At 33.9% G+C, this 60948-nt stretch overlaps 3 protein-coding genes across 3 annotated transcripts; all 3 read left to right on the top strand.

Moving 5' to 3' along the window:
• Positions 1–3534: 3534 nt before the first annotated feature.
• On the top strand, positions 3535–4615 carry LOC100810164 (heavy metal-associated isoprenylated plant protein 39). Its single transcript, XM_003533928.4, has 3 exons — positions 3535–3675; positions 3907–3982; positions 4106–4615. The coding sequence occupies exons 1-3, from the start codon at positions 3670–3672 to the stop codon at positions 4390–4392; spliced, it is 369 nt and encodes a 122-aa protein (XP_003533976.1). The 5' UTR covers positions 3535–3669; the 3' UTR covers positions 4393–4615.
• Positions 4616–6642: 2027 nt separating this feature from the next.
• LOC102669165 (uncharacterized) lies at positions 6643–8661 on the top strand. The gene is made up of 2 exons (XM_006588139.2): positions 6643–8139; positions 8344–8661. The coding sequence occupies exons 1-2, from the start codon at positions 6643–6645 to the stop codon at positions 8659–8661; spliced, it is 1815 nt and encodes a 604-aa protein (XP_006588202.2).
• Positions 8662–22089: 13428 nt separating this feature from the next.
• LOC100306444 (heavy-metal-associated domain-containing protein) lies at positions 22090–23284 on the top strand. Its single transcript, NM_001248211.2, has 3 exons — positions 22090–22197; positions 22492–22567; positions 22707–23284. Exons 1-3 carry the CDS (start codon positions 22192–22194, stop codon positions 23033–23035), a joined length of 411 nt encoding a protein of 136 aa, NP_001235140.2. The 5' UTR covers positions 22090–22191; the 3' UTR covers positions 23036–23284.
• The last annotated feature ends 37664 nt before the right edge of the window (positions 23285–60948 follow it).

The following is a 60948-nucleotide window of genomic DNA, read 5'->3' as shown; positions in this document are numbered from 1 at the left end:
GTCAATTAAATTTATTTTGCTACTGTTATTTGGTTATTTAATATTTGTAGCTGCCTCTGAGGTGGTGACTAGCGATGCCTCTGCTGTTGTGGTGGCTACTGTCCTAGTAGTGATGGAAGAGGTTGGGTCAAAGTGTACACGTTGACCCTCTTCTCGATAAACTTCATTTGAAGCAGAGTGTAGCAGTCGATGGCCGTCGAGGGCACATCACCAGTAGTTATGATGGGATCAAAGTCATAATGAGTGGCGATCCTCGTGACAAGGGCATCCACAGATAGATACCCATCATGGTGGGGTGAAATGTGCACTTCGATGATGCTCTATGTGATAATGTCTATGAACTGATCCTGCGTTGCACCCCAGCCCATGAAACATGCAACATATGATAAGTAATTGCTCCGTTGGACAGGAATTGTCTCCCACAAAGTATATTTTTTTAGTTAATATGGCAAGTAATTATCTTTTTTTGCCCCAAAAATATATTAATGTTTCCCTCATAAGATTATTATTTTTAGGTTTAATTACTTATTTGATTCCTATAGTTTCATCATTTGTACCTTTTAGTTATTATAGTTTTAAAGTGACTTTTTTAGTCCCTATAGTTTATATTTTAATTCTCTTTTAGTTCCTGTAGGTTGAAAGTGATTTTTTTAATCATTTGCATTTTAATTCCCTTTTAGTCCCTATAGTTTGAAAGTAATCTTTTTAGTCCTTATACTTTATATTTTAATTCTCTTTTAATCCTTACCATCAAAATATGAGTAATATTATCAATTACAATTACCCACAAGAGGTAATTCGTAATTAATTTATCACAAGATAATTTGTAATAAAAATAAGTTGATACTTTATAACTAATTTGTAGCTAATTATTTTTATATATTTTTTGTAATAAGGACTAAAAGATAATTAAAATACAAATTATAGAGACTAAAAAGATCATTTTCAAACTATAGGGACTAAAAGATAATTAAAATACAGACTATAAGGACTAAATAGATCACTTTTAAGCTATAGGGATTAAAAGAGAATTAAAATGTAAACTATAGGGACTAAAAAAACCACTTTCAAACTATAGGGACTAAAAGGTACGAATCGTAAAATTATAGGAACTAAATGAATAATTTAACCTTATTTTTAAAACAAATATTGTCTAAAATTATAAAAAATAAAAGAGAAAATAAATTAGTATTACTAATTTAACCCACAAAAAATAAATTGATGTTAATTTTACTCACATAAAAATAAAAACTTAATTATACAATTGATCCCTTAATTATATTTTAAAGTTCAATTTGATCACTAGATTATTAAAAGATTCAATTTGGTCTCTCAATTGTTAAAAAATATAACAATCATGCCCTTTTCGTTATTTTCATGACGTTGATCCATCTCCCTCTTCCTTTCATTTCATTGACCCAACCTCCATGAACTCCGCCCAAACAAGCATCGCCACCACATGCTACTGCACACAACCACCATTGCACAGCACGCATTGTCATGCCACCAACCTCAACCATTGCACACCGCCCATCGTCGTACCATCAACCTCCACCATCATGCATCGTCGCACTACCATTGTGTATCGTCATGCCACCAACAACCGATGCCACCCAGATATAATCGCGCAACCAAACTCCACTAAGAACCCAAACACTATCGCACCACTAACCTCCACCACAAACTCAACTCTCGATTTTGCTCTATTGAGATTGTCTTTCACCACATTAGTTGAGTTTTTGTAGATTATTTAATCGGTAAATAATCATTTTTGTCTTTTAATGTGTAATTTGCTGATAAATGCGTCCTTGAAAGATAAAAATACAAAATTTAGTACCCAAAAGTGTAAAAAATACAACAAATATATTCGTCTGTTAACTTGTGTCCGTCACCACTAATAAAATAGTCAAGATTCAAAGAAGTGAAATATGAGATATATTTATCTTTTGGGATAATTTGGAAAAATTTGTAATGATTGGTACGCTGTTGCAATGTTTTATCTTGGTGAACCGGTACAATATATGTTTTGGATAATTTCTATTGTGACAGACAAATTATGATTGATAATCAATATTATAGTTATTATTATGTTTGTTTTAAATTATGTTTGGCAATATATTTTTTTAAGTGATTATTGTAATGTTATTCTTGTAACAATTAAAAATGGTAAAAATTTATCCTAAAATTATATTTTACCATTAAATGAAATGAAATTTCAAATCTAACAAATTAGTCCAATAGAAACATACTAATATTTAAGCCCAATATAAAAATTACTCACATTTTTGTTCAATAACGGTAACTTATTAACATTTTGTGTCCAATGGAACGTACTGATATATAAGTAAAAAACAATTATTAACATTTTCCTCCAATAAAAAAATATTGGTATTTTCGTCTAACAAAAAATGACTGACATTTACGTCTAAAAATGGTATCTTAGTGACATTTTTGTTCAATCTAGTTAGCATGGTGTTGGCAATCATTTCAATGACAAATTCGTCATTTTGTGTCACATAGGCTATTTTATTAATGGCGACGGACGAAAATTAACACTTGAATATACTTGTTACACTTTTTACTTTTTCCGATACTAAATTTTATATTTTCATCTTTCAAGGACGCATGCGAATTACACATTTAAGAACAAAAGTGACTATTTACCCTTATTTAATTTCGAACAAAACCCATCCAAAAACATCGTTGTTATGTTTACAAATTTGAAAGAATTTGAAAAAAATATTGATTCTTGTGATCTTCAAAACTATTAGCTAATGCGAACAAAGAAGTTTTTTACATCAATATTTATAGTAACCAATTTAAAAATAAAACATTTTTTACATTGGTTAAGCAAGCAATTTAAAATTAAATATTTAGTGATTCAAATTAAGGGATTTAGCGGAGAAGGTATAATTATTTCATTTTAAATAATTTTGGAAATAAATTAAACTTTTTAATAATTGAATTGTCAAATTCAACCTTAAAATATAATTAAGAGATTAAATGTATAATTAAACCAAAAATAAACTATTACTAATTTTATCTTCTTTAAATTCTTACTCTTAACCGTTACTAATTTCTTTAGAAGTTTATAATATTTTTTTCTTCAAAAATATTATAGGTTGTTTTTTTTTTCGCTAAAAAATTGAATCTGTCATTGGTGGTAAGCCATGTTGACGTCATTGTCACAGTAAAACAATGACCAAAATTTTCCAACTTGATCGCTATTTACTTTTTTTATTTATATTTCCGGGATGTAACCGGGAAGCAAGATGTAAGGCTGTACTATCATTTTCCCTACAGCCTTCAATGATTGCACTTTTTTATAAAATTGCGTCGATTCACTTTCTGTGGAGGATGCAAAGTTTAATGATGACACGGTTTCCAAATTCTACCGCGTAAATTGTGTAAACAAACAAATTGTACTATCAAAGTTTTGAAGACCATATAGTACTTTATGCATAGGTGGACTTGGGTTGACTTGACTTGACTGGACTGCACTTTGTCTCACGCCACATGCTACTATAAATGTTGCTCAATCTCAGATATACTCTCATCACAATTTCATTTCCAAAATAAAAGTCATAGTTACCTCTTCGCCTTCCTTTGCAATTGTCATTTGTCGCCAAACAATTATTGCTTAGCTCTCACAAGCAAGCTTTAACAACAATGAAGGTCAGAACTAGATGCAACCTATTAATTTCTTTATAATTTCCTCACCTTCATCGATATCCTCTAATTAATCAATGTTTCTAATTGATAGTTTAATTTCCTCAGAGCTTTACACTATTTTGATTCCACTAGAAGTAATTAATTGTGGGGGTCTTAACTTAATTACCTCATGTTTTAGATGTAGAAGTAATTAACTGTGGGGTCTTAACAGCTCTTTCATTTGTTGTGTAACAGAAAGTAGTGTTAAAGTTGGACTTACATGGTGATAGAATCAAGCAAAAAGCTATGAAGACAGCATCTGGCCTTTCAGGTGAACCAAAATTTTCACCCTATTACATCTTTGTTTTTGTTTCAAGAAGTAAAATATATATCATGCAGCATCAAGGAATCAATGGTTTTTATTAACAAAATTGTGTATGTAATTATGTTGCAGGGGTTGAATCAGTTTCTGTTGACATGAAAGACATGAAAATGATCGTGTTGGGGGATATTGATCCAGTGAGTGCAGTGTCCAAACTACGAAAGTGTTGTCACACTGAACTAGTTTCAGTTGGACAAGCAGAAGAGAATAAGAAGGAGAATGTGGAGCCAGCAAAAGTACCTGTTCCTCTAAAGCTCCATGAACCTTATCCCCTTTATTATCATATGACATCACAGTATACTCAAAGTTACTATGTCTCAAGTTACGAAGAGAATCCCAGAGGCTGTGTCATCTGCTAAATTTCATAATATTAGAAAGTTTGATTTTATGACAAAGTAGTCATTTTTTGTTACTTTTATTTGTATTATGCATGATCTAGTAGATTGAAGATTATGGTGTGTCCAAGAGACTAAATATGCTGTACATAGTGGGTGTATGACACGACTTTGTCATTCTGTACAATGTAGACAAAAATTTGATCCGTTAGTCATAAGCATTACTACCAAGATTTTGAGTGGAAAATGTTTTCTTCTTAACACACTTCTTTCTATCATAGTGGGTTTTTAAAATCATTTATATTTTTTTGTTTTTTAAAAGCCAGAAAATTTGTTTTTAAAAGAAACAGAATTGGTTACACCACAAGCTTGTGGTGATCCAAACCTGAAAGCCACGGTACAAAAAGTGACAAAAACCAAAACTTAAGCATTACAAAGCAATTACTATCCCATCCCCCAAAAGAACATTTTGTTTCCTAGCCACCCACAACATGCCAAAGACCTCCAATATAATAATCAATCCTCCCAATATACTGATAATAAACCTCATTGCACATGTAATATGCCCATAGGCCACCTGCATCAATGTATAATTTTCAGCTCCAACCAAAACAATTTGTAGCATCAAAGCACTTCCAACATCAAATCTTATTCCTCTTCAATAACTTGCCTAGAAACAATGCGACATGTTTCTGTCTCCTCAATGCTATCAGATTGCACCAAATCTGCATAATTCCATTTCACCCATTCTTTTTATCATCTCACAACAATATAACCAAAGAAGTACTAATAACACACTTTTTAACACACTCCCTCATACATATTTTCTGAGTCTCTCATTGATTAAAATATATTAAAAATCATAAAATTAAGAAAGATAACAATTAAATAAAATGTGAGACTCAATAAATTTTATTATTTTTAATAAATTTTAATCAATAAAAAAAATGTGTTCAAAAGTATGTGTTGGCAAATATTAACCTACCATTTTTCATATACCATTTTTCATATAATGATCTGTTATCATCATCACTCTGGGCTAGTACACTCCAAATCAGAAATCTCAAAATAAATCTCCCCCACAGCACAACACAAAACAATGAACACATGTACCCTCCAAAAATAATTCTCCATGCATATAAGCCGCTTCTCCATCCCCAATTCCATGACCATTCCTTAACCTCCCAACACCCAAGATCACCAATATAAGCCTCCTTATTTTCAGCTATACTATACATTCACCTTGCGGAACCAATTCAACCTCCCCCCCTCCTTCTGATTATCCTCCACGTACACTCCAAATAATTTGCCATCAAATTAAACCTTCACCTTTTTTTTCCTGAAGTCACCATTTTTTATACATATATCCCTCCAACATTCGTCATCGACCTCCATTTCCCCAATATTCGCCAAACATACCTTATATTATAATTTAAAATTCATAACACCTATACCTCCTTTATCTTCTTCCAGACATACCTTATATTATAATTTGAAATTTCTTCCACTTTAATAATAATATTATTAGAAGAAATTGTTTTTCTTACCTCATATTTTGTTGTTCCCACTTGGGCTTTTACCTCTTAACAAAAATCGACGACATGTTTCCATTGATCAAAATACATAATAAAATTATGTTTTCATTATTTATTTTATTCATTATAAACATGTTTTCATTAAGTATAAATATACAACAAAATCACATTTTTGTTAAATATAAAAGTAAGAAGAAAAAGTATTTTTGAGAGGTGTGGCCAAATAAAAGGAGAGCAAGAGAGTCTTTTAACTTTTTCTTTTAGTAATAGGTGCAAAGAGCAAAAATTTATGTGAGAATAACAATCGTCTATCTTAAGTATAGTACTCTGTTACGAATGTTGAAGATGGGGTGCAAGTAGCAAGTGGGGTGGTAAATGAGGAACAGGGACTGCGAGTAGTAAAAGAGCAGCAGCATGGGGGAAGGCCCAAGAGGAAGACGAAGACCCCAGTGCACATGGAAGACTACGTGCAATAGGGGATAAGCATCATGCATGGGAGCTGGTAGCATCTAATTGCTTCTGTTAGGAGGTGCAGAAGATTCGAGAAGTAGTTAGGCATGTGTCGTAACTGATTCTGTTAGGTTTTAGAATTTCCTTTGAGAACATATAAAAGTTGGTGTAAAATGAATGGAGAATAACAAGAAAATAACATTTTCTCTCATCTTCTCTCTCTCGTTCTCTTGGAGGCTCTGGGTCCTCGAATTCCCAGTCAGAACATTGGTGCTTTCATTGAGCATCAATGGCGGAGGCTACGCGTTCTAGGGTTTCAGCAGATCGTTTAGAAGATGCAATTGCTAAACTCTCGGCGCCGCAATTGGCAATGAACACAAAGATAGATGATCTTCTCCAGAGGATGTCCCAGCTCGAGGCAAATCAGCAACCACCGCGAACGCCACTGTCCTCTTCAGCAGGACAAACACCGACGATGACGGCCTCAGCTTCGTCACACCGGTTAAAGCTCGAAGTTCCAAGGTTCGATGGCTCAGATCCGACGGGCTGGACCTTCAAAATAACTCAGTTTTTTGAGTATCATGCTACACCTGATCATGAGAGGTTGACGATATCATCGTTTTACATGGAAGAGCTTGCGTTGGCGTGGTTCCAATGGATGCATCGTAATGCTCAGTTATCATCATGGCCAGCTTTCTTGCACTCGTTGCATACACGTTTTGCTTCATCCACTTACGAGGATCCTACAGGGTTATTATGCAAGTTGCAGCAACGAACGTCGGTGAACGCTTATCTGACAGAGTTTGAGTCATTAGCAAATAGGATAATTGGAATACCGGCACAATTTGTGTTAAGCTGCTTTATTTCCGGGTTAACGCCGGCAATACGGAGAGAGGTGCAGGTCTTGCAACCAATCTTATTGAATCAAGCAGTTGCGTATGCGAGGTTACAAGAAGAAAAGCTATTAGATGCTAGTAGATCATCAACACAACGATTTCAAACAGCCACGATACCAACACGATCGCCATCAACAAACCCTACTCCACCATTACTACCTGCACAACAGAGAACACCAAATTCGTCAATTCCGTTCAAGCGTCTATCTCCAGAAGAACTAGCTCGCCGTCGAGAGAAGGGACTATGTTTCCATTGTGATGAGAAGTTCTCATGTGGTCACATATGTTCTCCATCTCTATTCTTATTGATAGCAGGTGATGATGAGTTCGTGCCAGATGAAGATGTGGTACCGGAATTGCCTCTGGAACCACCAGTAGTCTTAATAGAAGCTCCGCCGGCGCAACAAAGCTTGCACGCACTTTCAGGACATTCAGCTCCTGAAACACTACGCATGACGGGAACCATCCAAGATTTACAAGTTAGCATTCTAATTGATAGAGGAAGTACACACAACTTCCTCCACCATAAGGTCGTAACAGCCCTAAAGCTAGACACGCAAGACATAGCACCTCTAAGAGTTATGGTGAGCAATGGTGAAGAGATCCGATGCCAACAACAGTGCAGCAATGTTACGGTGTTAATTCAAAAACACTTGTTCACGATTGACTTTCATATCTTACCGTTATGTGGCGCAGATGTGGTATTAGGAGTACAATGGCTGAAAACTCTAGGTCCAGTACTCACTGATTATACTTCATTAAATATGAAGTTCATCACTGGAGGCAAGTTAATTGAGCTGAGAGGAGATTGCGAGACAAACCTGCAACATGTAACACCCTCACAGCTTCGTCGCCTACTTTACACAAACCCTGCAAGTACATTCTATCATGTTTGTATAAATGACCAAACCACGATCCAACCTGCAAGTCATTCAGTACCGGAAGCAACATCGTTAATCACTCGTTACTCTTCCTTGTTTCAACCTCCATCATCCCTACCACCCTCGAGACTCACAGACCACTCAATAAACCTATTACCAAACACAGCTCCTGTGAATGTAAAACCCTATTGATACCCGTATTATCAATAGCAGGAGATAGAGGACCAAGTGAATACCATGCTTGATAAGGGATTCATTCGACCCAACTCAAGTCCATTTTCATCACCCGTTCTACTAGTCAAGAAGAAGGATGGAGGGTGGAGATTCTGTGTAGATTATAGAGCTTTAAACGCAGTGACCATTAGAGATCGATTCCCAATACCAACTGTGGATGAACTCTTAGACAAACTTGGAGGGGCTAGGTGGTTCTCGAAGCTTGATTTGATGCAAGGGTATCATCAAATCCTCATGAAGGAGGAAGATATCAACAAAACAGCGTTTAGGACACACCAAGGGCATTACGAGTTTTGAGTAATTCCCTTTGGCATTTGTAATGCACCCTCTTCTTTCCAATCCACGATGAACCAGTTGTTCCAGCCATATCTGCGAAAATACATCATCGTTTTCTTTGATGATATATTAATATACAGCAGACCATAGCAGATCACATCTCTCACTTGGAAAATGCTTTCCAGATTCTGGTAACAGGGAAATTTTCATTGAAGCTCTCCAAGTGCACGTTTGCTTAGGAGCAAGTAGAATACCTGGGTCACGTAGTGCCCGGAGATGGTGTTCGCCCAGTGCCGGAAAAGGTTCAAGCCATTCAGGAATGGCCAACACCACGATCACCATGAGCACTGCGAGGATTCTTAGGCCTCGCCGGATTCTATAGAAGATTTATACAGGGGTACGCAACAATTGTTGCACCACTCACAAGGCTGCTATGTCACGCACAGTTCCAATGGTCCCTGGTAGCCAGTGAAGCCTTTCAGAAGCTTAAAGAAGCAATCATGGCTGCTCCGGTTTTGGCCCTACCCAACTTCAAGATTCCATTCATTGTAGAAACGAATGCATCAGGAACGGGTATGGGAGCAGTTCTTACACAGGAAAACCATCCCATTTCCTTTTTCAGTAAACAATTTTGCCCGAGGTTGAGGAACGCTTCAACGTACGTCAGAGAGCTCGCGGCCATAACCTCCACCATCAAGAAATGGAGGCAGTACCTGTTAGGTCATAAGTTCATTATAGTGACTGACCATCGCAGCCTGAGAGAGCTTATGAGTCAGACGGTTCAGACGTCGGAGCAACACCGTTACTTGGCACGTTTGCTGGGTTACGATTTCACGATTCAATATCGCGCAGGTCGAGCCAATGTAGTGGCAGATGCGTTATCAAGGATTGAAGAGGAAGCACCTGCATCATTTTCATTATTATCTATGCCTCAATTTGATTTCCTCGAAGACTTCCGCAAGGAAATAGAGTCTCACCCAGCCTTTATGGAGCTTTATCACAAGGTTCAACAAGAACCTGAGGTACACCCAGAATACACAATAGCTTCAGGATTAATTCTACACAAGGGTCGCATATGGATTCCATCAAACTCATCTTTCATTAAACTACTTCTTGAGGAATTCCATCAATCACCCATGGGGGGCCATATGGGTATTTAGAAGATGTTACATCGTCTACAAGAGAGCTTCATCTGGGACTCCATTAGAGCATATACGTGTGCTTTCATCGCCAGTTGCTTGACATGCCAATACACCAAATATGACAACAAGAAACCCGTCGGACTGTTGTGTCCTCTCCCAATACCGGTGCAACCATGGGAAGATTTATCCATGGATTTTATTGTCGGGTTACCTGCGTACAAGGGAAATACTTGCATTCTGGTGATTGTAGACAGGTTTTTGAAGGGACTGCGCCTCGGTATGTTACCCACACATCATAATGCACGTACGGTGGCTGGGTTATTCATGGAGATAGTAGGAAGATTACACGGAATGTCGAGAAGCATCATCTCAGATTGTGATCCATTGTTTGTGAGCAGATTCTGGAAAGAACTCTTCTCTCTCAGTGGAACGAAGCTTCGCCTTAGTTCAGCTTACCACCCGCAATCAGACGGGCAAACAGAGGTGGCCAATCGTATTGTAGAACAGTATCTGGGAGCATTCGTTCATCGGAAACCTTCGCTGTGGGGTCGTTTTTTGTTATGGGCCGAATGGTCCTATAACACTTCATGCCACTCAGCCACCGGAGTCACTCCGTTTGAGGTTACCTTTGGTAGGAAACCTCCAAGCTTTCCTCACTACATATCTGGGACATCAAAGGTAGATGCAGTGGATGATATGCTTAGTCAGAGGGAAGCAGTATTCGAATTACTACGCCAAAAGTTGAGCAAGGCCCAAGCCCGAATGGAAGTAATGGCGGATAAGCATTGATGTGAGGAGGAGCTGAAGGTGGGGGACTGGGTCTTAGTTAAGCTCAGACCACGACGACAAACTTCAGTCGCAGACACTGCTTATTCTAAGTTGAACAAGAGGTATTATGGGCCTTTTCGAATCACAACACGAATGGGGAAGGTGGCGTACCAGTTACAGTTGTCGGAGCAATCACGTATCCACAATGTGTTCCATATTTTGCTCCTTAAGCCCTTTGTGACTACTGATCCACCACAGGATTCAGTTGATCTTCCCCCCAAGGCTATGGATAATGACCCAATCATCGTGCCCTTAGCCATCATCGCAGCAAAAACAATCCCTTCAGAAGAAGGCCCAAAACGCATGGTGCTAGTTTAGTGGAGGGATCTTCCACTCGAAAAAGCTTCCTGGGAGGAGTGGAAAACCTTTAAAAAGCTTCATCACCTTGAGGACAAGGTGTTCTTTGAAGGGCAAGGGAGTGTTACGAATGTTGAAGATGGGGTGCAAGTAGCAAGTGGGGTGGTAAATGAGGAACAGGGACTGCGAGTAGTAAAAGAGCAGCAGCATGGGGGAAGGCCCAAGAGGAAGACGAAGACCCCAGTGCACATGGAAGACTACGTGCAATAGGGGATAAGCATCGTGCATGGGAGCTAGTAGCATCTAACTACTTCTGTTAGGAGGTGCAGAAGATTCGAGAAGTAGTTAGACATGTGTCGTAATTGATTCTGTTAGGTTTTAGAATTTCCTTTGAGAACATATAAAAGCTGGTGTAAAATGAATGGAGAATAATAAGAAAATAACATTTTCTCTCATCTTCTCTCTCTCGTTCTCTTGGAGGCTCTGGGTCTTCGAATTCCCAATCAAAACATACTCCAATAGTGCGTATGTGATGATGTCATGATAATACCTGGTTCCCAAAAACGTCGAGTCCTAAAATAAATATTAAAAATTAGGAGAAAATATATTTTTGATGATTTGTATGTTCGATCAAATTTGATTTTTGTAATTTCAAATCAATTATTTTATTTCTTATATTATAAAAAAATAGGTGAATTTAGTTCTTATATATTTTCTTAAGTATAAAGACTAATAAATTGATCGATATGAAACTATTAAAACCAAGTTTGATTGAAGGTATAAAGGTCAAAAATAAAAACTAAATACTGCAAGTGTGTCGTGTGTCGTGTGTTCATGAGGAATGTATTTTGAATGGGCTGGTATATATGTGTATAACTGCATGAACGTTGTGCTATGTGGTACCTCTTGAGGTTTCTTTGTAATCTTCCAGCAACACACATGTGTTGCTATCTATCTATATCTATATTCTATCTGATAAAAGAGAAATACTTGAAAAAATTTAAAATGTCCCTATCTAAGGTTACGACACGTGACACTTTTGTTGGGTTTTTTGTCATTTTACCCTTCATTTTTTGCACCTTTTTTTCCCTTGCTGCCCCAGCCACATGTGACTTCCTGATTGATGGATTTCTAACTTTTCATTTAATTTCACTTAATTCTCCTATTGCCTCTCCTACATGTCTCGCTGTCCAGGCTTCTCCGATCATGTCGATGTCCTCCCATGTTTGAAAACCCCTTTTTTTGTATTATCATTTACCTATTCCTTCTTCAGAAGCGTGTTCTTCCTTTTCCAAAACCAAAATGAAACTTCTCTCTCTAAAAAGCACAGTTTCAACTTTCTCTCATCGCTTCGCCGGAATCTCGTCACCTCCGTCGTCGGAAAGGTGAGGCTCGGAGCTCGCGAGTCGTGACGCTGACTCGAGGTTACTACTCTGTTCCTTCTTCACTTTCCCTTTGGTCATCATTTTTCTTTCCCTTTGTTGTTATGCATGTTTGCTTCCTTACTTAAAGCAAGGTTTTAATTTTGTTTGCTATTATGCATGTTTTCTTTGTAACGGATAGTTCTTTGTTTTGTGGTTTTGCAATGTCACTTGGGAGGAAGTACCCACCATGGAATGGTTTTTTTCCTTTGCTGTTATGCATGTTTGCTTCCTTACTAATTCTTTTCCATTTGCAAGGTCATCCAGGAAGAAGCATCCAACAGGCAAGGTTTTTATTTTGTTTGTTGTTATGCATGTTTCCTTCTTAACTGAGTGTCCACTTTGTTTGCTTTCTGTAACACTTATCTATTGACATTAACTCATATTTATTCATGTTTGCTTCCTTACTGATCAAGGTTTTTATTTTGTTTGCTATCACAAAAAATTATTTAACTCCCATTTAGAGTTCGCAAAAAGGGTCTCGGGAGATTAAAAATGTACTTCCTTGACTTGGTTCCATTGTCTATTGCTTAAAAAAGCAGTCCAATATTTTACTTTCCTTTTTGACTTTGTAACTTTCAATCTTCATGGGTACTTGAGATTCAACATTTTTACCCCAAAAAGTTTCAATTTTTTAGAACAAGCGCATAAAATAGACTAAAATAGATTCAAGGGTACTTGAGATTCAACATTTTTACCCCTTAAAGTTTTTTTATTTGTTTACATTAAACCGAATGATATGTTGTACCAAAATCAATATGAATCGTTATATATTTTTTTTTATAAGATATTGTCTCTATTTAGTTTTATGGTGAATACTAATTTTGCTGATGTAGAATAATTTTAATTTTACATGCAATGAAAAAAAAATTCATCACTTCATTCAAATTTGTTTAATGAATAAAGTTTTGTGATTTTAATTTTGCAAGTTAATTTAGAATACCTTGTTAGAGTTGTGTTCAACACAAATGGTGGGAACTGATTCACACACAACTATGATTGATGGCCTGGGTGTTGTTGGATGGGGAGTTGATGGAATAGAAGCAGAAGCTGCAATGCTTAGCCAGGTAAAACTAACATGCTAATTTGTTATAGAACCCTCTAAGTTACTTTTAAAATTAGAGAATGAAATTAATTTATTCTCTGAGTATCTCTGAATTTCTTTTAATAGTATGCATGTTGTTTATAACAATGTACAGACCTGTGTGGTTTTGGCCATTGGAGGAGTTATTGTAAGAAATATTTATTTATCTCATATTTTTGCAGCCCATGAGCATGGTCCTACCAGGTGTTGTTGGGTTCAAATTATTAGGCAAACTACGAGATGGTGTCACAGCTACTGACTTAGTGTTGATTGTTACACAAATGCTAAGAAAGCATGGGATTGTTGGCAAGTTTGTACACTTTTATGGTAAATATATTGCAGAAAATAAATTATTGCTTTATTTTTTTTCCTACTCTCTCTTAGTTTATGTTGTTTATTTGTTTTCTTTAACTATTATTACTGTTATTGTTGTTGTTGTTGTTGTTGTTGTTGTTGTTGTTGTTGTTATGTATTCTGGATGTCGGGAGTGAACATTGAGATTTTTGTTTGAGGTTCCTGGTGTGTGTAGGTGGTGATAACAAAGAAAACCATTTTCCTTTTAGGAAGTATTAACGGTCATGCGGTTACACTGTTGGTGAAATGGGTTGCAAGTTATGTGTTTGGTGAGATGCCTAAATGAAGTTTTGGTTTTTAATCTTGAAAGTCCATGTGTGTCTTGATTTTGGGATACCTCCTTATTTATGATTTCTGAATTATCTATTGCAATGCAAGAACGAGTTTATTTGATTTTAGAGTATGCACCCAAAGGTGATGTTTACAAGGAATTGCAAAAATGCAAATATTTCATCTAAAAGGCATGTAAGTGTGTAACTATTATAAGTATATATCATACAACAACATTCCTTCTTTTCCTCTACCCATATGTTGTTGTTTGTGGCTTACAAAATTCCATAATGACTGACAAATTAATATTTCTTTTGTGATTGAGGCAGTATGTTGCATCATTGACCCGACCCCTTATATATTGCCATGGAAAGCATGTAATCCATAGGGATTTCTTATTAACAAAAAAAGTTTATACTGAGATCTACTTATTACCAAAAAAAAAATAGTTTATGATTTCTTATTTTTGAATTACTTTCTTCATGAAAGGTCCCAATGTGCAGTGAAGCTAAGTTGGCATTTTTCATATTTTTGTGGTACCCTAAAACTAAGGTATAAAATGACTTGCTATGTTAGAAAATCTGATATCATTTTCTTATTTGCTTCTCTTCAATATGACAGTGAACTCTAAAATTTGTGTTAGGGAACAACATATGTGTGTGACTCCTTCAGACCAGGCGATTTTGATGCAAATTCAAATAGAGATATTATTATTGAAACTCAGCATGGACAATTACAAAGGATCCATGAATTACATCCTAGCTATCTAGCTCTACAATACCCTCTCCTGTTTCCTTACGGGGAAGATGGCAAGATAATCAATTTTGGTTCGGGTGCATGAAAAATGTTTGGGAGTTGGGACACAGCAGGACAAGAGAGGTACCATAGCAGATTTGGGACACAAATGTGACTAACATATATTTTTTGCCTCAATTGAAAGTAGCAGATTTCTCATTTAGTTTTTAAGCTAGTATACCCAAATACTTCAGGTATATTCCAAGGTACTTCTAATATCCTTGGATACATTGATATTCTACTCCTACACTATATTTAGTGAACATATACTATGTCTTCTATAAAATGTGGTATCTATTGGCCTTACTATGTCTTCTATAATAAATCTTTGCTTCTCTTCATTTTTAGGTCTTACCTTTCAAATAGGTTTTTTTTATATACAAACTTTCTATGTTAATTCCTATAATAGCAATTACTAGATTTGGATATAATTATCGTTGCCCTTCTATTTGACCAGCTAATTCCAATCTGTGTGAACTCATATATAGATTGTATTAATCGATTTGAATCTGAATTACCCTACGACTAAGGTTGTTTTGGAAATGTTGGCTTAGGAGAAAAATATGATGACATGCAAGTGTTTTACTACTTTGTTAAGTCAGAAAACAATCCTATATTAGTTAGCAATTCTTTCAAGTCAATTATTGTCAAATGATTTATTTCTTTCAAGAGCTGAGTCCAAGACCATTTCTGAGATTAACTACATTTCTGAGCCAAACCTATTATTTATGTTTCCTCTTTGATTTGTGCAATAGAAAGTCCAATCCAAAGTAGTGGCAACCAAACTCTATTAACTCTAATCAATCTTTGCCGCTGGGACTGTGAATCTACTGAGTACATTGGACAATCAGCTGATGGAGTCAATAGGTTGGGAATAGCAATTCCTAACTGAATTATCATGCAATGTTTTTTAATCTTTTAATAATATTTATTAGTTTGCTATCCAATCTAACTACATATATTAATTATTAAATCTTTTTCCTTTGTGCAGGGATGGTGATGTTGATTTAAATGTTTATCCTCTATTCTGCATTTTTTCTGAAAAAATACTCAATATAAGACCAGCTTTTTAAAAGCATTCATGATATAATAATTCACTATATTTTATTATTACTTTGATATTTCGCAGTGCAACTTATAAAAAGAGTTAAAACATTCCACATGCAAAAAAAAAAAAACCCTTAAGCTGCTTGCACAGCCATGTGCCTTGGCAATCATTCAAATGTCCCTACAAGATTAACTTTTCAGAAACAACAATTAAGATTGCACAATTGCCAAGCAACTCAATCTACAGTTAGTTACAACTTCGGGAAGATGCAACAATTTAATGCCTACAATCTTCTGCTTCAACTTCCTTCAACACACCAAAGGAGAGCATATCTTGCAAATTTCATTTTAGTTCTTTTGCAGAGAAACCATCAGCTTTGGCCATCCCGAAAATGAGCATAACATCGTCAACAACGACACGTAGGGTAAGCCACCTAAATAGCTTTCATTTACTTAGCTTTTGTTTTCAATTAACTACATCTCTTCATACCAAATCTTATTTTCATTCAAACACTTGTACGCCTTCCTGCATTATTGCAAATAAGTAATCCAATTATCAGGCGACCCTTCATCCTACAATTTAGCGTCGCCTTCCACAACGATAGAGTAATATTAAACTGCTCTTTTACTCACATTGTATCTTTGGCTCATTCTTCTCATATAATATATAACACCTAACTTTAACACATTTTTCAAGTAGGATTATATACAAATATTGGTCTTCTACCATGAACAGTGGGCACCACACTACCCAGACTTTGCCCACTTTAGCTATGACAGAGCCATCTACGAAGTACGAATAAGACATGACTGAGGGAAATTTTCCTTTGCTGATGGCCTCAAAACCTTCAGAAAATACTTAGGGATCTACGAGTCCACCACCATCAATTTTTTGGCCTGTGAACAAAAATGGATATTCGACCTCCACTTCACTCCTCCACTAGATCAACAATCATGCGGCAGACCCCTACTAACATCTAGAATGCATGTCGGGACTCTTGAACTCACCCAAGGCCTGCTTGGTACCCCTGATCCATTGGTAACTGACATTAGCTACATTTAGGTTATTATCCAAAAAATTTCCAGACATTAATTTCAGTTCAATTTTATGTGCAGAGACTTCCACATATTGCAGCAATACATCTTCCTTCATGTGGTTTCCATATGACGGTTTTAAGAAGGCTCGACCCTCCATTGCAATGGACTGTCGTCACACTTGACGTTGGCGTTGGTGACAAGTACGTTGTCCAACCATGGTACCAATTTCTTGCAAACGGTGATTTCAATCATGGAGACGAGCTCTCATTCTACTATAGGCCTCACAACAAAATTTGGGAAATTGTTATTAGAAGAAAAAGAAATTGGGGCGACAACAATAGTGACTGAATTTTAATTTGTATTTTCTGGGTTTTAAAACAATGTTTTGTTAATTTAGATATTGAAAAATTATTTTAGTTTAAATATTCAGCCTTTTAGTTTTGCTAATTTTGTTCTTTTCACCATTATTTAGTTATTAATATTCAATTTTTTTATGCTTCAACACTGAATTGCATTTTGGAACACCAATTCACGAGCTACCCGAGATGATACTCTGCATAGTACACATAATAATAATAATAATAACAACAACAACAACAACAAAAATAAAATTAAATAGAATTCTAATCCAATTTCCTGCAACAAACTATCTAACAAAAGAGATGTACCTGTTGTGCCCATACCTGAAATGCTTTATTATTATTATTGGAGCCTCCAAAAATATGTTGTTATTTATACTATTTATATCATACTGCAATTATACATTTTAAATCATAAAATTTATTGTTGTTGCAGGAAGTTGGATTAGGATTTTATTTAATTTTGTTGTTGTTGTTGTTCTTGTTGTTCTTGTTGTTATTATTATTATTATTATTATTATTATTATTATTATTATTATTATTATTATTATTATTATGTATACTCTAGCTGAAGACCCTTTTTTTTGTTGCAATGCCGGGAGTGAACATTGAGATTTTTCTTTGAGGTTCCTGGTGTGTCATTCTCCAATTGGCGGATTTTAATTCCCCATTTAATTTCACTAAATAATCTGGCTCAAATCCTGAATCTTCTCTTCCTCATTTTATCTCTTTTTCTTCCTTATTATTCTCTCTCTCTCTTCGTCAATCTTTTCTTTCTCCAGTTTTCATCCATCTTCTATTTTCGTTATTTTGATATTGTAATTGTGTTTTCGTTATTTTGATATTGTAATTCTGTTTTCGTAAATAAATAGGCACGATTGTTGTTCCCGACAAGTGTGTTGCATCTTCGGCTGGCACAATGGAGCAAGAGAATCACAATATCAAAGGAGTGAGTTTGCTTTGAAAATCGGAATGTGCTATGCGTATTGGATTTTCTGTTTTTGTTAGAGTTCTCTTCTCATCTTCATTCTATTTTTTGCGATTTTGATTACGATTCTTTTTCTTTTTTTGGTGTGCTTTTTTGTGGTTTGATTTTTGGGATAGGTTGTAGTAACAACAATGGTGTTGAAGGTGACGACACTTTGCCTATGCAAGGGTTGCAACAGTAGGACTCACAGGGCGGTGTTGAAGAATAAAGTTCCAAAGTGCATCCTTTTTTAAGGAACCCAAAGCCTACATGATAATAATAATAATAATAATAATAATAATAATAATAATAATAATAATAATCCCATGACCCTACCATTTTTCCAAATAATGAAAAGAATTAGGACTGGTGATCGACAAGTGAGATTTTCTATGGTAAAATACCTCGTCACTTTAGTTGGAGAAGGCACCTCAGCCTCAACTCATCACCTTCCCTTTGTGTTCTTTAGTATTTTACATTAAACATCGGATTTGTGTCATAAGAGAATAATTGGATAAGTAATTATAAATACACGTGTGATATTAATATGGAAATACATTTAAGAAAAAAAAAATTAACCTTTCTTTAAGGAAGATACTATATGAAAAAATGACATAATATAGGATCTCATATATACTTTTTTTAGGCAATGTAACGACCCGTCCATACACACAAGCTCCTCGAACCCTCTAATTGGCGGGTTTCAACTCCCCATTTAATTCCACTTAATACTCAGAACTGTCTTCTATTTCCTGTGTTTTCTTTGTTACTCTCTCTCCCTTAATCTTCTCTTTCTCCATCTTTCTCTTCTTGAATCTTCTCCTCTTTTCCTTTTATTCTTTCTGTTTCGTCCTTCATGCAGGCGATTACTAGCGATTCCGACTTCATGCAGGCAAGTTGCAGCCTACAATTCAAACTGACTGAGTAGAGTTTACCGCAACAAGTCACTTCAGGTATTTCCTTCTTTCTTTTTCTTTTTCTTTTTCTTTCATTGCAGCTTACGCAGGGTTTTGAAACCCTCAACATGAAGAGAGAGGAAAATCTAAGGCTGCGACACGTGGGACTTTTTTTTGGTTTTTTGGTCATTTTATCCCTCCCTTTTTTTGCACTGTTTTGTTTTGTTGTCACCGCCAAGTGTCGCATTGCATATCAAGTTTCAAACATATGTCACTCCCTGATTGGCGGATTTCAACTCCCCATTTAATTTCACTTAATAATCGGAAGTGTCCTCTCTCTCCCTGTTTCTTCGCTACGTTTATTATTGTTGTTGTTGTTGTTGTTATTGTTGTTGTTGTTGTTGTTATGTATGCTCTAGCTGAAAGTCCTTTTTTATGTTGTAATGCCAAGAATGAACATTGAGATTTTTCTTTGGGATTCCTTGTGTGTGTAGGTGGTAATAACAAATAAAACCATTTTCCTTTTAGGAAGCATTAACTTTCATGCGATTACATTGGTGAAATTCATGCAAGTACCAGTTTTCCTATACAGTAATCCCTTTGTTTACCAGTTTACCTATGCAGTAATGCTCTATATTACATAAATTTTTTACCATCTTTATTTTTCTTTTCATTTAAACTGTAAATCCAGTTTGACACGTGGCACATTTGTTGGTTTTTTTGTCATTTTGGCCTTTGCTTAATTTGCTAACGCGTGGTAGAGTTGTTGACATGTGGCAGCGACAAAGTGAGATCTTTCCTCTCTCTTCATCTCTATAGGAGGGTTCTAGAAATGTTGTTGCATTTTCTGTTCTCGATATGACTCTCTTCTCATGTTCATTCTATTTTTTACAATTTTGGTTAGGGTTTGACGATGGGTTAGGTAGCCATGGTTTATCTTGCCGTCGTTCCGGTAGGATATAGCTCTGCCTCCACCACCACATTTACCTCTTCTCCTCTCGGATTCGAATTTCTCTTTCTCCATCGCAACATACTCACCTTCTGGTATTTCCTTCTTCCTTTTTGCATTTCTCTTTCTTCACTGCAACACACTCACCTTCAGGTATTTCCTTCTACCTTTTTCTTTTTCTTTCACTGCTCTGTTTCTGGGTAAGTTTCCTTTGTTTACCAGTTTACCTATACAGTAATCCTTTATATTACTCTATTTTTTTACTATACCTTTCTTTTCATTCATTCATCGAAAATCAATTGGGGAACGACCCATGCGTATACACGGGTTACCGACTAGTTATCAATAAAGCTTTATTTTCCTATAATAATAAGAAAAAGAGAAATAAAAAACATAAATGAAGATTATAAAGATCAAAACCAAAATTAATTTTATTTTGTAGGAATAAAAGATAACGATTTTGAATTTTACAAAAATTAAAATCCATACGTGTTACAAATACTAAAAATAGTAGCATTTAATCCTTTATTATCTCAAAGTTATCTTACTATTCGTAGTCGCAAAGTTAGAGGCACTTCAACGTTCTCCGGACTACATTAATCGGGTCAAGGGTCTGAAAATACAACCAGAGTAGCCAATAACGCGGTTTTGGAGCGTGGACTTGAGAAAGAATAAAGAAGCTATAATGAAGCGACAAAGAAACATCGGAAAAAAGAATCTAGAGGTTAGTTGGTTTTAGTTATGTTTAAGAATTGAATTCTAGAATATTTATAATAAATATTTCTTAATTTGATAAATTTTTTTAAAAAAATTAATTTATATAAATTTAAGGCAAATCTTAATTACTATCGTCAAGATATTGGTTAAAAAACTATTAAAAAAAGAAAAAAATATATTAAAATATATAAAATTATATTATTTGTGATTTTTTTACATTTTTCAATGATTTGAATAATAATTTTTTAATTTCTTAATCATTGTCTTGAATACACTAGTTACTTAGATCCTAAATTTAATACCATATTAATAACTTAATATATTCTTTATTGTTAAATTTCTTCATTTACAAATAAAGAAATTGTCGCTCTTTTCGTTTTTTCCTTCTTTGAATTCTATTTTCAAACATACTTTTGAGTCTCAATCCCTCTCACGGGAAGAAAAAGTCCTTTTAATTACAAATTAGTGGTCATGGGCTGAATTGAACTATTAATCTAGAAACTCCAAACAAAACAAATCGTTTGGTGTAGAAGAGGCGTGAAGTGTCAAAATGCTCTTACTAAGGCTTCATTTGTCAACTAGTTGGTGTTTTACATGTATTTTTTTAAAAATTTAGTTAATTTTTTTTAAAATAAAAATATTGAAAACGCGTCAATCAATTAACACTAAGTTTTTTCAGCTTAATTAATGGGTCAATTTTGAACCTAAAATATGTTACTGAATTAAATACACTGAAAGGTAAAATTTTATTGCTGATAATAATTTTATTTAATTCAAATAGAATTGGCTCTTTTAAATTATAGTATATGTGGTCTTTCCCTTGTCTTTATATTTATCTATATAATTTAGTTACAATTTAAAAGGTATAAATAATAATTATATATCTAAAAATTTAAAAGAAAAGTAAATAAGAATCAAAATAGAAATGATGCACATCATTTAAAAAAATAACAAAAATAAAAAATAAATTATTCTTAAAAGAATATATTTCAGTTTAATATAGAGATAATTTACAAAAGATGTGACCCATAAAATTGATACTATGGATTTGGCATATAGAGAGCTTCAAAGAAATTCAGGAGTCGTGATTTGCTAGGATACATCATTCTCAAAGCTATCCCTGATATAATGGCATTTGGGGTCTAACATGGCTGTACAATGCTGACTAAGTGACCCAAGCAAAGACTTAATATTGGCATTGACTTCAGTTGACTTCAGTTGACTTCGTCTTTATTGTAGCATCTATTGTGTTAGTATATAAGTACCGTGTGCTTCAAGTTCTACTAACAGTTCAATTAGAACAATCTCTTAACCCTATCTCAAATTCATTCAGATTCTCCCTTCCCCTTTTTGATTTTTCTTAGAAAACTCCCAACTTCGAATCAATATGAAGGTAAGACTTTGTACCCTCTTTCAAGTTTTGTCTCCTTAAGAACCATATAAATCTATTTATAAATTTTTTTGAGATTTGCTCTGCTTCCAAGCTTGAATTATACTCCTTTTTCTAGTTAAGTACAATTTGATGAAATTTGAGATCAAGTTTTAGTGTTCAAATTACAACCTTGCTTGCTTTCAACCTTTTTATTCTTTTTCCTTTTACCGTTCAAGGAATCAAGTTTTGGAACGTTCATGCTTAGAAATGATTATTACTATAGATCCTAAAAGTTCAATAATATTTGTCCGACAGAAAGTGGTGCTAAAGGTGGAACTCCATGATGACAAAATCAAGAAAAAGGCCATGAAGGCAGTATCTGGTATTTCAGGTATGGAATCTCAGCATCCAATAATCTTTGTCAATTGTCATGTTAATTATATACATCTTTTTTTATGCTTAGCTAATTATTCAAGGTTAAAAAACCAAATGGTACACAAAATTGAATGTTTTTGGGGTGATTTTTTCAGGGGTAGAGTCAGTCTCAGTGGACATGAAGGACCAGAAAATGACTATAATTGGGGATGTTGATCCTGTAACAGTAGTTGGAAAGTTTACAAAATTCAGTCTTGGCAAGCTTAGAAAATTCTGTCATGTTGAGATACTTTCAGTTGGACCAGCCAAAGAGGAACCAAAGAAAGAGGAGAAGAAGCCAGAAGCCAAGAAAGATCCAAAGGAGGAATATGCTGAACTTCTGAAGGTAGTTGAAGCCAATTATTATCAGACTAGACATCTGCAATACCCTTATTACTATAGCAGAACTGTGGAAGAGAATCCAACTGGCTGTGTTATTTGCTAAGTATTGGAGTTTGATGGATAATAAATGAGATCAAGGAAAGAAGATGGTGGCTGGAGTTGAGAAAGATTTGTTTCTGTTTTTGAAATTTCCTTTTTTCCTTTTCTTTGTTAAGTTTTGGCCTTTCTTCTTGTTTTAGTACACAAAAGAAAAAAAAAAAAAGAGCAGTCTAAAGCAGAGAAATATAATGTGTACATTATTTTGTGGTGTAATACAATCAATTTATTCAAATTTCTGGCAGTGTTACTTTAGAATCGAGAACTGAGAAATGGGTTGTATTAAATTCAGGTGTTCAATTCTTAGTCTGTGGTTGGTATTGTTCCATTTAAGAATTAGACATGGCAAGGAGGCACCAGGGGCCAAAAAAGTTCATAAGACAAAATAAAGATTTTTGAAGAAAGGGCAAAAGAAATAAAATTAAAAATTACTAAAGGGAGGGTGGCATAATTGCATAAGCATTGCTGAGAATGGAATATGCTAATAGATAGACTGACTGTATTCTTTGTTGTTTGGTTCATTAATCTGAATATAATAAAACATTTTTAATCTGAAAAACCGGCGCAGATGACCAACAAAGAGAATTCACAATTTCACAGTTTAATACAATCCAATAACAAAAACAGTGTACATGGTTCCTCAGAAAAAAAAAATGAAAACCAAGATACAATACAACCTGTCACAATAGTTCTTGACAATGGCAACTTAATTCCTCATTTAACACCGCTTAAGGTTCAATTCTAAGCTGATTAGGATGACAATAAATCTTGACTAAGATGATTATGATAACACAGATTTTAGTGGTGGGAAAAATTTGGGACCTTAACGTACGTTTTAGTGATATATTTGTTGGTTAAAAGCGACATATATATATAACTGCTGCGGGGCCTTCAAGCTACGAGACAACGTCATTGATGCTGTTAATTAATGCACTTTTCTTATTTCTATTTAATGATGTATGTATACGCCTAGGAAAAACTGACTATAATTAATTAGTGTAGTAGACTGGTAGGTTAGAACAGCATATATCTTTCCTTTACACAAGAATTTAGACCTTAGTGGAGTACTTTAGAAGCCGGATAATATGTCTAGACAAGTAATAACAGTATATTTTTAGATACATTTTTTTATAGCTTTAACATATTTTTCCTAACATTTATTATTATATATTAGTTAAAATTTGTTAAAAGTATATATAATTAGCTAGGAGGGGAGAGACTCATTAAACTAAAAGAACATTTTGATATTTTCATTGAAAGTTGTGCTACAAAAAGAACTGCTTATTAATTAGATTAAGGTGCAAACCAAATAGATAAGTGAGTGAAGCCGCTAAAGAAGCTCTCGATGACTCATAGCAAAAATAACTTTGATGTGGTACTTAGCCAATCCTCTCACTTATAGATTAATCTTTTGGGTTGAACTTTTCTGATCTGCTTAAGTCCTAACAATAATGAAAATAATAATGTTATCGAGCTACAACTAGTTAGACTACTCTAAAATTAGAGAAAACTACCATTAAAAGAGTTATTGAGAATATAAAAGATAAATATTGATATTTTTATTGATGTCTTACACACTGCAGAACCCTAAATAAAATAACCTAACTAAATGGAGGACAAGCCTACAATTATTATCATTTAATGTTTAGGAAATTAAAAATAAAAACTAAAAAAATTAATGAAATAATATCTTAATTAAGTTCATTAATTCGATATAATCTTTTAACCGCTTAAGTTTAACACATGTTTCAGCCTCCTTAGACGACCCATCCTAATCAACATCTTGGCAGTATAAAATATCTCGTTTGTTTCTCTTTATTTATCTCACCAATACACCGTTGAAAATTGGTTCACGGGGCATAAGACGAATTCGTTAGAAAGTTAGATTCCATAACATCAAGAAAAGGAGGTGCCATTTTTTCATATACGTAACAAAAGGAAGGACCTTTCTTCTATCTGATAATAAAACATGCTGAATATCCCACCATGGGTTTTTCTGATCATGCCATCCTTTATCGATGATGAAACAGCTGGAAAGGACGAAAGCCTTGTTGAAAGTTTAATATAAATCAATCTATATCGGGATATTAATTCTGAATGGATGTAAGTATAAAGGTAGTTGTGTTCGTCTAAAACTCTTGAATATATAAGTGATGGATGGTGGGGTAAATAGGTGACGAGATGAGAATCGTTGAAAATTTTCCCCCTTTTTTGGGTAGAATTGAAAAGAAGTTTAAAGGTCCAAATTAAGTGGTGACAAATTATTATAACAAAAAAAAAAAGTGGTGACAAGTAACTAATAAATAAGAAAAAAAGATAGCAAAGTGAGTTCACACGTGTAAACTTTTTTTTAAGACGATTACATTTGTAATTGATAGAAGGATGAATTTGTTGTAGGACATGACAGAAATTTATCAAATTAAAAACCATAATACAAATAAATAAAATTTAAAGTAGATGCTAGAAAATATCAGCGAAAAAGAAGAATAGTGTGCCATTGTAGAGCCTCAATCTTGTGATGACTCGTGTCTAATATTCTAATGACCAATTTATTTTTCAATTTGTAATGTTTTTACTTACTGGTTATTAGGATGCTAATTTCATCTTCTCTTAGTTCAATATTTCGTCCAAATACAAAAAGAGCTATATGCTCTTTTCAGTAATTAAAGTGTCTCGCACCTTTAATTTGTTTTATGAATGAGCTAGATGCAGTAATATCGAAGAAATTCTCTCGGCCTTAGTAAAGTAAATTCAGTATATTTATGATTTTTTTCTTATATATATATATATATATATATATATATATATATATATATATATGATTTTAGTATATATATTGTTAGACTAAAATCTCTAATATGAGATGTTACAAAATACAAAATGAAACATAGGTCATTAACAAATCTAGAAAAATAAGAATTAAAATATACCTTCAACTATTGCCATGAAAGAGTTGTCTTGTTTTATATTTTTCAAGTTCTTAATCTCTTTGTAGATGGATATGAGACAAAAATTAGAAGAGGTGAGCTCAGGGACCAAATACATGTGCTATATAGTTATTCTACTATCGAGAATATATTTAGTAGTCATTATCACCCATAAATAGTCATTTAATATTTTTCTTTTCAATTACAAAACAGATGGAGCATTTTATTTTTCAAAACCTACAAACCAAATTATTGCATTCTCCTACTGGGTCCAAACATTTTGACTCATTGATTAAAATAAATCAATGCTCAATTTTCTTAAGAAATGAATATACAAATCATAGTGATAGTTTCTCGTATAACGAGTACTATCATCCATGTATTATAATATGCTCAATTTCCCAAGTAGTATACTCAAGGTGGTAATAATAAAACTTAATAAATAAACGCAATGTTTATTCTTGATCCAAAACATAATTTTTCTCAAATAAATCAATGTGCACCTAAATATGAGAAAATATCACAATATAAAAGTTTCAACTTTAACCTGTATGTATACAATCATAAAGTGAAACCAAGTCCCATTTTTTCTATATGATCCTTGAATTTAAACGGTGGCATGCCCTTAGTCAAAGGATTAGCGATCATCAACTCAGTGCGTATATGCTCAATGACCACTTTCTTGTCTTTTACCCTTTCTCTAATGGCTAAGTATTTAATGTCAATGTGCTTACTTCGACTCTCACTTTTGTTATTCTTAGCCATAAAGACAACAATTAAAGTTAGCACAGAACATTCTCAAATGCCTTGAAATAGTATCAACTATCTTTAGCCCAGAAATGAAACTCTTAAGCCATACACCATGCGATGTAGCCTCAAAACAAAAGACAAACTCAGCTTCCATGGTAGAAGTAATAGTCAAAGTCTGTTTAACACTTCTCCACGAAATAACTCCACTAGCCATCATGAAAATATACCCAGATGTTGATTTGTGAGAATCAACATAGCCAACAAAGTCTGAGTCTGAATAATCAATCACGTCTAGATTGTCTGTCTATTTATACATAAGCATGTAACCTTTGATACCCTGCAGGTACCTCATCACTTTCTTTGCAACTCTCCAATGGTCAATACCTAGATTACTTTCATATCTTCTTAACATTCCAACTGCAAATGCAATGTTAAGCCTTATGCACACTTGAGCATACATGAGGCTTCCAACAAGTGAAGCATAAGGAATGTTTTTCGTCTGTTCCCTCTCAAAGTCATTCTTTGGGCATTGGTTCAAATTAAACCTATCACCTTTCACAATAGGATCAACAACTGGTGAACAATCTTTCATACGAAATGTATCTAAAATTTTGTTAATATAGGTTTCCTGTGATAGACCTAAAATATCTTGAGGTCTATCTCTATGAATCTTAATGCCAATGACATAAGATGCATCACCCATATCCTTTATGTCAAAATTCTTAGAGAGAAATTGTTTTACCTCATGTAGCAAACCCCGATCATTGGGTGCAAGTAAAATATCATCTACATATAAAGCAAGAAAACATATTTTACTCCCACTAACCTTGTGGTATATGCATTGATCCATGGGGTTTTCATCAAAACCAAATGAAGAAATAATCCCATGAAACTTAAGGTACCACTTATGGGAGGCTTATTTTAAACCATATATAGATTTATTAAGCTTGCAAACCAAATGCTCACCATTGCTAGAGGAGAAACCTTCATGTTGTTTCATATAAACCTCCTCCTCTAAATAACCATTAAGAAAGGTTGTTTTCACATCCATTTGTTTCAACTCAAGGTCAAAATGAGCAACTAATGCCAAGATAATGCAAAAAGAATCTTTCTTAGATACAAGAGAAAAAGTCTATGTGTAGTCGATTCCTTCTTTTTTAGTAAATTCCTTAGCAACGAGTCTTGCCTTGTATCTCTCAATGTTGCCTAATGAATCCCTTTTGGTCTTAAAGACCCATTTACAGCTAATGACTTTTTCCCATTAGGCAACTCTACAAGGTTCCAAACTTCATTACTTTGCATGGAATTCATTTCATCCTTCATGGCATCATATCATAAATTTGACTCTTTGCAACTCATGGTTTGATCAAAAGTTTCAGGATCATTTTCAACTCCAATATTATAGTTAAATTCTTGCAAATATACAATATAATAACTAGGAATAACTTATTTTCTTACTCTAGTAGACCTCCTTAACGTTGCATCAACATTTTCTTGGGGATCATGTTGTTCAGCTGGTTGTTCATCATTTTCAGGAATTTAATGATCAACTTGATCTATTGGATTATCAGCAATAGGTTGGGGAATGTCAATCATGTATTGTTTATCATCCCTTTGAACTTGACGGGTATGAATTACAACCAATATTTTACTTAATGTGGAAGCTTGAGACTTTATATGATCAATTTCAGAACCTAAGTCCCTTAATTGATCACTCTCATTAATCAAGTGATTTTCAAGAAACTTGGCATTTCTTGATTCCACAATCCTAATAATATGATATGGACAGTAAAACTTATAACCTTTAGACCTTTCAACATATCCAATGAAATACCCACTAATAGTCCTCGGGTCAAGTTTGTTCTCTTGTGGGTTATATATTCTCACCTCAGACGAACAATCCCAAACGTGCATATGTTTCAAACTCAGTTTCCAACCTTTAAACAACTCAAAAGGTGTATTTGGGACAACCTTGGTTAGAACATGGTTTAATATATACACTATCGTCTTTAGTGCTTTAGCCTACAAGGATTTAGGAAGATTAGAGTTGCTAAGCATACTCTACACCATGTCCAATAATGTTCAGTTCCTTCTTTCTACCACACCATTCTAATTTGGAGAACCAGGAATAGTGTGTTGGGCAACAATCCCATGTTCTTGAAGAAACTTTGCAAAAGGAATAGGTGCTTGTCCATTCTTAGTATATATGCCATAATATTCTCCACCTATATCTGATGTCACTATTTTTATTTGCTTGTCACATTGGTTCTCAACTTCAGCCTTAAAGACTTTAAAGGCATCCAATGCTTCCTTTTGTTATGAAGCAAATAAATATTCATATATCGTGAATAATTGTTAGTTGCTATTCATGAGTTAGTTTGGTATTGAGTATTTGCAAGGAAATAACACTATGCCTTCAATTTATGGTTCTTTTTGTAGGAATTGTACATAATTTCTTTATTGTGTGATTTTATAGAGTAGAAAATCCATTTTTTTGACTTAATGTTGAATCCAACTCAGTTTCAGGCCAAAGAAGAGAAGGTTTGAGCAGCTAATGACTCGCTTAGCGAGGTAGATATGCTCAGCGAGATGCATCCACTTAGCGAGGCATCCAGCTCGCTTAGCGGATGGGAAACCCTAGAAGAGGATAAGTTTGAGATCTACGCGCCCAGCGCATAGCCAGCCCACCCAGCGAGGACGTTGTCTCTTCTTGTGCTCAGCGCGCCCACTCTTGTTAAGCGAAAATTCACTAACTCTCGCTTAGCGAACCATGCTCGCTAAGCGAGCCTTCGAAAGCTGAAGAGTCCAAGAGCCTTTAAAACACTGAGGTGGGCAGAGTTTCAAAAGAGAGACGAGTTTTGAGCAACAAAGAGAGCTTAGTTCAGGAAAACAGAGAGAGTTAAGGTTTAGAGGTTAGAGGAGACATTCTCCATCATCTTCTTCCAATTTCTTTCACCAAAAATAGTTTCTTTCTTGCAGTTTTGAAGCTTTGCTTGTAATGGAAGGCTAAGCCTCTTTGTTGGGGAGTACTATGAACAATCTTAATGTAATATTCTCATTATCTATTTAATGTTATTTCTTTGTGTTCATTGCTTCTATCTATGCTTATTTTACATGCTTGTGGCTTGATCACTCATTTGTATGTGCAGTTAGGCTTTTTAGTATTGGAAAATGCTTTAAAACCTTAGAACTTGATAGAGCAAGCTAGAAATTTGTATGTCTAGGAATGGAGTGTAGTGATCTAGTCCATTTTATACTGTAGGCTTAGTGCAACTCTTTTAGAACAAGTTTGTTGAAGGATCAAGGACAAAGTCTAAAGAGAGTTAGGCTCATTCATGTGAGGAATCATGGTCTGAGTAGTTTCTTAGTATAAGAACACGAGGATAACGTTAAATAGAGAAAAACACATTTTATACATCAAGAGAAATTCAGTAGAACGCTCCCCAACGCTCTTAACTTGATAGTTTTCACTTTTTATAGCTTTAGATATTTTGTTTATGTTTAAATAGATTTTATAGTACAGAACTCAACATTTACTCTATTTTAATCCTTATAAATGTTTACATACTGCATGTACATGCTCTAGGTGAAACAAATTCCCTGAGGATATGATACTCGGTCTTACCGTTTTATTCTACTTGTGCGAATCGATACACTTTCTGTTCCCAACAATAATCATCTATAAAGGTGATAAAATATTTATGACCATGTGTATCCATATCTGGACAACAAATATCAATATGAATTATTTACAATATGCTTGAACTCCTATTAGCACCTTTCTTAGACATGTTGGTCTGCTTACCCTTAATCCAGTCCACACAAGTCTTAAAGTCAAAAAAATCTAGAGTATTCAGTACCTCACTAACCTTTTAATCCTCTCAATGGAGATATGTCCTAATATGTGCCATAACATAGAGGAATTCTAATTAATATTACACCTTTTAATACCAGTTGGAGCATGCATTGAACTATAAGTGGCATAATTTTGTAAACTAAAAAGATAAAGACCATTAGATAAGATACCATTCCCAACACATTCAGAATTATAAAATAACTTAAACGACGTGTCTTTAAAATTAAAGGAATATCCAAAAGGTACGAGTCTTAAACAGAAATCAAGTTTCGAGAAAAACTTGGCACATAAAATGTTCTTTCTAATTTCAAAATAAAGCCACTACTTAAACTTAAAATGCAAGTTCCAATAGCCTCCACAGGTGAGTCTAGCTTATTGCCTGATAAAATGCTTTGCTCACTTCCTACTGATTTCCTTAGGTTTTGCATACCTGTAAAGAATTTGCAATATGGATAGTAGATCCAAAATCAATCCACCAGGTGTTAATATTAACACTAGCCATATTAGATTCATAACATACTAATGAGATTGATTTACCTTTCTTCTCAAGCCATTTTTGGAGTACGAGGCAATTCTTCTTACAAAAGAAACATTTTGTCACCATCTTAATATCAACTTGAGGTGGTATTTTATCATTCCCCTTCTAATTAGCTTGAGACTTAGTTGCTTTGTTCTTCCCACAAGCAGTTGTCAGCAATGTACTCTCACCCATCTCCATTACAAGTCTTTCTTCTTCCTGAAAACACATGGCTATTAATTCATTGATAGACCATTTGTCTTTATAGGAAATCTTAAACGGTCCATATTCCGTCGGAAGAGTGTTCAAAATGAAGTGCACCAAGAAGGACTCAAACATAACAACCTTTAGTTTCTTAAGTTGAGCTTGTAACACCCTGATATACATATCTATATATTATTAGTAATTATGTTTGATGTTTGATTATTGTTGCGTTATTTTCATCCGTAATTATTTTTAAGGAAGTTAATTTAGTTAATAGAGGGGTGGATAGATAAGGATCTAGATTCTCAAAGAAGCCTCTTGAGAAAGCTTCTCAAAGAAGCCACGAGGAAGCTTCTGGAGGAAGCCTCTTAATGAAGCTTCTAGAGAAAGCTACATGAAGCTACCTCAGTAAAAGCACTTCCCAGCCTTCATTAACCGCTGGATCTTCTCGAAATTTGGTCTGAAACTGTAAACACCACTTGTCCATGATCTGACCGTTGGGATCTTTGAGAAGATGTCTGGAGTGTGCTAGAAGCCTCTTAATGAAGCTTCTGGAGGAAGTCTCTTAATGAAGCTTCTAGAGAAAACTACATGAAGCTGCCTCGGTAGAAACGCTGCCCAGCCTTCGTTAATCGTTGGATCTTCTCGAAATTTGATTTGCAACTTCACAAGACACTTGTCCATGATTTGAACATTGGGATCGTTGAGAAGATATCTGGAGTGTTCTAGAAGCTTCCGTTCCCGAGAGCATCTCTTATTTAAGCATTTCAGCCTTTGCTTTCTTGTAGCTTAGGAAAAACGTCATTTCTTCTTCTTTCTTTCTTCCAAAGTCATTTCTAAAGTTCCAAGAACTTTCTCCATCACCCACAACCACCATTAGTCACCACAAACCATCATTGTTCTCCATTGAAAACCCACACCGAGAGGAACCCTTCAACCGAAGCGGAATCTTCCAACTTGGCTTGCGGTTCCAGTAGAGAACGAAAACCCTAATCTGACCTTTCGTTTTCTTTCGACGTAACCATGGTTCTATGCTTGTTTCTTGTTAGTTTCATCTTGTCTTTGCATCTTTTTTGACTTTGGAACCGCCATTGTATGTCTTATGCTTCCTTTGAAAAACTTTTGAGAAAGAGACTTTGTAAACGTTATCCTTTCATGAAATGCATGTTATTTTCGTAACCTACACTGAACCCCGGTCACATTGGCGTGGTCGGAATTTCCAAATGATGTTCCTTTGTAAAACCTGAAATGCTCTCAGCTCTTTCAAGTAGTGATGTGGGTGTTTGACCCAGAGCACTGTTACTAGCTTTGTTTTCTGAAATCCATACTAAGTCTCCTTCGTTTTGGCATAGTAGAGGCTTACATGAAATCGACGAGCAAGGACAAAAAGGAATCTTCAAGTGACGCGATGAGTAATCTACGGGGTAGTTCACGATAGGTAAGGGGAGTTTATTATAAAATTTACCGTTTTAACACCATAGTTAGGGTCAGGGAACCTAGCTATGAGGATATCTGCCTGTCCCTGTTGCATGCTGATTTTTCTTCAAAGAAAATTACGTTTTAACTAATGGGATGCGATATATATATGTATTGTGATGAATGATATTGTTTTGGTTGTTTTAAATGTGTTTTTTGAAGATCGTGCGTGTGGAAATGATATTGTTGTGTTTGTTTGAATTGTTGTTGATGTTGCTATTGAGGATTTTAATTGATATGTGATGATAATGATAACTATAATGATATTGATTTGAGATGATGTTGTTAATAAAGACCATGTCAACATGAATTGTTATTATTGATGAATATGTGAATATGAAATGAGGTTGTTGTTGTTGTTGATAACGTCATTGAGATGAGATGATATTTATGTTGTGAATGACATGGAAATACGATTTGTTGATTGATGTTGGAAATGCATTGGCATGTGCATGTTGTGTATGTTCGTGGGGGGCACTGTGCACTGACCTTTCAGGGTCTTTGGCACTAGCTTTTGGCCACGTTCATACGTTGGATGTTGTGTATGATCGTGGGGGGCACTGTGCACTGACCTTCCAGGGTCTTTGGCACTAGCTTTTGGCCACGATCATACGTCGTATGAAGTGTATGTCATGGGGGGTAGAGTGCACTGACCTTGTCGGATGGCCCAAACGTGGGTAACTAGCGTGGTTAGAGAATGTAAGCATTTCTGAGGGGATGCTTAGGTGCTTTAATTGGTCCATGGTCTTTGGCACTTACTTTTGGCCGTGATCATAGCTCATACGACACAGGAAATAGAGTAACTGTGGCCAAGTGTACTTTGTACTAGGGGGCTGTCACCTGGTAGGGAACACCTTTGGGCTCCCAGGCTGATCACCTATGGGAGGGGGGCTGTTAGGTGCACAACCGGGTGGTCTCGACAAACTCAGCACAGTTCCCTAAGTGAAAGTGTCGTGTGGACACGCTTAGGCTATTTCCTGGGATTTGGTTGTTGTTGGTACGTACCACATTGCATCTGAGTTAGGTGCATGCATCATTCTGTGTAGTCTTAATTGGGTCCATGGATGGATGATGAGTAATTGTTGGATGTGAATGATGAATATTTGTTGGATATGAGTGTTGAATAATGATTGTTGTGTATGCTTATCATGTTTTCCTATGTTCCTTGCTAATTGTGGTTATTTGGAATTGGTATTGGTTCTTTTATAATAAACTCACCCTTGCAATTTTGTATCGTGTGGTTGATACCTGTGATGATCACGAACCTTGTTCGTGGGAGCAGAATGACAGTGGCAGGGTGTAGGGAGTAAGATTCTGGTGAGGAGCTGTCGAGCCGACGTGATGACGTTGGCGTTATTTTGGGAGAGAGTTGTGTTTTGTAATCAACTCCTCCGTAGTTGGCTTTTAAGTTTTATTTTGTTGAGTTAAAGATGTAAAGCTGGAATTTTAATTATATATATATGAACATATTTAATTTTCGTTATGTGTATGACTGTACCGAATTATTGTTTCTATGTAATTATGCATATTCACTTAAGTAATGGCGTGTTGTTGGATGAATTTATGTTGTGACAAAATCACTTCTATTTTCATAATAAAAAATTAAGGAAGTTCTTTTTTTTATATAAAAAAATTGAAATTGTCAAATATTAGAGTGTGGATACCATAGCGACGAGGCGGGTCATTACAGAGCTAAAATATCTCGCATTGACATTATGTACCTGCACACACGTTTCACACTAGTGAGTCGGAGAGAGGAGAACTTCATGATAAGGGTGCTTGCTAAAGCCTTATATGAAGTGATGAACTGGTCATCAATGGCCTTAAGCAAGTCTTGGACCTTTTCATGTTGGTCGATAGAATTACGTATCCTAGTCGGGATTTTGGTCTTAATGAACATCACGTTGAGCCGATTGGATTGCTCGCACCGTTCATATAGCGCAACAGCAGCTGGGCTACTTTCATCAGTAATTGCAGATGATTCATCTTTTCTTATAGCATAGTCTATGTCCATCCACCCTAATTACAAAAGAATTCTCTCTTTCCATATCTTATGGTTATCTCCTTTGAGTTTGAGAACATCACATTGAATATCAGAAAAACTAATAACAGTTTGAGAAGCGGCAAAAATCCAAAGGCTTATGTCAAAATTTAAGACATATTAATCTTAATTGTATGTTTTATCAATGTAAACATACTAGAAAATTGAATCTTGTGACATAAAAATTGTCTGTGGGATAAATTTTTAATTCAATAAGAAACAATTAAACTTTATGATAGAATAATCAAATTACATACTCATATTCATGCTTTACGGGTACAACATGAAAATAATTTAATTTTCTATCGTAAACATTTACTTTATGATAAAATTGACAAATTATACATACCTCACGATCTCTGTGGGTAAACCATGAAAAATAATGTCATTTTATCCCAATTAATTATACAAATATAAAAAAAATAAGGGGATAAAATTCATTATATAAAGTACAATTAATCAAAATATTATGCCTAAATCCTTATATGATCTTTAAACAACTTAATATATAATTTTAATCAAATTATAAATGTTGTGACTAATCCATAATTAATAAAAATTAAAAGGATCACTTAGACATAAAATTTAATCATGAGAATAAATCATATTATGTATTTGAAGATCAAGTTATAATACAACGATGAATAAAATTCTCATATATAATTTCATAATTGAAACATAATATTATGCATTTGATTTTATATATATATATATATATATATATATATATATATATATATATAATGCACAGAAAAAAAATCCAAAATATATTCATACATCAAATAAATCAAAACTCCATAAATTATAAAGGTAAACAAAATGCATTTAATAGTCATTATCACCAATACACACATGCATACACAAGCGCACACACGGTTGTGCGTTTGAAAGTGATATTGATCTTATTTTTATCCTCAATAAATTTTTTTCCCACAAGATTCGAATACCAAATATTCACTTAAAGATATTCATGTACATATTCTCTTCCTATAGACCAACTTGGTGACCACGTACAAACCAATCCCCTTGAGCTTATGCAATTCTATGATGAGGAGAAACCATAGTTATGATCGTTGAAAGCTCAATGAAACCATGGATAGGATTGTATCGGCCACATGCCGACTATCTAAGTCTTCATCCCTTTCAAAAATCTAATCTCACCTCTAATCATTTTACAATTTGTTTTCTTTCAAACTCAAAAGACTAGTTAATTTTACATACTATCGTTTTAAATATAATTTTATTTTTTGGCACACTATCGTTTACATTTATATCTTTTACATACTCGTTAATTTTTTTCCCTCTCAATTTCATTACATTATCTATCTCACATGTATTATTTTATTTTTCTTTCTTTTTTTCATCTCCTTTTTACCCAAAAGGTACGTGTTTATAACAATGAGAAATAGAAAAAATGTGTATTGATATAATCAATGACTTTGTATCGTAGCTAATATATAGGCCCATCAGCAACTACATATAGAATGAGGGGTATTTTTTAAATTCTTAGTAAAAGCGCGACTTAACGTGGGTTGATATAAATGGTTAAAGTCAAACTTAATTATCATTCTCTTTCTATATGCAGGTTTGATTATCTTTGGCAAGTGATCGAACAACCCATTTTGAAGAGATTATTGTTTGTTAATATAAGTGGTTAAAAAATTAAAAGTAACTTCCTCTCTATATGCAGGTTAATTTGATTCTCGTACACTATTAGAAAATATGCTTTCTACATCGGTTATTTATGACTTTCAACATCGATTTTTGAACCGATGTTGAAAGTACCGACGTTGATAGTATTATCGTTAACATCGGTTTTTTAAAAACATAAAAAACCGACGTTAACGTAAAATTACCAACATCGGTTATATAAATAACCGATGTTGCTAATATGAATTACACCCAGAAAATGTATATTAACGTTGAAAGTTAACATCGATTTTTACAAAAAAACGATGTTAACGAATGTGTTAATGTTGATAGTTAACATCGGTTTTCTGTAAAAAAAAACCGATGTTAATGAATGTGTTACTATTGACAGTTAACATCGGTTTTTTAAAAAACCGATGTTAATGAATTTGTTAATGTTGATAGTTAACATAAGTTGTTTGTAAAAAATCGATGTTAAAGAATGTGTTACTATTGACAGTTAACATCGGTTTTTTAAAAACCGATGTTAACGAATTTGTTACTATTGACAGTTAACATCGATTTTCTGTAAAAAAAAACCGATGTTAATGAATTTGTTAATGTTGACAGTTAAAAAACCGATGTTAACGAATGTGTTACTATTGACAATTAACATCGGTTTTTTCAAAAAACCGATGTTAACGAATGTGTTATTATTGACAGTTAACATCGGTTTTTTCAAAAAACCAATGTTAACGAATGTGTTATTATTGATAGTTAACATCGGTTTTTTTCAAAAAAAACGATGTTAACGAATGTGTTGCTATTGACAGTTAACATCGATTTTTATAAAAAAACCAATGTTGTTTTTAGGAATTTTTTTAAATAATGTCTCTGTTTTTACAAAAAAACCAAAATTTAACTTGTAAATTTAAAATCAGACCACACAGCACACAACATATATCATTTGCATTCTGTTTTCAAATAGGTTTTAGCAAAAAACTAGCTATCAACAAAGGTTATTGAATGTTAAGATGAAACAACAATTGTAAAAAATGTAATGCAAAGTATGTAAACTAATTAAGTAACCTAAAGTTACATAGTTGCCTAACATCCTATGTTTGATTTCTAACTTTTAGATAATAATGTGCCCACTGTATGCGAAGTGCCTTGAATCTCTCTACTTCCAATGGTCTAACTTCATTAAAATACTGCATGATCAAATAAAAAATAAATTAATAATGTAATAACAATTATAAAAAAACCAACTTTGTTTGAAATAAACAATTACCGTCTCCCAATTATTCCTGAAAGATCCTAAGATTATCGTGCACATCCAGTGCATCACGTAGTAGCCACATTCAATGATTCCTTTTTGTCTATTACACTAAATAAATAATGAAATTTGGATATTAATTAAACGTTAACTGCAATTAGTGTACACACACATAAAATATATAAGTAGAACTTTTATTTAAATCACGTACCTTAACAACAATCCATCTAGCAGCAGCCTTGGATTTCGGTTGTGAAGTATCATCAAGTCCTTTCAAAGCACTAGTGTTGAATATGAGGAACATTAAAATATTGATGTTGTTGAGTTATGCCAATGAAAATGTATTGAAAACAATATTGTCCTGTTAATTATTCCCTTAAGGTAGTTGTCTGGCCTGTTATGTAAAGAACAAAACCAGACAACTAGGTTTTCCTTAGGCAGAATGATGACCATTTGCGAATGTCCGCTGCAGTAGAGACGAATATGGGTTATTGTAGTAGTATAGATTATTTAAATTCAATAATTGTGTTTGACTTACCCATTCAGGTAGGCTCCAAGGTAAACATCTCATTTTGAACTCTGTATCCAACTCTTGATGTAACTTTCGGATTCAAATTGTGATTGTCCAGATCTCTGAATGGACTGTGGCTCGAGGAATCCATACACATCAGAATTCTCCGCTCGCACACTTGTCTCAGTCAGATGGCTGTGTTGTTAAGTCAAAGTTAATTATGTATGAATTTAAAACAATTACTTTGGTAATTAATAGCAATCTAAAATGACTTATAGAATCCACAACTGTATAACAGATATGCTGAGACATTGACCACCGTGTGCAATTTCAGAGAGATCTTCGTGCTTTATATACAATGGGAAGTTTTGATTAAACACCCCGAATATGGTAGCATCCCACATAACCTGGAGTGGCTTCAAAAACAGTTGTGGGATAGTCAATGTCATCAGGTACAGGGGATCATCGACCTCTTCATCTGGGCTTTCTGGAGGTTTTGCTGAAGACACAGCTGCTTGTTGATAAAACATAGTTAATTAGCAAGTTTTGATTACAATGAATAAATTAATTGAAAAAAATAAACATATAATCAGAGTAAAATACATGTTCTGATAAACGCTTCACAAGATGTGTTGGCCAAGCAAGGAAGGTGTTAAGTGTCTGCCCCACTAAGGTAACCTTGTCAGTGGGTACAGGAACGAGAGCCTCTGCATCTTTAACCTCCTCAACACCAACCTTGACTTGGCCATGCAACAAAGGGATGTTGTGAACTATTGTGGATCCCTCATAAAGTCTTTCTAGGGCAATCAGGCGGGAAGGATTTTCTTCAATATATAGCCCGCATTTGTTTGAGTCACCCATCTCTGGATCGTTCCCTGAGGGAGCAACACAACTCTCCTTTGTGCTGACACGAGGACCTGAGGGACCAACCTCTGGCTCTGGAGGTAGTGCAAGTCCCTGTGATTGTATCTGAGAATGAAACTGGGAATGCATCTGGCTGAAAGATTCCATCATCTTTTGAGTCACTTTTTATGTGATTGACTCCTCCAGTTGGTCTCTGATTTGTTGGGTCAGCTGTTCTAGGTCTTCAGGAGGCATGGGGGAAGAACTGCAAGACGTTTATGAAGCCGATCCAAAGTATTACTTTATGATGACACCGGCTCTAACAGCACGAACACGGCCAGGGTGCTCTGGTCGCCCAATGGCAGTAGTCAGGATATCCTGACGTCCATGGGGGACGAACGATCCTTGTGACGCCTGCTCGTCCAAAGAATCTTGTACCGAACACATATTTGTCCAAGGAATTCACAAAATACACAAAGATAATTAATGCCCAGGCCATTCCATGTGTTTGGCCCCACTACCAATTAAGGCTCGTGAGATAGTTAGTCCCAATCACAAGTCAAAATAACAACCATGTGCAGTTGCTATAACCAAATCATGGTCATCAATTATGATGCCATTCTTTCAAATATAACAATGCAAACCCTGCAATGATAGGAGCCTCGTGCACTTGGCGACAACTGCTTTTATTGGCAAATGCATAGGGGTCTAAATACCAGCAAAGCAGAGGGGTCTAAATACCAGCAAAAAATCATTTAAAAGAAGAATATAATATGAAAAAGTGCGTACAGAGCAGCAAAATAATACACTATTTAGCAAACATACATACACAGACAAATGTTGAAAAGTCATGTGCATCTGTTTGCTTCCACTTGGTAATTAAAATTTACATGCGCAAATTTGACATTAAGTGATGTGCCTCTGTTTGTTTTCACTTGGTAATAACAATTTACATGTACAAATTTGAGACAACCTACAGATTTGAGTGTTTGTTTATCCATTTTTTTTTAAGAAAGCACACACATACTCCCTATCTTGATCATAGACCCCTAAAGAGGAAGAGCAACAATCTGCTACAACACTACTGCAGGAACAAGAAAACAAATATATATAAGTTTCATTCTTTTTCTTCACACCTTAAACATGAACAGGTGTCTTATTTATACCTGAAACAATGACAAAGAACTATTGCTAACATGACATTAAAAACAAGTAACTAAGATATTCTACACCAGACCCAAAAATATTAAAATTAGATATTCTACAAACAAAAACCTTGGTTTTGGGATTTTATAAAACCTAATCTGAAACGAAAGTCGTTCTTACAGAAGAATAACAAGAGGTTCGCACAAGCAAAACTAAAAGGGTTTAATTAATAGGGAAAAAAGAATCGCTGAGGAAGAAGAAAACATAAATGCATAGTTGAGAGGCATTACCTTAGGATGATGAGTAGCGAAGCGAAAACAAGAGTGAGTCAGTGACTGAGGAACGAAACGACAACAATAAAGAAGGGTGTGATTTCGAAAGAGGCGAAGTCCCTACAGGTGTGATTTCGAAATCAATTTCCCTAAAAATAAAGGGTGAAATCCCTAAAAATAAAGGGTGTTACAGTGAGGATGGCAACTATACTCTTCGTGATGGCAAGGGCGGCACAGTGAGGATGGCAGCTACTCTTCATGTCTCAGCGGCGGCGAGAGAGAGTGAGTGAACGGCGGCGAGGGAGAGTGACTGAGTGAGGGAGAGTGAGTGAGAGGAAGGTGCCTTTTTTTTTAATTCCTGAAACACAAAGTGGTTTAAATCTTTTAAAATTCACTTTCAGTTTCAAAATTCACTTTCAATTTCAAAATAGTAATAGATACTTTTAGTTTTATTTCTTATAATTTTTATTTAATGTCTAATTTATTAAAACACATATTTTTAGTTCTTATACTGAGATAAATTACATAAACTAATAGCGTGATAAAGAAATCATTCAAAGCTGATATAAATTGATTATATGACATAATTGATTAGTAGAATAAATTAATTTCAACAACTAAAAATATGTATTCTAGTGAAATTAAGGATCAAATAATTTTTTAGTTACAATTTTTATTTTTATTTTTGTCTATCATATTAATTACTCATTTTATCTCATACTTTTCTCTTCCTAATCATATTAAATAAATTAAATAAATTTTTATTTTAATAATACTTATTTCAAAAAAGAAAGAAATCCCTACATATTCTACGACCTCTATTTCAAACATATTACAAAAAAAGGAAAACTAAAAAGTCACAAGCCCAACGACTTCTAAAAAAATCAGATTTCATAATAAAGTCAAAGAAATTTTCACGACTTTTAAAAAAAACCAAAAATAAAAAAACTCTAAAGTCGTAAATGGTATCTACGACTTACCCTTGACTTGATAATTTTTCGAAATGTAACTCCATTTTGGAATTTCGGAAAATAATTTTCCTTTCTTGATAAAAAAAATAAAAGAAGCCAAACTTATCGTTGTTAACAATAATGTTAACTAACTTTACAATAATGTGAATTTCAACTTAATCATTATAAGATCAGGAGAAGAAATAAGCTGACCATAGTTTTGATTTTTTTTTAATATCGTAGCATTGGATTTTATAATATTTATTAATTAAGATCGGTAGTATATGCGTGCAAGTGCAAAACAGATTGTAGTATGTAATGTAGTATACTGCTCAATGGAAAGATAGATAAAAGAGTTTATTAATTCAGAGCCAAAGTCATAAAAGAGTTTATTAATTCAGAGCCAAAGTCATATCTCAACTTGAGAGAAATAAAAAATGTAAGAGGTAAACTTGTTGGCTTTTTTTTAATAAGAGTAGGCAATTTTTTTTTTCAAAATTACCCAATAGGGATATATCAATAATCATATTTTAAATGATCCTAATCAATAATCATGTGACATATAGATAATTTAATATTTTAAATTAATTAAAATCCCTTAGATCAATGAATAATACAATAATTATTATTCACTTATTATGATTATTGGTCGGAATCATGGATGACGTGATGGTCTTAAACTACTTAACAATGTTTTTTTCATCTACGAGATCCAAATCCAAAATCTTACTTTAACCCACTACTATTTGGACCAACAATTTATCGATATATAACTTAATATTTGATTTATTTTTCTATAATCAAAGTTTTCAAATAAAAATTAAAAAAATCAGGAATACATCAATACTTATGTTTTGTTTATATATCTAATCAATATCTCTTATTTATCTCTTCATATCTCAAATCTCATTACCTATAACATTTATACTTTTTTTTTTACTTTTCTTTCTCTCTCACTAGGTATTGTTAGCATATTAGGTATTTATCAATAATTTTTCTATTCTTTATAATATACTTCCTCCTCTGTTCTTAAAAATATAAGATTATTTTAAAAAAAATCCTTAAATACAAGACATAGTGCATTTTAATTATTAACAATTATTTTTTATATAATAAATTGTAAATTTTTTCTATTTTAAATAATCATCATAATTAAAGTTTTTGACTCTATAAAGCTCAATATAATTTTAAAAATTTGGATCTTTTTGAGCAAATCATTATAATGTTGATTAATTTTCATGGGATATAATCACATTTTTTAAAATATGTATCTTTTTAACGGCATGTATTTAGTATTACACAAAAATCATATCTTAAATTAATTTTTAGAATTTTTTATAAATAACAATCATTTTATATTTATTCTGAAATATGTCCATTGAAATAAATTATTTTATCTTTCAAAGAGATCTGACTAAAGTATTATTTTTTTTTGTCTTTTCTTGGTTGAACAGTTATTATATATTTTTATGTCTAATTTTTACGAATAAAAAAAATTAATCAATCCGACCCTACACTTACTTGGGTAGTAGCCACACACTACATTTAGACATCTGTGGTAGACCGATCTTTGACAAAAAAAAGTTACGCAAGATTTTAATTTCTATAAAGAAACCATATAATTTTTTTATATCATTCATTAGTTATAATTTATTATTACTACAATTTTTAGGATAACTAACATGAGAAAAAATTGTACATGATAATTTATTATTAAATATTAGTGTAAAAAATTAAATTATTAACATACACTATTTACTCTTTTTTTTAGTAGCATCCACTATTTACTCTTAACACAATGCATTTGGTAATAACCAAAATATTAAATTTCACCTCCATTTGTATGTTGGTTATTTAAGCAGTGAAGAAAAAACTTTGCTAAGTCAAATGACAAAAAATATGGCGAAGTCTGATCAAATTTTGTTGATTAAATAATAATAAAATTAAAATTACGAAATTTATTTTAAAAATTTAATTTAATTTTTAAATATTTACCTTTTGAATTTATAATTGTTTCTTAATTATTATATTTTTTTAATTAAAATATAATTAATAATGTAATATATGATTTTTTTAAAATATATAAATAATTAAAAAAAAGTTTATATTAACATCGGTTTTTTGGAAAACCGATGTTAACATATCATACGTTAACATCGGTTTTCAAAAACCGATGTTGACATCATTAGTTAACATCGGTTTTTGAAAAACCGATGTTAACGTGTATGCATTAACATTGGTTTTTTGGAAAACCGATGTTAACATATAATACGTTAACATCGATTTTTCAAAAACCGATGTTAACTAATGATGTTAACATCGGTTTTTACAAAACCGATGTTAACGTGTATGCATTAACATCGATTTTTTAGAAAATCGATGTTAACATATCATACGTTAATAAGCCGATGTTAAAACTGCTTTTTGTAGTAGTGGTTGATACCCATTTCGGAGAGATCCTTTAAGTTGAGAAATTAGTTAAGTAACTACAAGTACAACTCGATAAAAATTATGCAATAAAAAAAATAAACTAGATAAAACTACTTGTGAATATTGGTTTACAATTAAAATAAAATTTAAATTGACCATTGATGATTTAATTAAGTTCAGTTTAACAGAAAGACTTAATTATTAAAAATTAAAAGATTCGCATATATCTTAAAAGGGTATACCAAGAATCTACATCGTCTGGAAGCATCTATTATTGAAAGGTACATTGTAGAAAAAACCATTGAATTTTGTTTAGAGTACATTGAAAATGTTAAACCTATTGGGCTTCCCGAGTCTTCGTATGACCAAAGAGTGGGCGGTAAGGGTTCAAGAGGACTGCATGTTATGACTCCAACTGTAGAAGATTTGCAACAAGGTCACTTGTATATGTTGAATAATTGTAATAAAGTTTTGCCATACACACTTTGACATGAAGGTTTAGTGAAAGAAAGTAATCCAAAAATGTCGAAGAACTGGGTCTTGAAAAAGCATAACAAAACTTTCCTAGATTAGTTTAAAGATACAATCTTTGTTGATGATAATGCTTCTGAAACGTTAAGAAAACTAGCAGATGGGCCTAAAAGAAATGTTATTACTTGGCAAGGATACGATGTAAACAAGTATTCCTTTTATACAAAAGCACAAGACGAGAAAAGTACAATGCAAAAAAGTGGGGTCACCCTAAGGGCTGAATCTCAACACTTCGCCAATGTACATGATGACAATTGGTGTTAATGTTGAAGATAATGATTCATACATTGATACTTATATTAGTCCTTTGTCCACACAAATGTCGCCTAACATCGTCAGAGAAGAAGAAGCTGACGACGTTCATGCTAATCATAATGATCATGATGAAGGAGAATTAATTAACATCGTCCAACGTAATTTTCTTATTATGTATTTCATTTAAGTCCATTCATTTACATAACTTATTCATTTTTGTCATAATGTTAATTAACTAATGTTTTTTTCTTTACAGGAAAATGGCTACATCACCCAGCTCTCCTCCTCCTCCTCCTTCTGGTGCAGCATCACAGTCGCCATCTATCTTGAAGTGGACAAGAAACGTCACACGGTTAAGATCATTGGTGACTAGACCAGTTGGGGTAGAGATACCGCTGGTCCATGTCGATCCTGTGACCGGGAAGGCCGACGGTCCCCACAGTAAGAAGTTAAGAACATATTTGGGGATCGTTGCTCGTGATAAGGTTGATGTCACATACGAGAATAGAAGCAAGTTCCTGCTGCTCGGAAGTATTTGATATGGGAGGATATTCAAGTATTTTAGTTAAATCTTTGATTTTATTCATTGATAATAAAATTGTAATTTAGTAACAATACAATGTAATTTTTTGTTTGCCAAACTGAATTTGATATTCCTGAAGCTCTGATCGGAGGACAAAAATGAAAATACTTAAGACTGTGGGGGAGTGGTGGAGACAATTCAAGTCTGATTTGACTTAGAAATGGGCACTTGCAGCCGACAAGGAAAGTGTCGATGACACTGTATGCCAAAAGTACAACATTAGCAAGGAGAAATGGGTCCAATTTTGTCAGAGCCGCAGAGACCCTTCATGGGAGGTATCTAATTTCTTATTTTCATTGTTTTTAACTTTCAATTCAGTTATTATAATACATTGTAATGATGAGTCTCAATAATGTTGAATTTTTGCAGGATGTGCGGAAAAAGGCACAGGTCATCCAAAAGCAAAACACTACCCCCCCATGTGTTGTCTCGTGGGGGTTATGAATATTTAAAAAAGAAGCTGATGGATGAGAAGACAAAGAAAAAACTAGAGGAAACTGCTCAATCCAGAAGCACTGACACCGTGATTGGTCCTCCTTCTCCCATCAGACGACACGTCAAATGGAAGATGCCCTGCACGAAGAAAACTGACCAGATGATATTTGAGGTAGCAAAGCAAATTGCTGACAAGATTGTAAGTCACTTTCAATTAATAATTGTAATTATTTATGTTTATTGTGTGATTGAGTAAACCAATAAATGTGTTCTTTACAGGATTCGTTGGAGGAGCAAGCATCACAGGGTTCCTTTGTCACCCATGGACGTCAAGATGTACTGACTGCTGTCATTGGGCGACCAGAACACCAGGGTTGTGTGCATGCTGCTGGAGCCGGTGTGACGATCAAGCAATACTTTGAACCGACTCCAAGGACCTCCCGCACGCCTTCCTCTATGGCTCCCAAAGACCTAGAGTAGTTGACTCAACAAATCAAGGACCAGTTGGAGGACTCAACAGCTAATGTTATCCTTCAGCCATATGCAGTTCTAATTTCAGTCATAGATGCAATCACGGGGACTTGCAATGCCTCCTGAGCCTAAGGTTGGTCCTTCAGCTGCTCGTGTCAACACAAAGGAGAGTTGTGTTGATCCCTCAGGGAATGATCCAGACACAGTTGACTCAGACAAATGCGGGTTGCACATCGAAGAAAATCCTCCCCGTCTGGATTTTGTAAGTCAATTTAGATTATTGTTAATTAGCTAAGTTATTGTTTTAAATTCATACATAATTTACTTTGTCTTAACAACAATAGCTAGGCATATGAATGAGACAAGTATGCGAGCATGGAATGCCGATGTGTATGGATTCCTCGAGCCACAGTCCATCCAATGGTCTGGGCAATCGCAATTTGAATCAGAAAGTTACATGAAGAACTAAATGCAGAATTCAAAACGGGATGTGTACCTAGGAGCCTACCTGAATGGGTAAGTTAAACTCAACAAATGAATTTAAAAAATGTATAATACTATAATAACCTATATTGGTCTCCACTGCAGTGCACATTGGCAAATGGTTGTCATTTTTCCTAAGGAAAATCTTGTCGTTTGGTTTTGTTCATTGCATAATAGACCAGACAACTACCTGAAAGGAATAATTAACAGGTCAGCGTTGTATTTCAATACATTTGCATTAGTATTAGTCAAGAACATCAATATTTTAATTGTACAATAAGCATCCATGTTTGTATTCAACAGTGCTTCAAAAGGACTTGACAATACTCCACAACCTAAATCCAAGGTTGGTGCTAGGTGGATTGTTGTTAAAGTAAGTGATTTAAACAATGCTTCTGCATACTTATATTTTATGTCTGTGTAGACTAATTTGTAGTTAACGTTCAATATGTAAATTTGATCATGTATTTAGTGTAATAGACAAAAAGGAAGTACTGAGTATGGGTATTACGTGATGCACTGGATGTCAACAATAATCTTAGAAAGTTTCAAGAATAATTGGGAATCGCTAATTGTTTAATTCTAACAAATTTGATTTTGTTATGTTTTCTATTATATTATTAACTTATGTTTTATTTTATCATACAGTATTTCAATGATGCTAGATCACTAGAACCAGAGAGATTGAAGACGTTTCGCATTCAGTGGGCAAAGTATTATTTGAAAGTTAGAAATGAAACTTAGGATGTTTAGGCAATTTTATAATTTTAGTTTAGGAAATTTTGTAATTTGATTTATTGCTTTATATTTTTTATAATTCATGTCTCCTTTTAACATTAAATATTCTTTTAATTCTTAGTTATTAATAAATTTATCATGGAATTTTTCTACTAAAAACTGTTTCAAAACAGAATAAAAATTATAAATGTTATGTTGTGTGGTCTGATTTAAAATTTGCAGGTTAATTTTTGGATTTATTGAAAAAATAGACAGAGTATTAAAAAAATCCTAAAAACAACTTCATTTTTTTAAAAAAACCAATGTTAATGTATAATAACAACATCGGTTTTTTAAAAAACTGATGTTAACGTTGGCAGTTAACATCGGTTTTTGTAGAAAATCAATGTTAAAAATCAATGTTAAGGTGTTAATGTTTGGAAGTTAACATCAATTTTTTTAGAAAATCGATGTTAACATTGGAAGTTAACATCGGTTTTGATAAAAAATCGATGTTAACTGTCAACGTTGGTATAAACATATATACCTTTTTTCTGTAATTCTCATTATATAACATCAATTATTTAAATAACCGATGTTGTTATTTTACATTAACATCAATTTTGAAAATCAATGTTAACGATAATACTTTCAACGTCAGTACTTATAAATATGTAAGGGGTACTTATAAGCGTATGTAAGGGGTATTTATAAGCGTAAACTATGGGTTAGAGACGCAAGCTTTGGAAACGTCAATAATAATACAAGGGGCCTAAGAAAGTTGGTATCAAGTGAAAATTCAGAGATTTGGTGAGCAAGTGGCCTCAAAATGGTGGCTGAAAAGATTGTGTCCAATGAGTCTTTTCTCCACTAATCCACAAAGGCTTTTTTTAATCCATAATTTTCCATCCAAATTCCAAGGTGGGAATGAGTAAACAAAGAAGGTAAGGTCGCTTTCTGTGTCTGCTTGTTTTGGAATTTGTCCAAGTCTCATTCACATATCATATCTTCGTAGTTGTCAACCCAATGTATGAAGTCAATTAACCATAAAACAAATCCTACCACAACACATACCCTAGGGGATTCTAAAATGCAAAACTACAACCAACAAAACAACATATCATATCTTCCTAGTTGTGAACCCAATGATCGAGCAAACTCCCTCTGTTGTTTTGTAGTTTTGGATTTTAGATTCATGCCCCAACATCCATGCAATATATATTTTTAAAGCGTAAACTTCATGTTGTTTATATCAAATATCAACGTCACTTAAGACCCACACCCACAAATCATTGTCCATGCATGTATTCATACAAAAAAAATAAGCCAACCTGGAAGATGAATGTAATACGCACAACATTTAATTAGGAGACATACCTAAATTGGGGCTCAGCTTCATGGTCGGGAACCTTATGCACTTCAACCAAGCAGTACTACTAGTAAAAGCAAGATGACGGCGGGGCGCGGCACAGCAAATGACGGACCGGCACGGAAAATGGAGGAGTTGGTTGCAATGTCAACATGGACAACCCCATTCTAGGCGGAGTGGGTTGCTAAGGGGCAGACAATGCATTATGTCTGAACTGATTGAATTCACACAGCTGCATAGTCACGAGAGAAGACAATCACGTGCATAAAATCACTAACCATACAAAGACGGTCTTCTGGACTAGACCGTTTTTGTATGTTAATAAAAAATTTACAACTTTTGCCATCGCATGCACTTCAAAGACGGCTTTGTGGAAACAACGTCGTTTTCTTCCTGTTAATTATAAAAATGTCACTGTTGGACTTTCTAAGACGGTCCTTTACAACCGTCTTAGAATCATCGATGTAAAAGGCACATTTTTTAGTAGTGGATGCATTATACCAAATAGACCGTAACACTCAAATGCATGAGCCGATGCTACCCAAATTCATGGTTTTCGAACCGGGCTCCACAGTGAAAGTTAGCATCGACGTCAGCGGCTTCCATGGCTCATGGTTTTCCAGCACCATCCTTAGTCATGTCAACCTGACAAGATTCTTGGTCTTGTATCATCATAGCTTGGTTGGGAGAGCGGCAGTTTTTAGTTGCATAATAGCTATACATATAACAGGTTTTTCTTGTCATCATAAATGATTTTTTTTAATATATGAGTCCTCTTCACTTTATTAAAATTAGGTTTAATTATGTTTACATTTTTTATAAATGATCTAATTTTATTATAAATTTCTCGTTAATATATGTTCCTGATATATTAATATTTTTATTTTAAATTCCTACCATCAGTTAAGTATTAATATATCATCTTATAAATTGATCTTCTTAATCCTATTAATGATTGTGATGAAGCATTAATGGGTGATGGTTTGATGATACAAGATGGAAGTTCAATAAAAGCAAGGAAGAATTCCTCATATACCTATAAGTGAGGCTTTATATGGGTCGTGTTATAAATGTCCTATTGGCTAAACCAATTGATGGTCAAAGAGAAATTTCAACTTCCCAATCTCGATTAATGAATATCCTGCTCGTAGTATTATTTCGAGACATTCTGTATCTCTCCAAATAGGACTTGTTCGATAATCCCCACAAGACGTGGCCAGCAAGAATTAATTACTGGAGACACATAAATGGCAATAACCACATATACTCAACACTTAATAATCATAACAACAAGAAAAATGATTAAGATCCAAAATTAAATCTGATCATTTATCATGGATCCTAAAAATATTTAAACTTAAAATTTAATAACAAATATTTTTTTATAGGGGTAAAACTTGCGCTTAGTTGCTTTATCCTTATGTGAATCCTGGTCTTCAGCTGCGAGCACTTCCCTCGCCATAGAGCCGCGAATTCAAGTCCGGTGACAAGGTGGATGTGGCCCTCGATCGTCGCTGGAGGGAGGGTCATGTTAGCGTAGATTTAGGGGACGGAACGTTCGTTGTGTCTTTCGGGGATTCGAAGGAGGAGATGGTGTTTCCGAAGGAGCTGCTGAGAGTACGTTACGAGTCGATCAATCATAGTTGGGTTCCATCAAACAGGATAGATCAGTGAGATGCCTGACGACGTTCTGCTACACATAATGAGTTTTATGGACACATAAACAAAAAAGTGTTGTTCGGACTAGTCTTTTCTCTAAAAGATGTTGCAAATTACTCCAATGATTAATCTCACATTCCCTCTTAACCCCAGACTCATGATTGTTAAGTACATGTAGGTCTTATATTCTTGTTGAGTACATGTAGGTCTTATATTCTTGTTGAGTCAATATAACTCTTATTTGTTAGGAGCTTGTTATTTGGTATCAGTTAGGAGTTTGACCATTTCTTAGTTATCTACCAAGTTATAGGTTTGTTACAACATTTTTAATTTACCGTTTCTTGTATTTTGGCTTTGTAAGCTAAGTTGTTATTCTTATAAGTAGGTGAAAGAGAAGAGAAAAAGCAGTTGAAGGAAGTATTGTGTGAGAGTGGCATAACTATGCTTTGAGAGGAATGAAAATAATTATATATATTTAACGATAAATTTAAAATAATAAATGAATATAGGAAATGGAATAATTTTTTTATTAATTTTGATATAAACAATGAGAGAATCATTTCCCAAAGGCTTGAAATATTTTCTGCTTTCCAATATGCTTTTTCTACAATTCACATTAAAACGTTGGATTGAAATTTTTAAGAGAGTTGCCTCTGGACTAAGCCTAAACTCATTAGGGTCATTAAATATGCAATGTTTCATAATGTCCAGCACTTGACAATGGATCTATACTTGGAGTCTTTTAGATTCGATTTTGATCAGTCCCTTCTTTTGATCCTTTGATCCTTTGCTCTCAGTCTTTGATACTTCGACATCTCTTAACTCTTAAGCTTTGAAATTAGACGAGCCTTCCTGTGGTGTGGTAATACATACTTCCAAAATCTCTGTACGTGCCTTGCATCCTTATTCTTCAAGGTGTCATATTTACTTTGAGTGACAATGACTCTTCTAAGCCCTTTTCAAACTGGTGTGTTTCTTTTTTTATGAATATTTCTGATTGTTCTGTTGCATATTGTGGTCCTTGAAGTTGTTCTTATTCTATTAACTTTAGTTTCTTATTATTTAAGAAGTGTTTTTCATGTAAGTACATTTTTTAAGAAATAAATAATTTTTATTTTTATTTATTTCTTAAAATAAACATAAAATTATTTTTTAAGCAAAAATACGTCACACAAACACACTAAAAAAATTAAATATATATATATATATATATATATATATATATATTAATATTATTAATTAAAATAAGTATCTTTTTTTAACAAATAAATTTAAACAAACCAATATATCTTCCTAAGTCTCTTGGTTGTAATTTATCTAAATCGAGTAGCAACACTTTTTTAAGGCACAATTACATAAATTTCAGCCTATATTACAAAATAGTTAACTTTAATTTACATAGACACGAAAGTGATTTTTCATTCCGATTTTTAGTATGTATTTTGTCATCACAGAAAGAATTTTAAATATTTTGTAAAATATATTTTAACATTTTAAGAAAAAAATATATATACACTGTTAATGCATATCTTTAACTTTATAATCGGAGACCTCCTTTTAGTGCTTTCTGGTGCTGTTTAAATAAAAGTACCACCATTTTTGCTTTTCTTTTTAATTTTGTTCTTGGTTTTGTGTGTGTGTTAGATGGCTTCCGTATGTATTTCATTTAAAAGAGTTAACGTATGACTTTAAAATCAAATAGGATGAGGAGCTGTTATAGATTCTTATTCTTTGCTACTTTGCAAAACAATTTCAAGTCAAACAGGATCAGAGTATGGCCTTTATATTGCAGCTTTCGATTCTTGTATACTTTCTTTGCTCATTTGTGATTTCTCTTTTCAGTGAGGCATAATACATAAGCCACCGTTAACGTGTTGACTTAGAAAGCAAACAGGATTAGGAGACTGTTTTACAATGTTACAAATTCTTATTCTGATTCATCTTTGCACGAATTATTTTTTCTCTTCCCCATTCATCTTCCGTGAGAAGCTTCTTCCTCTATATTTTCTTCTTCTATGAGTGTTGAGCATGGTGGACCAGTTGAAGAATACAAGGGATTGGAGGAAGGGGATGTCATGGTGGAGGCAGCCGCATCTCCTTATGACGCCTATCCGTCGTGCGGCCATCTTCGCTTCTCCGTCACTTTGCCAGAGCTTTTATTTTACTAAACCAAAAGAGACAAGAAATAAATTGAGGATTTGTCCTTTCATCCTTTTGTTGTGTCATGTTTATTAAAGTGTAATATATTATACATGATATGTTAGACATGGAACAATTCATCACTGGATGACCCATAAATTTTTTAAGGTTTTTATGAAAACAAAAATATAAATTTATGTTAACTATATTGGTTAGAAATAACATCAAATGAGACTTATCCATTAATGGATATCTTGTTTATGGAAAACAAAAAGTATTTGTCCAGTTCATCCAAACATCAATTTGAATATGAATGTTTATTTTATTTTATCACTTTATTCTAATTTATATTATTCTAAAGTTGAACATGTGTTAATTTGTGAGATACGTGTAAACATGTGATGGTGGATTGTGACACTATGAGATGTGAAATTGTGAATGAGTTCTAGTTGTGGATAAGTGTGTAGTTAACACTTGATGTGAAATCACTTGTGTTGTAAGCTATGAATTGTACAATAACCCGATCAGCGTTATCTTAAGAAAAGCGTTGATGTGCAGTGTTAAAGAGAAAATGTAGGTTTCCTATTTAGGAACCAGTGTTAAATCGTAGTGCAATTGTGTTGAACGTGTTTAAAACACGAGTGTAAGGTCGTGGGTATTGTATAATTCATGAGCAATGTCTGCATGCAAAAATTATTTTAGGGGTTGGACCTGAATCAGGAGGGAGAGGCCCTGACGGACTCTTCGGAGTGTAGGCCTTGGGGGTCACCGGGTTTGAGTGCTCCTTTAAGCCTATGTTGATCCCATATGGTTGGAGCATTCTCGCAAAACATCGTGACCCTGACTGGTCTCCCTATGATCTTACTTAGTGAGAGTGACCTGACAAACCCATGGTGTGGTGTGTCTTGTTATGTACTCCTAAGCGTCCCAGGATGTTTTTTCACTGACATGGTACCACATTGCATATAAGATTGAGTCTTAGCATAACTGTTGCATATGCTTGCTAATTGATGTGTTATTATATCTTGATCGAAGTGTGGGATTCTTGTGTAATCTGATTGATGATTGAAAAGTGAATTTTGAATGACGAAGTGGTGAAGTTACGTGAGCTATGTTTAAGCAAGCGGTATCTCATTTATATAATATGCATATTTAATTGTCTTGTTTCTCTATTAGCTAGGAATGTGATAACTCACTCCTTGTGTGTTGTGTTTGGATCCTGTGATGATCTTGAACTTGTGTTCGGGGGAGCAGATGAATAGGTGGATGACTATGAAGAACTTCATGCTAGAGGACACGGGAACACAACGCTTTGATAGGATGTGACATTAAGATATAGGTTTTGTATTAATTGTATGAAGCTTAGACGACTTTGTTTGAGTCGAGAATACTTTATTATTTATTTGAACAAGTTTGAATATGATGTAGAAGAAAATGAATGTGAGCCTTTTTCCCCTTTGAAATACTTGTAAAAAATATGTTTTAAAAATACTTTTAATTAATATTTGAATTTTTGATCGAGGTCGTACCCGAATCAAATAAACATGAAAATGCAGTAACTAGGAAGTGATCCTAGGTCGTTTCCCAACGAGCAATGACAAACCAAATGTTCATAATATACTTGCGCAGTAACAGTAACGATTGGTGGGGTTTGTTTATTTTGTGATTAAAGAGCAGAATAAGTAAATTGGAATATGAAACTACTAATATTAAAAACGGGTTGTTTTCTCTGATTCAGAAGTCATTCTCTTATCCTAGGTCGTGGAGAATTTGTCCCTAACAATTAACCACTTAATCAAACCCTATTTCAATTTACTAAGCGAAAATCAACTTAGGGTTGTCAATACGTGATTAGGCACCACATACACCAGTTAGTCATTCGTCCATTAAGCATGAACACAAGTTAGGCTCAGAGGCAATTAATCGAACACGAAGCGTGCACTGATTAATGTTCACGAATTTGGGATAACTGGTGAAGGGAAAACTGTCAGGAAACCACATTACAAACGAAAAGAGAGTTGGACTTCGTCCTCAAAAGGAAACAACACCAGAAAAACTAGCCTTCCATAGATTCAAACATGAAATGTAACATCCCATTTTTTTCATAAATAAATTTAAAAAGTTTTTTAGTAAAAATAAATAAATAAATAAATATAGAGCAAATAATAGGCTGAGTACCCTAGGTATAAATAGTTATGTTAAGTCAGCTGCCTCCTTTTTGGCCTCATTTTCGTTTTTCCCCTTCTCCTCTCAAAACCCTTTCTTTTTTCCGCAGCTCACCAAACCTGTCTCAGAAAAACAACGATCTCAAACCCGTTCACCGTTGGATCGTCGTAAAATTTGAGTATCATGTTCACAACCCAATTACGAACATTCTCACCGTTGGGAATTTTAAAATCATATCTGAGATTAGAGGAAAACCCTTCGCATTGTAGCATTTTAATTTCCCGCAAAACCCAAAACTGTCTCGGTAAAACTATGATCCCGGTTTCGTTAGCCGTTGAATTTTCATGAAATTTGGATATGTTGTTCGAAATTCATTTTCGCACACTTCGACCGTTGGGATTTGCGAGATAATATTTGTGGAGGGAGAAAAAGGAATCGCATGAAGACAGTACAAGTGGAGGTTTCAATCTCTTCTCCGTCTCTCTGATGTTTGGGAATTCTATGGAGCAGTCGGAGGAATAACTGAAGAAATCTCAGGGAACTGCTAGAGATGCTGTTATCGCTGGCTGAAGACACGTGAGTCCGCTCAGAGGTAAGGGATGAGTTATTCACGATTGGAGATTAGTGAGAACATGTGCAAGAATCCTTAGAGTATCAATTAGAATGAGTTTTGGGGTGTTTCTACAATTTTTACTTTATCCTTATAATTATAACTATGAGTTATATATAAATTATATATGTTTGATGAATCATTTGATGTCTCAATGAGAAATTTTTGTGAAATTAATGTGCTCTTGTATTGAGTGTGAACCGTAGTATGAATTGATGAAATTAAGTAAGAAGATATTGAGTTTGTATTTTCCCCTTTTCATGCTGTTTAGTTTTTTTATAGTTTAAAATTGATATTATATTTGAAATTGAGAAAAGAATTCTAATAGACTATGTGTTGTATTCTTAGATAATATATATATGAATTCATGTATACTTATATATATGAGAAAGTGTTTATATAATTATTTAAAATTGGTACATTGAAAACTTCCTTTAAATTCATGATCAAATATGATAAACGTTGCTGGATTTATATATATAGATTTAGTCATATATTTATTTATATTAATATTTTATGTAAATAATGTTGTAGTGTTGTTATTGTGTGATTCCAAAAATTATTCAAATGTTGGAGTTCGAGAATACTATGTTTAGATTTGAGATGCATGTGTATTGAGATGTGTGTATTGAGTTATGAGCTGTGAATTATACAATAACCCGACCAGTGTTGATATTGAGAAAATTGTTTATGCGCAGTGTTAAAGAGAATGTGTAGGTCTCCTATTTAGGAACCAGTGTTAAATTGTAGCGCAATGTGTTATATGTGTTGAAACATGAGTGTGAGGTTGTGGTATTGTGTAATTCACTAGCAGTGTTTATAAATGGAATATGTGATAAATTGTGAAATAACATGTTGCTTTGAGATTATAATATTGTTATTGAGATTGGGTATAAGTGTAAAGTTGAACATGTGTTAATTTGTGAGATACGTGTAAACATGTGATGGTGGATTGTGACATTATGAGGTGTGAAATTGTGAATGAGTTTTGGTTGTGGATAAGTGTGTAGTTAACACTTGATGTGACATTACTTGTGTTGTAAGCTATGAATTGTACAATAACCCGACAAGTGTTATCTTGAGAAAAGCGTTGATGCGCAGTGTTAAAGAGAAAGTGTAGGTTCCTAATTAGGAACCAATGTTAAAGAGAAAGTGTAGGTTTCCTATTTAGGAACCGGTGTTAAATCGTAGTGCAATTGTGCTGAACGTGTTTAAAACACGAGCGTGAGGTCGTGGGTATTGTATAATTCATGAGCAGTGTCTGCATGCAAAATTGTTTTAGGGGTTGGACCTGAATCAGAAGGGAGAGGCCCTAATGGACTCTTCGGAGTGTAGGCCTTGGGGGTCACCGGGTTTGAGTACTCCTTTAAGCCTATGTTGATCCCATATGATTGGAGTATTCTTGCAAAACATCGTGACCCTGACTGGTCTCCCTATGATCTTACTTAGTGAGAGTGACCTGACAAACCCATTGTGTGGTGTGTCTTGTTATGTACTCCTAAGCGCCCCAGGGTGGTTTTTCACTGACATGGTACCACATTGCATATAGGCTTGAGTCTTAGCATAACTGTCGCATACGCTTGCTAATTATTTATTATGAGATTGATGTGTTATTATGTCTTGATCGGAGTGTGTGATTCCTGTGTATAATGATTGATGATTGAAAGGTGTGATTGATGAATGACAAAGTGATGAAATAATGTGAGATATGCTAAGTAAATTGTATTTGGCTACTATATGTTGTGTTGTTTCTCTCTAGTAGTTAGCAATGTGATAACTCACTCCCGGTTTGTTGTTTGTGTTTGGATCATGTGATGATCTTGAACTTTATGTTCGGGGGAGCAGATGAATAGGTGGATAACTATGAAGAATCTCATGCTAGAGGACACAAGAACACCACGCTCTGATAGGATGTGACATTAGGATATAGGTTCTATATTAGTTGTATGAAACTTAGATGACCTTCTTTGAGCCGAGATGACTTTATTATTTATTTGGACAAGTTTGAATATGATGTAGAAGAAAGTGAATGTGAGCCTTTTACCCATTTGAAAGACTTGTATTTTAAAATGTTTTAAAAATACTTTTAATTAATATTTGATTTTTTTTATTCCTTTATTAATATATATGTGAGGGGTAGAGGGTGTCACAGAAAACGCAAATGAAACATGAAGCAGAAACGTAAATGAACAAAAACGTAAATGAACAGAAATGTAAATGAAACAGAAACGTAAATGAAAGTAGAAGAAGAAGCAAGAACGAAATTGTAATTAGAAGCAGAAAATGGAAAATTGCATTAAGAACGAAAACAGTAGCCTTAGAACAGAAAAACGTGAAAACCTAAAACAAAAGCTCTGAATAATAAAATAGCATAACATAATAGCCTTGCACGAATCCCAAGGCTACTATTTAAAAAGAGTCACTCAAAGTCACTGGGCCCTATTACAATACTCTGGCCCAAAACGAAATAAACACCGAACAACATAAAATAAAATTGCGAAATTTCCTAATTAGAAATTAACTAAGGTAAGCGTTGCTTTATTTGCCCTCTTCAAGTCCATAACCAAAATCCGGATTAAGCTCAATATTTCATTAATTCCTGAAATTAGATTAAAAACATCAAATTAGCTAAATGAGCCCAAATAATAAAACTGCCTGATTAATTGACAATTAAGACCAATCAGTAATTAAAATGATGCAAAAAGGGTTTAGAAAATAGAAAAAAATGATGGCACATCAATTTTATTTTTCCTTATTAGTATATATGTGAGGGATGGAGGGTGTCACAATGTGACTGTATAAGAAAGTAAACAAATTAGTTGCGTACTTGCTTTAAAACTCTCCAATGGCCAGAGTTGATATCATACGTACTTAAATGATATTCGTGCTTAATTCTTCCGGCAATGAATTTTACAGAGTATCCTGTTTTGTTTATTTTATGCTTACCTTTCCCCTCGTCCTAAATACTCTTTTCTTACAGCAAATTATAGATTGCTATATTGTAAGGGGCTTGCTTATGATGTATGTTACCAGAAACTTCATGTTCGACTTATGACTTAGCATTATTGGCCATTAGTCCCTTTATGTGAATGGATTTGTTTGTCGATGGCTCCCTTTTATTATGTGTCCAAGTTGTTGCTCAGTTTGTTGTATGTTATCGCGTTGCTTATGCTGTGGGGAGCAGGTATGCACTACCATGGTTTGATACACTGCCTTGTATTCTACATTCAATGATGTGAATTATGAGTGATTAAGAGAATAGTTCCTAGTGGTTGAACTAAGGCTAGAAGGGATATCTTATATTTGAAAGGGATTTGAGATTGGGCTTTATCTGTTTCTTCTTTCCTGTGATTCTATTCTTTCAAACTGTGAATTATTTATAATAAAGATATTTGAGCTCTATTCAGTATGCACTTATTTTGGACAGTTTAGTTTGTAAGGAGTAATTTAAAATTCTCCTATGCATCCTTCTACCAATCCGTTCACTTGTCGAATATAAGATTGAATGTTTTTATATTTTAAGATATTAAACAATTTTTTCTTATGATACATTTTTGTAAAAAAGCTTTCAGAGGATTAATAGAAAAATATTATAGGAGGATTGATAGACATATATATGTTAGGAAGGGCAAAAGGAGAATTAATTAAGGGGGCAATGTAATAGAGCAATTATTTAGGGCCCTAAAATAGGATTGTCAGTGACTCAAATAGGTAGAAAAATAAAGAAGTAGACTATTTAGGTCCTATTTGGATAAATTTTCCCATAAGCACTTATGGGGCAGAATACAAAGAAGAAAAATAAAATAAGCTTATTCTATGAATATTTATCATAAGCTAAAATAGCTTATGGAGAAACTTATTTCACTTTTCGTTATTTTTTTTCTCTTATAAGTACTCACGGATAAGTTTATTCAAACAAGACCTTAATTAGAGATTAAGGTATCCAGGAGGAAAAGGAGGAAATTAGGAGTGGCTTGAAACATCTGAGACTTCTTGTATCCTGCTTTCATCAATAAAACATAGCAGTATTGATTGTAATTTTTTCTCTCATCTTTCTCTGCCCTCTGGTTCTAGGTGCCGGGTCTAACAAGAATACATGCAATGTTACTTTTCTGTAAATGATTTGTATTAACTCCTTTTTTTTTTCTTTATTGCCTTGTTCTATTAGATGAGTCATGCCTTATACATTTTTTTATGCATAAGTCTCTGGGGAAGTCTTAGTTAATAATTTGTAATGTTTGGCCAAATTAGTAGTTGATATGAACTTCTCAGTAATTATGGATATCTGGAGTGGATGTTTCGGATGCATATTGCATGATCAGATATGATTTTCAAGATTTTAGATAGGCTATATTATTATTCGATTGGTTCATGTGCTTGCTTGATTATCTTTCAAAACCAAAGTGAAAGAGTTTTAGTTAGCCTATTTAAGTGTTTTAAGATTTTGATTTTATTATCCGTGGGAGAATCAAACTAGGTACTCTCTTATTGTCTTATCATAGGTCATTCATGTATTACTTGGAATTACTTCCTCAACATTTCATGTTTGGTTTCAGTTCCTTTATTTGGATCAATATGTTTGTCAATTGTCAGGATCCCTTTAGAATTGCCATATCTTGTCTTAGGAAGGAATCCCTGAATATGTTGCTTGTCACCAAATCGCAAGGTATTTTTGTGGCGTAATCACCCTGTCACTTTTACCAATAATTTAGAAAAATGACAGCAAACAACTTGAATTACTATTCTATTTGTTGCTATGCCAAGTATTTCTAGGTTTTCACTCCCCAAAATGGCCACTAAAGCAACTCCTCTTTTTGGATTATCACATTCCAAAATGTTTTCATTAGATACTAAGATTTATTTTTTGTTTTAAAAAACTTTGGAGAAGTCATTAATTTCTATAAATGAAGTATTTGTGTAACTAATTTTGGTTTAGATATCAATTGAAAGAAAAGAGGGGGTAAGTTGCCTGTTCTGCTCCAAATGAAAAGATAAGGGGACAAGAGGAAGAGACAGGCGGAGAGAGGGATAGGCAGAGAGTGAGATGTCTGTTCTTCTCCATATGAAATTTATGGAAACAAAAAATGTTGAGCTGAAGTTTCATACATTAGTTTAAATATTTTTACACTGTCATCCAATTAGAAAAATATTTAAAAAAATAAAAAATCTTATATGACAATCTATTATTGAATGACAGTGTAAAAAACATTTGACTGTCAATGTATTTGGGTTAAATTCTATTGATATCTAGAAAAGCAAAATCATGATGTTGGAATAAAAGTATCTACACATGAGCTTCTGGAATCTTAATGTCGCCAAGACTAAACAAAATAAATATTAGACAGATCTTTATGGATGACCAGAATTGGAAACCCTCCTGGATGATCTTGATTGTTACCTTAGTGATTGCAGCAGATTAATTCTAATGCTGAAAATAAGAAAAATTGAAGCATGGAATTCGTCAAATTGCTTGCAATTTATTTGGTGGGAAACATGAACTCAGTACCTATTAAAATTCAAATGTAAATTTACCCGCTTCTTTTGAACGTGAACATATTCATCAGTTTCATCTAGTATGTCTCCCCTGTGAATGAAAAATAGATTGCAATCAGCATGGAAATAGAAAAGATGAGTACTGGTGGTGTCAATAATGGAAAACATCTTAAGCTTGATA

Source organism: Glycine max, chromosome 9, assembly GCF_000004515.6.
Source record: "Glycine max cultivar Williams 82 chromosome 9, Glycine_max_v4.0, whole genome shotgun sequence".
In the NCBI taxonomy this organism is placed as follows: domain Eukaryota; kingdom Viridiplantae; phylum Streptophyta; class Magnoliopsida; order Fabales; family Fabaceae; genus Glycine; species Glycine max.
This window is presented reverse-complemented; position numbering and strand designations above follow the sequence as displayed.

Coding starts and splice junctions, on each gene's coding strand:
- LOC100810164 (XM_003533928.4), top strand. Junction 3,983..4,105: donor GACAGCATCTGGCCTTTCAG/GTGAACCAAAAT, acceptor ATTATGTTGCAG/GGGTTGAATCAGTTTCTGTT.
- LOC102669165 (XM_006588139.2), top strand. CDS start 6,643: ATGGCGGAGGCTACGCGTTCTAGGGTTTCAGCAGATCGTTTAGAAGAT. Junction 8,140..8,343: donor CTGCAAGTACATTCTATCAT/GTTTGTATAAAT, acceptor TATCAATAGCAG/GAGATAGAGGACCAAGTGAA.
- LOC100306444 (NM_001248211.2), top strand. Junction 22,568..22,706: donor GGCAGTATCTGGTATTTCAG/GTATGGAATCTC, acceptor TGATTTTTTCAG/GGGTAGAGTCAGTCTCAGTG.